This window comes from Manihot esculenta, chromosome 15 (genome assembly GCF_001659605.2).
Source record: "Manihot esculenta cultivar AM560-2 chromosome 15, M.esculenta_v8, whole genome shotgun sequence".
In the NCBI taxonomy this organism is placed as follows: Eukaryota; Viridiplantae; Streptophyta; class Magnoliopsida; order Malpighiales; family Euphorbiaceae; genus Manihot; species Manihot esculenta.
Window position 1 is genome coordinate 24929120 of NC_035175.2, and position 72089 is coordinate 25001208.

The 72089-nt window shown below is 38.4% G+C and overlaps 1 protein-coding gene across 2 annotated transcripts; it reads left to right on the plus strand.

Annotated features, from left to right (window-relative positions):
* The first annotated feature begins 25356 nt into the window (after positions 1–25356).
* LOC110601417 (bidirectional sugar transporter SWEET6a) lies at positions 25357–27395 on the plus strand. 2 transcript variants are annotated; one of them, XM_021738541.2, is made up of 6 exons: positions 25364–25563; positions 25808–25844; positions 26119–26338; positions 26421–26582; positions 26701–26820; positions 27025–27395. In XM_021738541.2, the coding sequence occupies exons 1-6, from the start codon at positions 25521–25523 to the stop codon at positions 27178–27180; spliced, it is 738 nt and encodes a 245-aa protein (XP_021594233.1). In that variant the 5' UTR covers positions 25364–25520; the 3' UTR covers positions 27181–27395. The 2 variants fall into 2 exon arrangements, with proteins under 2 accessions (XP_043806908.1, XP_021594233.1); XM_043950973.1 differs by lacking the exon at positions 26701–26820 and having other exon boundaries at positions 25357–25563.
* The last annotated feature ends 44694 nt before the right edge of the window (positions 27396–72089 follow it).

Genomic DNA, 72089 nt, shown 5'->3' on the forward strand with positions numbered 1-72089 from the left:
GGGTGTAGAGGAGTTCACATAAATTCTTAGAGCTATTGCCTTTGCAGGGCAAACTCTAGACTCGATCCAAGAAAGCAAGGGGATATTTATGAACTCCATTCCAGTATCCTCCCTTTTATTCAGTCAGCAGAAGGGAAAAGCTTCCACCAGTGTGGATATGGCTCGAAGGATGGAGGCAGTGCCATGTTAGGGGTCAGTTGAAGCAGTCAGTGGCCAGCTTCTGGGTTAAGACCCCAGGCTCGTTCTTCTTCATGCAGAGCTCAAGTAGCAAGAAGTGGAATAAACCACCAAGGAAAGCCAAGAAGAAAAAGTTTTGGAACAAAGGGTTAAATCCAGGTCTGGGACTAGGAGTGGCTCAAGCTCAGGTCATAATGCGTTAGTGCCAAAGGTGTGGTAAGGGCCCCACAGGGGAGTTTGTCGAGCTGGGACAGCAGCCTGCTTCAGATGCGGGCAAGAGGGACACATGGCTCGGGAGTGTCCCAGGGCAGCTTTTGGAACACAGTCTCAGCAGACGGCTTCAGGTAGTGTAGCTCAGCTAGCAGCTCCAGCCATGACTCAGGCTAGTGGCAGAGGCAGAGGGAGAGGGGCAGCCTCTTCTTCAGCGGGTTTCAGAGGTGAAGGTCCATCAGCTCCAGCACGGATCTTCACAATGACTCAGCAGGAGGCAGATGCATCTAACACCGTGGTGGCAGGTAATTTAGTCATTGGTTGTTCAGATGTGTATGCCTTGATGGACCCTGGTGCATCTCATTCTTTTATTGCTCCGAGAGCCGTCCAGAGGTTGGGGTTGATGATCTCTGAGTTAGAGTGTCCTCTTTGGGTCAGTGGACCCAAGTGTGATCCATCAGTGGCAGAGTCAGTCTGCCAGTGTAGTCCTGTGTTTGTTGAGGGAAGATGCTTGTCCGCCGACCTTGTGGTTTTAGATTTGACAGATTTTGACATCATTCTAGGGATGGACTGGTTATCTACCCATGGTGCTACCTTGGACTGCAGGGACAAGGTAGTCAGGTTCAGAGGTCAGGATGGGTCAGAGGTTGTCTTCAGGGGAGACAAGAGGGGTACACCTAGAGGTCTGATATCAGCTCTTCAGGCTCGTAGGTTGCTTAGGAAGGGATGTCAGGGGTATTTGGCTCATGTGAGAGAGCTTAGCAGTCAGGTTAGAGAGCCCGCCTGGGTGCCAGTGGTTAGAGAGTTTCTAGACGTCTTCCCAGACGAGCTGCCAGGTTTACCACCTGCTAGGGAGATAGAGTTCGAGATAGAATTGATGCCTGGAACCCGACCGATCTCTATCCCTCCCTACAGGATGGCTCCAGCCGAGTTGAAAGAATTGAAGGAACAGTTGCAAGAGTTGGTAGAAAAGGGCTTCATCCGACCGAGCACCTCACCTTGGGGTGCACCAGTCTTGTTTGTCAGAAAGAAGGATGGATCCGTTAGACTTTGTATCAACTACAGGCAGTTGAACAAAGTCACTACCAAGAATAAGTACCCATTGCCAAGGATCGACGATCTATTTGACCAGCTAGCTGGAGCAGGTTGTTTCTCCAAAATAGATCTGAGATCGGGGTACCATCAGTTGAGGATCAGAGAAGATGATGTGCCAAAGACAGCTTTCAGGACCAGATATGGGCATTTTGAGTTCCTTGTAATGCCGTTTGGGTTAACCAACGCCCCTGCAGCATTCATCGATCTCATGAACAGAGTGTTTAGCCAGTACCTGGATCACTTCGTTATTGTCTTCATAGATGATATCTTGGTGTATTCCAAAAATGCAGAGGAGCATGCCCATCATCTGAGGTTGATTCTACAGACCTTGAGGGAACATGGCTTGTATGCCAAGTTCTCTAAGTGTGAGTTCTGGCTGAGGAACATTTCGTTCTTGGGGCATGTAGTGTCAGAGAATGGGATAGAGGTGGACCCCAAGAAGACAGAAACTGTGGCTAACTAGCCTAGACCCACTTCAGTGACGGAGATCAGGAGTTTCTTGGGTTTGGCAGGTTACTACAGGAGGTTCGTTCAGGACTTCTCGAGAAAAGAAGCTCCTCTGACCAGACTAACCAGGAAGAATCAGAAGTTTCTGTGGACCGACCAGTGCGAAGAGAGTTTTGAAGAGCTTAAGAAGAGGTTGACTTCAGCACCATTTTTAGCTCTGCCATCTAGTGATGAGGACTTTACAGTCTTTTGTGATGCGTCCCGTGTGGGACTGGGTTGTGTACTGATGCAGAACGAGAGGGTGATTGCTTACCCTTCTAGGCAACTGAAGAAGCATGAGTTGAATTACCCCACACATGACCTTGAGATGGCAGCAGTAATCTTTGCACTCAAGATGTGGAGGCACTACCTCTATGGGGTAAAATGTGAGATCTTTACAGATCATAAGAGCCTGCAGTACATCCTGAGTCAAAGAGATTTGAACTTGAGACAGAGGAGATGGGTAGAGCTGCTGAGTGACTACGATTGCAAGATTCAGTATCATTCGGGTAAGGCGAATGTTGTGGCAGACGCCCTAAGCCGGAAGTCACTAGGCAGTCTATCCCACATCACGGCAGAGAGGAGACCAGTGGTGAAGGAGTTTTACAAGCTCATTGATGAAGGTCTACAGTTGGAGTTGTCTGGTACCGGTGCTTTAGTGGCCCAGATGAGAGTGACACCTGTGTTTCTAGAGCAGGTGGCTCAGAAACAGCATGAGGACCCAGAGTTAGTGAAGATTGCCAGGACTGTTCAGTCAGGCAAAGACAGTGAGTTCAGATTTGACAGTAAGGGGATCCTCCGCTATGGGAGTCGATTGTGTGTACCAGATGACATAGGGCTAAAAAGAGACATTATGAGAGAGGCTCATAATGCAAGATACAGCGTTCACCCCAGAGCCACCAAGATGTATCAAGATTTGAAGAAAGTTTATTGGTGGCCAGCGATGAAGAAAGAAGTGGTACAGTTTGTGTCAGCCTGCGAAGTGTGTCAGAGGGTGAAGCTGGAACATCAGAAGCCGGCTGGAATGCTTAACCCGCTACCTATTCCAGAGTGGAAATGGGAGAATATAGCTATGGACTTCGTAGTGGGATTACCGGCGACGTCCAACATATTGGACTCCATATGGGTGATTGTGGACAGACTCACCAAATCTGCTCACTTCATCCCTGTCAGGAGTGGCTACTCTGTGGACAAGTTGGTGCAGGTATATGTGGATGAGATTGTCAGGCTGCATGGGGTTCCTGTTTCAATAGTGTCTGATAGAGGGCCCCAGTTCACCTCCAGGTTTTGGCAGAGTCTGCAGAATGCCATGGGTACTAGGTTGGATTTCAGCACTGCCTTCCACCCCCAGACTGACGGACAGTCAGAAAGGACCATCCAGACTATCGAGGATATGCTTAGAATGTGTGTGCTGGACTTTGGCGGTTCTTGGAGGCAGCATCTACCTTTGGTGGAGTTTGCCTACAATAACAGCCATCATGCTAGCATCGGGATGGCTCCATATGAAGCTTTATATGGGAGGAAGTGCAGGTCACCTTTTTGCTGGGAGGAAGTTGGAGAAAGGGCCTTGGCAGGGCCTGAGCTAGTAGAGATCACCAGCAGGGTGGTACCCATAATCAGAGAGAGAATCAAGACTGCTGCAAGCAGACAGAAGAGTTATGCAGACATTCGCAGAAGACAGGTAGAGTTTCAGGAGGGGGATCTGGTATTGCTCAAAGTGTCTCCAATGAAAGTAGTGGTTCGCTTTGGGAAGAAAGGTAAACTAGCCCCACGATACATCGGACCCTTTGAAATCTTGCAGAAGATTGGGAATGTGTCGTATAAGCTAGATTTGCCTGCTTCAATGGCAAGAATCCATCCGGTTTTCCATGTTTCAATGTTGAGGAAATTTGTGTCAGATCCGGGCAAGGTTCTTAGTGAGCCTGATGTGGAGATCCAAGAGGATCTCACCTATGTTGAGCAGCCAGTACGAATCATAGACACCCAGATCAGAAAGCTAAGAAACAAGAAAATCCCGATGGTGAAAGTCCTGTGGAACCACCACAATTTGGAAGAATGCACTTGGGAGACACGGGAGTCCATGCTCCAGCAATACCCTTATCTTTTCTAAGGTTAGTTCTTTGTGAGTTCTATGTGTTTGTATGTATGTTATGTGTATGTTGTGAAGACTCTATGCATGTGCTAGTTGAGGAACATTCGGGGACGAATGTTCTTAAGGGGGGGAGAATGTAATACCCGGCTAGACTCCGGTATCGGAATTCCTACCGTCCGGTGGAATTTCAGATGTCGGAGACCTCTAAAAGGGGTAAAACCATGTTTTCATGAAAATGTTTTAATGTTTTTGATGATTTTAAGTAAAGAGGAAATGAGTTTTTGAATAAAAACACCCTTGGAGGAAAACTCAGGTTCAGCCGCCGAAACTCAAAGTTCGGCCGCCGAACATGCATGCATTTCGGGCGTGCTTTAGGTCCCCGAAGGCATAGGTTGAGGAAAGTCCAGGTTCGGCCGCTGAACCTCAAGTTCGGCCGCCGAACATGGCATGCATGCGGAGGCACGTTCGGCCCCCGAACGTGGCCTGGCCAGCCACTATAAAAGGGTCCCTTAGCCGAAAACGGGTGAGTTTTTCTCCCCATTGTCGGCCAAGGTGAGTTCTCCGCCACCCCTCATCGATCTTGAGTCTTTTCCTTCAGATCTTTCGAGTTTTTCACAAGTTTTTGCTTTGTTTTGAAGATTTTCGAGTTTAAAGCAAGTTTTGGAGCTTTGAGGTTCAAGAACTCAAAAATCTCCCACCTCCGAGTTTAGGATGTCTCTCTCTCGATCTTCAAGAGGTAAGAGCCGATCTTAAGCTCATTTCATGTTTAAAGTAAGTTTTATGCAAGATCCATGGGGTAGAATGCATGTTTAGCTCATAGTTAGGTTTTTGAATTTATGTTGTGTTTTGAGCAATGTGTTGTTGTTGTGTGTTGTAGTTGGGGTTTAAGTTAGTTCGAAGCCCCTAGGAGCCAATGTATGTATATTTGCATGTTTTGGTTGAGCTAAATGCATGATTGGAAGTTTTGGGAGGCAAATGTGTTTGAGGAGCCAAGTTTCTGCCCTTTGGCAGAAACCAGGTTCGGCAGCCGAAGGAACTTTCGGCCGCCGAACATGGCTGGGGAGGCAGGCCTTTCGGCTGCCGAAGTTGCCCCCAAAAAGAGACTTTCGTCTCTGTCTGGGACTTTCGGCCTCCGAAGGTGCCGCCGAAGGTGCCGCCGAACCTGCCTGGGTTTCGGCTCTGGAGGGACTTTCGGCCGCCGAAGGTGCCGCCGAACCTGCCCTGTTTTGCCTTCCTTTGCATGTTTTTGCATGATTGTTTTGAGGTGTTTTAGGGAGTTTTTGGGGGATATTTTTAGAGTTATGTTCTAGTTGTTTGGTCCCTCATTTGAGTCCACCTGTGTAGGTTCGGACCCGAGGAACCGAGGACCCCAGCAGTGAGTTAGCTGCATCAGTCTTTGTCAGAGCTAGCCAGAGGTGAGTAGAATAAACCTTTATGTTTTTAAAGCAAATGAATTATAAAGTTGAGCATGTTCATGCATCATGAATGCCATGTGATGAATTAGGTTGTTTGCATTAGAATTCACGAATATGTTGCATTGCATTTATGATGTTGATGTGGATTGGTCATTGAATGATCCTTTAGTCCTCATATGGTATGATGATGCTACGGCATGAGATGGTATGGAAGTCCAGGTTGTACCCATTCTACGTCCCTGGCACTATGTAAGAGAAAGTCCAGGTTGTACCCATTCTACGTCCCTGGCACATTGGTATGTTATGATATGTTATGTTAAGAGAAAGACCGGTTGTACCCATTCTACGTCCCGGCACTTTGGAATGTAGAGGACTATTGCTGACAATACCATCCGAGATGTGATTTGCTGTGATGTGTTGCATTACATGATGGCATGAGATTTTCAAATATTGTTTTCTACTATTCTGCTCACTGGGCTCTAGTAGCTCACCCCTTTTCCCTAATCCCCCAGGATTGCAGGTACGGGCTAGACAGAGAAGTCAAGAAGAGTAAAGTCTTATGCTTGTAATAGTTAGATAGTGGACATGATAAATTGTAAGATACTGTAAAGTTGAATAGTTATGTTATGTATAATGATAATGAGGATTAGAAGTTGTGCTTGACCCTATGGATGTTGTTATCCCTTTTAAATACATGATCTTAGATGTTTTATGATATAGATGGTAGCCAACTCAACACATGTATATCGCCCATTGGGGCATTGATGAGATCCCACAGAGGGGTCAAGTTTATGAGTAAGATTATATTTTAGTGCATGCACAGGTTGAGTTTGGTGTATGAGGAATGAATGAAAGAAAAGTTTTAATTTTTATGTATGATTGTTGATCATGTATGGGATTAAACAGGTTTACAGGTTACATGTCAGGCTTGCTACGGGTCCCGGCGGCCTTAAGCCGATCTGGATTCTAGCGCCGGTAGCGGTCCGATTTTCGGGTCGTTACAGAATCACCCCTTTCATTGGAGACACCTTGAGCAATACCAAATCCCCCTCCTGAAACTCTACTTGCCTTCTGCGGATATCTGCATAACTCTTCTGCCTGCTTGCAGCAGTCTTGATCCTTTCTCTGATTATGGGCACCACTCTGCTGGTGATTTCTACTAGCTCAGGCCCTGCCAAGGCCTTTTCTCCTACTTCTTCCCAACAGACAGGCGACCTGCACTTCCTTCCATACAAAGCTTCATATGGGGCCATCCCTATGCTGGCATGATGGCTGTTATTGTAAGCAAACTCTACCAAAGGTAGATGCTGCCTCCAAGAACCGCCAAAATCCAGCACACACATTCTGAGCATATTTTCTATTGTTTGGATGGTCCTCTCTGATTGTCCGTCCGTCTGAGGATGGAAGGCAGTGCTAAAATCCAACCTGGTACCCATAGCGTTCTGCAGACTCCGCCAAAATCTAGAGGTGAACTGGGGTCCTCTATTAGACACTATTGAAACAGGAACCCCATGCAGCCTGACGATCTCATCAACATACACCTGCGCCAACTTGTCCACAGAATAGACACTCCTGACAGGGATGAAGTGAGCAGATTTGGTGATTCTGTCCACAATCACCCATATGGAGTCCAATCTGTTGGACGTCGCCGGTAACCCCACCACGAAGTCCATAGCTATATTCTCCCATTTCCACTCTGGAATAGGTAGTGGGTTAAGCATTCCTACCAGCTTCTGATGTTCCAGCTTCACCCTCTGACACACTTTGCAGGCTGACACAAACTATGCCACTTCTCTTTTCATAGCTGGCCACCAATAAACCTTCTTCAGATCTTGATACATCTTGGTGGCTCCAGGGTGAACACTGTATCTGGCATTATGAGCCTCCCTCATAATGTCTCCCTTCAGCCCTACGTCATCTGGTACACACAATCTGTTTCCATAGCGGAGGATCCCCTTGCTGTCGAATCTGAACTCACTATCCTTGCCTGACTGAACAGTCCTGGCAATCTTCACTAACTCTGGGTCCTCATGCTGTTTCTGAGCCACCTGCTCCAGAAACACGGGTGCCACTCTCATCTAGGCAACTAAAGCACTTGTACCAGACAACTCCAACTGTAGACCTTCATTCATGAGCTCAAAAAACTGCCTCACCACCGGCCTCCTCTCTGCTGATATATGGGACAAACTGCCAAGTGATTTCCGGCTTAAGGCGTCTGCCACAACATTCGCCTTACCCGGATGGTAATGGATTTTGCAATTATAGTCACTAAGCAATTCTACCCATCTTCTCTGCCTCATATTCAGTTCTCTCTGACTCAGGATGTACTGCAGGCTCTTATGATCTGTGAAGATCTCACATTTTACCCCATAAAGGTAATGCCTCCACATCTTGAGTGCAAAGATTACCGCTGCCATCTCTAGGTCATGTGTAGGGTAATTCAACTCGTGCTTCTTCAGCTGCCTAGAAGCATAAGCAATCACCCTTTCATTCTGCATCAGCACACAACCCAGTCCCACACGGGACGCATCACAGAAGACCGTGAAGTCCTCATTACTAGTCGGCAGAGCTAATACCGGTGCTGAAGTCAACCTCTTCTTTAGCTCCTCAAAGCTCTCTTCATACTGGTCGGTCCACACGAATCTCTGGTTCTTCTTAGTCAATCTGGTCATGGGAGCTGCAATCTTAGAGAAGTCCTAAACGAACCTCCTGTAGTAACCTGCCAAACCCAAGAAGCTCTTGATCTCTGTCACTGTAGTGGGTCTAAGCCAGTTAGCTACAGCTTCCACTTTCTTGGGGTCTACCTCGATTCCATTTTCTGACACCACATGCCCCAAGAAAGAGATGCTCCTCAGCCAGAACTCACATTTGGAGAACTTGGCATACAAGCCATGTTCCCTCAAGGTCTGCAGAACTAACCTCAGATGATGGGCATGCTCCTCTGCATTCCTGGAATACACTAAGATATCATCTATGAAGACAATAACAAAGTGATCCAGGTACTGGCTAAACACTCTGTTCATGAGATCCATGAATGCTGCAGGGGCATTGGTTAACCCGAACAGCATCACAAGGAACTCATAATGCCCATATCTGGTCCTGAAAGCTGTCTTCGGTACATCCTCTTCCCTTATCCTCAGCTGATGGTACTCTGATCTCATATCTATCTTGGAGAAGCAACCTGCTCCTGCTAGCTGGTCGAATAGATCGTCGATCCTTGGCAACGGGTACTTATTCTTGGTAGTGACCTTGTTCAACTGCCTGTAGTCGATACAAAGTCTAAGGGATCCATCTTTCTTTTTCACAAATAGCACTGGAGCACCCCAAGGTGAGGTACTCGGTCTGATGAATCCTCTATCTACCAACTCTTGCAACTGCTCCTTAAGCTCCTTCAATTCTGCTGGTGCCATCCTGTAGGGAGGGATAGAGATCAGTCTAGTTCCAGGCATCATTTCAATTTCAAACTCTATCTCCCTAGCAGGTGATAAACCTGGCAGCTCGTCTGGGAATACATCTAAAAACTCACTGACCACGGGCACTGAGGCGGGCTCTCTGACATGACTATCCAACTCTCTCACATGAGCTAGAAAACCCTGACAACCCCTCCTGAGCAACCTACGAGCCTAAAGGCCTGATATCAAACCTCTAGGTGTACTCCCCCTGTCTCCTCTGAAGACAACCTCTGACCCATCCTGACATCTGAACCTGACTACCTTGTCTCTGCAATCCAAGGTAGCACCATGGGTAGATAGCCAATCCATCCCTTGAATGACGTCAAAATCTGTCAAATCTAGAACCACAAGGTCGGCGGACAGGCATCTTCCCTCCACAAAAACTGGACTATACTGGCAGACTGACTCTGCCACTGACGGGTCACACTTGGGTCCACTGACCCATAGGGGACACTCTAACCCAGAGACCATCAATCCCAACCTTTCGACGGCCCTCGGAGCAATGAAAGAATGAGATGCACCAGGGTCCATTAATGCATACACATCAGAACAACCAATGATGAGATTACCTGACACCACGGTGTTGGATGTGTTTGCCTCCTGCTGAGTCATGGTGAAGATCCGTGCTGGAGCTGATGGACCCTCACCCCTGAAACCCGCTGAAGAAGAGGCTGCCCCTCTTCCTCTGCCTCTGCCACTAGCCTGAGTCGCGGCTGGAGCTGCTGGCTGAGCCACACTACCAGAAGCTGTCTGCTGAGACTGTGCCATAAAAGCTACTCTAGGACACTCCCGAGCCATGTGTCCCTCCTGCCCACATCTGAAGCAGGTTGTCGTCCCAACCAGACATACTCCCCTGTGTGGCTTCCCACACTTCATACATGCTGCATTATCCGCACCTGAGCTCGAGCCACTTCCTAATCCCAGACCTAACTTGATCTTGCTCCAGAACTTGTTCTTCTTTGACTTCTTGGAGCCTCTGTCCCACTTCTTACTGCTTGAACTCAGAGAAGAAGGGTCTAACCTTCCCCCACCTGGGGTTTTGGAACCAGAAGGCTGTGCCACTGACTGTTTAACCTTTCCCTCGATTATTGCACTAGCCTCTATTCTCCGAGCCATATCCACTATGGCATGGAAACTCTCCCTCTCTACTGACTGAATCAAGGAGGAATACCTGGAATGGAGCCTCATGATATACCTCCTTGACTTCCTCTGATCTGTGTCCAGATTCTGACCAGCAAACGGCAACAGCTCCAAGAATCTGTCTGTATACTCATCCACACTCATCTCATCCGTCTGCCTCAGCTGCTCGAATTCAATCATCTTCAATTCTCTTGAACTGTCAGGGAAAGCCCATCCAGCAAACTCATTTGCAAACTCCTCCCATGATAGGCTGTCCAACCTCGGGTTCACATAATTCTTAAACCACTCTTGGGCCTTTTTGCATTTTATTGTGAACCCAGCCATCTGAATGGCTCTACTGTCATCAGCTCCTATCTCATCTGTAATTGTCTTGACCCTTTCGAGGTACACAAACGGGTCATCACCGGTTTCAAACTGGGGAGCACCCAACTTCATGTAATCGGTCATCTTGACCTTGCTCCCCCCAGATGATCTAGGTTTAGCCATTTGGGTTTCTGGGACAGTAGGTGCTGCTGGTGGTGGAGGAGGTGCAGCATCCCCTGGGGTAGGGTTTGCTGTACCTGGATGGTAGGGTGGGGGTGGATACATAGGGTACTGTGAGTATGGTGGGTAGAAAGGTGGGTATGGCATCTAAGAGTGATAAGGGTTAAAACTGGGATAATCCGATGTACCTCCCATCAAATACCCGGGATTATGTGAAAAGGGTGGGTAGAAAGGTGGCTGAACAAATCCTGAGGCTTGAGTGCCTCCTTGGGACTCTCCCATTCCCTCTTCCGAAATACTGACTCCGAGACTGCCATCCCTCCTCTGATCCACATCCATTTGATCCCCTACATCCTCTGACATATCCCCTTGCACTGTTCCCCTTACATCCATCTGACAGTCCAAGGTAGCACCATGGGTAGATAGCCAATCCATCCCTAGAATGACGTCAAAATCTGTCAAATCTAGAACCACAAGGTCGGCGGAAAGGCACCTTCCCTCAACAAAAACTGGACTACACTGGCAGACTGACTCTGCCACTGACGGGTCACACTTGGGTCCACTGACCCATAGGGGACACTCTAACCCAGAGACCATCAACCCCAACCTCTCGACGGCCCTCGGAGCAATAAAAGAATGCGATGCACCAGGGTCCATTAAGGCATAAACATCAGAACAACCAATGATGAGATTACCTGACACCACTGTGTTTGATGCATTGGCCTCCTGCTGTGTCATGGTGAAGATCCGTGCTGGAGCTGATGGACCTTCACCCCTGAAATCCGCTGAAGAAGAGGCTGCCCCTCTCCCTCTGCCTTTGCCACTAGCCTAAGTCGCGGCTGGAGCTACTGGCAGAGCCACACTACCAGAAGCTGTCTGCTGAGACTGAGTCACAAAAGCTGCTCTAGGACACTCCCATGCCATGTGTCCCTCCTGCCCACATCTGAAACAGGCTGTCGTCCCAAACCGACATACTCCTTTGTGCGGCTTCCCACACTTCATACATGCTGCATTATCTGCACCTGAGCTCGAGCCACTTCCTAGTCCCAGACCTGACTTGATCTTGTTTCAGAACTTGTTCTTCTTTGACTTCTTGGTGGTACTGCCCCACCTCTTACTGCCTGAACTCAAAGAAGAAGGGTCTAACCTTCCCCCACCTAGGGTCTTGGAACCAGAAGGTTGTGCCACTGATTGCTTGACTTTCCCTTCGATTATTGCACTAGCCTCCATCCTCCGAGCCATATCCACTATGGCATGGAAACTCTCCCTCTCTGCTGACTGGATCAAGGAGGAATACCTGGAATGGAATCTCATGATATACTTCCTTGACTTCTTCTGATCTGTGTCCAGATTTTGCCCGGCAAACGGCAATATCTCCAAAAACCTGTCTGTGTACTCATCCACACTCATCTCATCCGTCTGCCTCAACTGCTCAAATTCAATCATCTTCAACTCCCTTGAACTGTCAGGGAAAGCCCATCCAGCAAACTTATTCACAAACTCCTCCCAGGATAGACTATCCAACCTCGGGTTCACATAGTTTTTGAACCACTCACGGGCCTTCTTGCACTTTAGTGTGAACCCAGCCATCTGAATGGCTCTACTGTCATCAGCTCCTATCTCATCTGTAATCGTTCTGACCCTCTCAAGGTACACAAACGGGTCATCACCGGTTTCATACTGGGGAGCACCCAGCTTCATGTAATCGGTCATCTTGACCTTGCTCCCTCCAGATGAGCTAGGTTTTGGTACTTGGGTTTCTAGGACAGTAGGTGCTGTTGGTGGTGGAGGAGGTGCAGCATCCCCCGGGGTAGGGTTTGCTGGACCTGGGTAGAAAGATGGGGGTGGGTACATAGGGTACTGCGAGTATGGTGGGTAGAAAGGCGGGTATGGCATGTGAGAGTGGTAAGGGTTAAAGCTGGGGTAATCCGATGTACCTCCCATCGAATACCCGGAATTCTGCGAAAAGGGTGGGTACTGGGGTGGCTGAACAAATCCCGAGGCCTGAGTGCCTCCTTGGGACTCTCCCATACCCTCCTCCGACATACTCACTCCAAGACTGCCATCCCTCCTCTGATCCACATCCATTTTATCCCCCACATCCTCTGACATTCCTCCTTGCATTGTTCCTCTTCTGCTGACATCAAAAGACCTTCTAGGGTTCCTTGACGTTCTCTCCCTGCTAGACCTGTAGGACATTGCCCTAGGCAATGCTGGAGGACGGGCATCCGTGCCCTCGTCCTGGGGTGGTACTCCAGTCAATCGTGCAGATCGACGAGTTCCTCTCATCTTGCTTACTGAAAAACAGCACCCATCACATAAACATTAGCATCAAATGGTTCATGTGGAAATACATGAACCCGCATCACATACATCACATACATAGCATATCATCAATGCACATGCGAAAAATCATGGCATTTCACATCATCATTCAAGACAGGACTCTACATCCTATCCTAGTGGACATGATTTTCCTATTGTGCTTGACCTTCTAGAACATCTATGAGCCCGACATTCTAGGTCCGACCATATGAACCTAGGGCTCTGATACCAATCTGTAACGACCCGGAATCCGGACCACTACCAGCGCTAGGATCCAGATCGACATAAGGCCGCCGGGACCCGTAGCAAGCCTTACATACATCCTGTAAACCTGTTTAATCCCATACATGATCAACAATTACATAAAAATTTTGAACTTTCTCATTCAATCACCAAACTCAACCTGTGCATGCACAACTCATAAATATAATCATCAACCCCACACTGGAGTCCTCAACAATGCTCCAATGGGGTAACATAACATTTATTAAGTTTGGTTTATATAAACATCATTAAAATCATGTATTCAAAAGGGATTAACAACATACTAGGGTCAAGCACAATTCTAATCCTCAATAACATCATTACATTACATAACTGTTTAATACTAGTCATTACATTACTGTACTAAACATTACATTTCAATATTTATCATGTCCACCACTAGCTATTACATGACCATAACTTTACTCTAGCTGACCTCCTGGTCTATCCCGTACCTGCAAACCTAGGGGATTAAGGGAGTGGGGTGAGCTACTAGAGCCCAGTGAGCAGAATAATAAAACATTATATTTAAAACATATGATATCATGGAATGCATCACATCACAAACAAATCACATCAAGGATGAATTTGTCACCTATAACCCTCCACACATTCCAACAGTGCCAGGGGCGTAGAATGGGCCTCACTGGTCTTTCTCTTTCATAGCATAACATAACATAACATTGCATTAGTGCCAAGGGCGTAGAATGGGCCTCACTGGTCTTTCTCTTACATAGTGCCAGGGGCGTAGAATGGGTCTCATTGGTCTTTCACACCGTATCATTACCATCTCATAACATATCATGTCATAGTGAGGGCTAAAGGATCATCCAACATTCATCCACATCATTAACATATTATGCAATGCAACATATTCGTGAATTCTAATGCAAGCACCCTACTATATCTCATGGCATTCATGATGCGTGAATCATGCTAAGAACTGATTTATTTATTTTAAAGCATAAAGGGTTATTCCACTCACCTTAGGCTAGCTCTGACAAGATACTGAAGCAGCTGACTCACTGCTGGGGTCCTCGGTTCCTCGGGTCCGAACCTACACTGGTGGACTCAAATGAGGGACCAAACATCCATGAACATGACTCTAAAATACTCCCCAAAAACCCCCTAAAACACCGTAAAACAACCACATAAATCATGCAAAGGAAGGCTGAACAGGGCACTTTCGGCGGCAGATTCGGTGGCCGAAAGTCCCTCCAGAGCCGAAAGTCATGCACTTTCAGCAGCACTTTCGGCTGCCGAAGGTTCCCTCCAGAGACAAAACTCATGCATGTTCAGCGGCATCTTCGGCGGCCGAAACTCCCTTCCAGAGCCGAAAGTCCTCTTTCGGGGGCAGGGTTCGGCAACCGATACATGCTACCACAGGCAGGTTCGGCGGCCGAAAGAGCCTTCGGCTGTCAAACCTGAGTTCTTCCCAAGGGCAGAAACTCAGCCTCTAACATGCACAAAAGCCTCCCAACTCATTCAACATGCATTTACCTATTCTACAACATGCAAACTCAAGAATATAAGCTCCTAGGGGCTTCAAACTATCCTAAACCCCAACTACAACACATCAAACATACATATATAACTCACATTGCTCATAAACTCAATCATAAACCAAAAACTCAACATAAACCTATACATGCATTTCTACCCCATAAAACTTCATAAAACTCGACTAAAACATGAAAAGAAGTGTGGATCTACTCTTACCTCTTGAAGATCGAGAGGGAAGACGATCCAACTCGGAGATGGGGGAGATCTCGCTCCTTGGGTCTCCAAGTTCCAAAACTTGCTTTTTTTGCTCAAATATCTTCAAACCAAGATAAAACTTGTTAAAACATGAAAGATTGGAGGAAAAACATCAAAAACGACCATGGGAGGGCATGGACTCACCGTTGGCCGAAAATGGGGAGAAAGCTCGCCCATTTCGGCCATGGAGCCCTTTTATAGGGGCTGCCAGACCACCTTTCGGCAGCCTAAAGTGCCTCTAAAACTCATGTAAGTTCGGCGGCCGAACCTTTGCCTCTTTCCGAAGCCTAACTTGCCCCCCTAAACCATCCAATGTTCGGCGGTCGAACTTGAGGTTCGGCGGCCGAACCTGAAAATGTCTCTATAGTCTATTCATTCAAAACTCAATTTCCTTTTTACTTAAAATCACAAAATACATTAAAACATTTTATGAAAACATGGTTTTACCCTTCTAGAGGTTTCCGGCATTCGAGATTCCACTGGACGGTAGGAATTCCGATACCGGAGTCTAGCCGGGTATTACAATTTCCTTATGATAATCATCAACCAATTTTGATCCCTGGATCAATCTTTGCAACTGATGATAGAGATCTCTATGGTAATAAGTAGGCACATATTTCTTCCTCATGATTCGCTTCATCTCTTTCTAAGTAGCAATGGATAACCCTCCATTCCTTCTCCTAGATTTTATAAGCTCATCCCATTATATTAGTGCATAATTTGAAAATCAAGGGTAGTAAGTTTTATCTTTTTATCATTGGAATAGCTTTGACAGTTAAAAACCATCTCCACTTTATGCTCCCACTCTAAATAGGCATCAACATCAGCCTTACCATTGAAGTTTGGAATCTTCATCTTTATGGAGTTCATATTATTATCTACATAGGGTACACGATCATTAAACCTTCTAGCTCAAAAAGGGGCTGATTGTGCCTCATTTTCCTCTTCATAGGATGGATCGTGTGTATCATTATCCCCCTGATTGGACTTCCCCTTTGAAGATCTAAGGTTGTCCTCAAGATTATCCATTCTCAAATTTAGCTTCTGAAAGCTATCCATGAAAGCTTTATACATAACTTTAAGATTAGGCGTAGGGTCAAAAGTATCACCAGTATTATGCTCAAACATTATACAAAAATCCATAATTCTCTCAACTCACGTGTTTAACTTTCAAAAACTCACTTGGTATCTCAAAATTGCACTTCAGAATATAAACTCAATAAGCCAAGCTTATATGATTCAAATAACAAGAAAAGCAAAGAAAGACCTAATAAGAAAATATAGGAAACAACACTAGATGGAAACTAATCAAAATGAACAAATGGATTGATTTAGCACACAAGAATAATATTTCGTGTACTAAGTGTAATTAGATATTCAACAATGTGCAATTTGTTAAACTAAGTGTAAGGAACCAACAGACAGAAAGACACCAAATTGACAAACTAAGAATTAAAATTGACAAAACGAATGTGTTTAACACAAAGTTATTGCTAAGCATGCAATCCTAGGTTAACTGATTAATAGACACTTAAAACAGCAACAAAAATAATTCAAAGCAAGCAAAAAAAATAGACACTTAAAACAGCAAGTATTATGTATAACTGTCCCCAAACATGTATTTCGACAATTGACCCAAAGTTGCAGAAATTTTTTCCATTTTCTTTCTTTTTTTTGGTATTTTTTTTATATGGATAGAAGTAAAACACTAGAAATACTATTCTAAAAGTATTAGAACAGCAGTACACGAATTAGGGCAGAAATCACAAACCAAATCACTAAAAATAATAATTTGGCCTAAACAAGAATTTAGGGTAAAATTCGATTTGAACAACAATTGAACAATGAATTCGACTCTAATAGGTATCCTAAATGGAAAGATCATGAAAAAATTGAAGAACATACACCAAATTACCAAAGTGATATATTCAGCCAATAATGAACACAAAATTGAATACAAATATACAAAAAATAATTAAGAAATTATCACTAAGCCTAGCTCTGATACCAATTGATGCAGAACCTCAGCCTATTAGAGACTGAAACAACACATACCCAAGTAAAAAGAAATTAGTTTAGAAAATAATTTCCCAATCTAAAGCACCCTTAATTAATATATAATTAAGAACACTTATAACTGATTGATTTTAAGAGCAGCAAGAAGAATAACTACACAAGTTAGTATCAAACCTTATTCATGATGCAATGTCAAAAATCAAGATCTCTCTTAACCTCTCAAAGAAGAATCGCTTAAAGCAATTGTATTGAATAATTGATAATCTGTCCACAATATGGAAAAAGAGATACTTTATTTACCCTAGGGCAGTCTAGCCCAATTAGGAAAAGAAAATAAGTAAAAACCTAAATAAAGACCCATTGATCTTTGCCACTATCTACTACTATACATGGACTCATGATCTATGCCACTACCCATTATTGGATAACTATCCACTACTGGATAATTATCCACTACTGATTAACTATCCACTACTAAATAACTAACCACTACTGAATTAGTGATGAGGAATCTGTTAATGCAAATACAAAGTTTGAATTATCAATAAGGACACATTCAGCCTAATTGACTTGGAATAGCTAGATTGTCCTTCAACTTCAAAATGAACTTGCAAAGTTTCAACATATCTCTTTATGAATCCTTGAAGTTCTTCCTTCAACCTCCTGGATCTCAAACTTGTAATTGGTTCTTGTTGCAATGCTAGCTCATCATTTTTGGTGTTGTTGATTGTGCTTATATCACTCATGGCTTCCAGGGGAAGAGAGTAAGTCTCCGTTGATACCTCAAGGCCTCGGACAGGGGCAATTTGGACAAAGTCCAAAGGGAAGGACAAGTTCATGGAAGAGGAGTCATCAGGCAGTGCTCCGAAGGACGTTGGCTTGAAGCTAGTACGGGCTATTCTTAGGTACCAGTGAGAATAATAAAAGGATAAAAAGACGAGCTTAAAGCAAGACCAAAAGCTGGAGAAGCAAGAATATGAAGGAGATCACAAAAGTTACTCAGTCTCTCGAGGAAGGGACTACTGAGGCAAGTATAAGAATTACACTCCACTGAATGACTCACTGACACATATTTTAGTGTGGATCAAGAAAAATGACAAGGAAGTTAGATAGCCTCCTAAACTGAACCCTAAGAAAGTTGGAAGGCGAGATAAGAATAGGTACTATCATTTTCATGAATACCACGGATATACAATGGAGGAATGCCGGCATCTGAAAGACGAGATTAAGAGGTTAATAACAAATGACATACTTTGAAAGTTCATCAGAAAGAGTAGAAGAGATAGGAGGCCCAAACTTGGTGTAACAATTTTTGAAACCCTCCCTGACAGTGAACCTGTGGGGGTTATTTATGTAATTGCAAGAGCACCAAGTGTTAATAGGGGTGGCAATAAGGAGCGTGGCACAGATGTTCAGCTTCTAGGTCAAACTCCGAGTTCTAAAATTGGTCAAGTCATAAGACCGAGTCTTTTATTTTATCCTTAAAAAAATGTTTGTCATTTATGGAAATATTATAAAACTAGGACGCATTCTTTGAGCTTTTCTTTTTTTAGGAAACGCTAGATGGAAGAAAGCGTGGAGACAAGAACAAATGCCACAAGGCAAGTTCTGTTAGGCCATCTGGGTATTAGTTCCACTAAAAAGCTACAAGGCCATGTGGGCATTAGTCTCGCATAACAAGACATCTCATGCCAGGCCACAAGGCAACTTCAGCTAGGCCATAATTCGGGCGTTGGGCCATGGAAATAGAAACAAACTCATAAAAGGCCACAAGGCCATCTGAGCATTGGACTCGCTAAACAAAAAGTTTTAAAGCGGGAACCTGCCAGAAGATCGAGCGTTGGACCCACTAAAAAAAATATTCAAGGCGGAAACCCGCTAGAAGACCGGGCATTGGACCCACTAAAATAAAATATTCAAGGCGAGAACCCACTAGAAGACCGAGAATTGGACCCACTAAACAAAAGTTTCAAGGTGGGAACCCGTCAGAAGACCGGGCATTGGAGCTACTAAAACAAAAGATTTAAGGCATAAACCCGCCAGAAGACCGGGTGTTGGACCCACTAAATAAAAATATCTAAAGCAGGAACCTACCAAAAGACTGGGCATTGGGCTCACTAAATAAAAGTTTCAAGGCAGAAACCCGCTAGAAGACTGGGCACTGGACCCACTAAAATAAAATCATAAGTTGAGAATCCATCAAGCTAGAAGACCGGGCATTGGATCTACTAAAACAAAGCCATAAGTTGGAAATCCATTAGGCTAGAAGACCGAGCGTCGAACCCACTAATCAAGACAACTCATGTCGGGCCATAAGGTAAGTTACGCCAGGCCGTCCAACCGAGTGTTAGTCCCATTTCACAAAAGGTTTATAAGACATTTCATACCACAACAAAAAGCAGGTATACGGCAGGCTAACCAACCGGGTGTTAGTTCTATTTTACAAAAATTTTCTAAGGCATTTCATGTCCAGGCTACAAGGTGGGTATGGGCCAAGCCACACAACCGAGTATTGGTTCTATTTCACATAAAGTCTCGATGCATTTATCGCTGCTCTTACGAGAAATCCAAGAATCCAAGATTTTTTGCAAAGGAAGAAGGCTCATTGTAGGCAAGCAAGGCTTTTAACGATTGGCGAAGACGGACTACGAAAAGAAAGAGTGGAGGCTGCAAGGAGGAAAAGACTAGAAGCTATCAAGGCTAAAAAATGCCCAAAAGCTCGACTGGGTGAGAAAATGCTCGAAAGATAGTCAGGGCTAGAGATTGCCTTGAAGATCGAAAGGGCTGAAAAATGTCTGGAAGCTCGAGTGAAATCCGTAAGGAGGAAAATGACCATTAGCTCGTTAGGGCTAGTCGGGGCAAGAAAATGCTCAAAAGGACACAAGGACTGAAAAATGTCTAAAAGCACGTGAGGGCTAGAGAATTCCTAGAAGCTCGTTAGGACTGGAAAATTCTCAAAAGCTCGAGTGAAGTCCACAAGGAGAAAAATGACTAGAAGCTCATCAGGGCTAGTCGAGGCAAGAAAATGCTCGAAAGGACACCAAGGCTGAAAAATTCCTAAAAGTACGTCAAGGCTAGAAAATACTCGAAAGCTCGTTAGGACTGGAAAATGTCCAGAAGCTCGAGTGAAGTCCACAATGAGGAAAATGATCAGAAGCTCATTAGGGCTAGTCGGGGCAAGAAAATGCTCAGAAGGACACCAAGGCTGAAAAATACCCGGAAGCATGCCCGGAAGCTCATCAGGGCTGAAAAATACCTAGAAGCTTGAGTGAAGTCTGCAAGTAGAAAAATGACTAGAAGCTCGTCAGGGCTGGTCAGGCAAGAAAATGCTCGGAAGAACGCCAGGGCTGAAAAATGCCCAAAAGCACATCAGGGCTAGAAAATGTTCGGAAGCTCATCAGGGCTAGAAAATGCCTGGAAGCTTGAGTGAAGTCCGCAATGAGGAAAATGGCCAAAAGCTCGTTAGGCTGGTCGGGGCAAGAAAATGCCCGAAAGTATGCCAAGGCTAAAAAATGTCTGAAAACTCGATAAGGCTGAAAAAGGCCAAGGAGTTCGCGAGGACTAGAAAATGTCAGGAAGCTTGCCAAGGCTAAAAAATGCCCGAAAGATCCCTAGGGCTGGTCGAGGCTAGAAAAAGCCCAGAAACTCATCAAGATCTGGGACCTGACTAGTCGGCAGGGCAAGTAAGAAGAAAGCAAGGACATCGTGCGCTCGACCTAGATAAAGGCTGACTTAGTTCGACGGACTGAACTAAAGACCGCACTCGTAACAGTCAGTGTGATTTACACTCTAGGACCATGACACATTTCTCAACCAGGTCATCAGGAGTGTATCCACTAGGCCAACAACCGTGGGTCAACCCTGATTAATAAAATTTTTAAGTCGTTATCATGACTAGATGTTAAGTTTGGTTTATTGTAGTCACAAGGCAATGACTATTTATGAGCAGAAGCAGGCAAAGCGATGCGAGTATAGAAGGCCAACCTAAAATAAGCCACGTGCCTCAGATCATGAAGACAACTGTCTCCTTCGAATTTGAAGAATTGAAAACCAGCGGGGGGACCTTTGATGTTACACAAGAATCGCCCAAAGTAGCCCATAAATTGTCACCATAAGACAGGGTCACGTGGCAAAGGTCTGATAATCGGATGCACAGTCCCACCTGAAGAGCGGAAGGTCCGAACGACTGAGGTGCCCGACTCTTTATCAAAACTCACCCATTCTAGAGCAGGCCGAGTCTTCACATTATGTTACCTTGAAGGTAATCTAGCAGATCCGTACGCCTATAATCGCGGGATCACCGGCTAGTTAGCTAGCAATATACTTTATTTACCAGCTGGCCACATCATCACCGGATTTCTAGAAAAACCATATTAACTCTATATTTATAAGCTAAACGATCACAGAGACAAAGATATGCTATTCTCTCACACAACTACTCTTGAGTTCTAAACATTATACTCGTCCTTCTCTTCAACTTACTGATTTGAGAGTCGGGATGGCTACTATAGACGCTAACCACTATATGTTCTGTCTTACAGGTGAACCAATCACATCACTACTTTATTTCTGCCACATCATCAATTTGGCTCATAAACTAAAATTTTAACCTATTCAAAATTTTAATTTATAAAATCATAGCAATTAAATACAAATCAATCATATTATCAATAATTTATAAAAAAAATAAAATTAATCATATATATTACTTATCATATTTTAAATTTTGCTAATTGCGTCTTAAATTTTTATAAATTGGCAAAATTAAACAAGACTATATTTATCATTTTATGAAAAAAAATTAGTAAAATTTCGACGTGGTTATCAATAAATTGGACTATTTATGATTTTATTTTACAAATCATAAATGGTATGGTTAATTTTGGACTATTCATGATTTTATTTTATAAATCATAAATGATATGGTTAATTTATGTTTAATTGTTATGATTTTTATAAATTAGTTATTAAATAATTTATAATTTTAATTGAAATAATATTGGGGACAACTATTTAATTGGCCATAAAATAATTTATATATTCTGGTATAAGTAAGAATTTAATTTAAATATGAAAATGGGATTGAATATTATTATTTGTAAAAGCGTATGATCACCAAAGGTGGAGCAATGAAGGTGGTTATGCAATATGTAGTGGTATGTTTTTAAGTGAAAGAGAACAAGAGAAAGTTTAGGTGAGAAGTGACAACATTCAAATTGGTTAAAGACACCAATATGTCTACCTCTTCACAATTATGGCATCCAACTAAAATGGAAACCCATGAAAAGCAAGCATGCTTTGCTTTATTTAAATTTCAAATTCAACTTAATTTTTGATAAAATTATACATAATTTTATTTTTTTAGAATTAAAAAAGAAATACTATTAAGTTTATAAAATTTTAAGAAATTCATTAATTCATTTCTATTTCAAGAACACCCAATTAAAATATCTAATTAAATTTTTTGGTTCTTGTGGTAAAGAAATGTTAGTTAATTTGTTTTAATATTTGTAAGATGAAATGAATAATATGGATATTTAAAATTATGGAAACTATATAATTTACATAATTAAAAATATAAGTACTGAATTTTGGGGTGTACATTCGAACATGGTGAGTCAGTGAAAGATAAAGAAAAAGAATAACCAAGTGTTACGTGTAGATTAAGGGGAAAAGAATTAATTCCATATATTGAATTTTGCTTTAATTAAAAAACTATATACAATCCTATAATTTCTGAACATGTGTAAATTAAAACCCAACTAATTATACATTTTATTTCATTTGTTTAATCAGTTTATAGTATGATTATGACTATATTTTAGATAAATTATTTTAAATATTTTTAAAATTAAAGTTATTAATTACTTTTATTAGTTTGGATTAAAAAACTAAACCATAAATATTAATAATTAATATTTCCTGAGACTTGATAATACTAATTATTTTAATAACAATTAGGTGTTTTAGTAATTACAGTTGTTCCGATTGTGATTATCTTTATACAATGCAATTTTTTACAATATATTGCCACACATTTAAATAATGTTTTGATAAATTCAAAACCCTAATACTATTTTTGAAATTGTGGTGGAACCTGCTCATATTTTGCTTAACTTGTAAAACCAATCAAAATGTTCAGCACTAATTTAAAACTTAGTATCTAGCTTAATCAGAAGTAATGAAGACTAACATTTTGAATTTTTTAATAATGTTCGAAATTTTTGAATAAAAGAGATATCATACGATTAGACTAAATGAGTGGTCTGGTGATCTAGTACACAGAATTCTTAAAGTGTTTGGAACATCTGATGTACAGATTTTTTAACAGATTTTTTAAAGTATTCCACAGAAATGAAAAAATTAAAAATCAATCTAAACTCGTCATTTTTTATATTTTTTTTATTTTATCTTATTTTTATTGTTTCGAACACTGAAAATCGAAATTATAGAGTTTGAGTAACTGCAACAGCTTTAGAAAGAAGTAATCTCCTTTATGTTACCAAAAAAAAAGTATGCCGTTAAAGAGAAATGATGAAAAATGAAATATGTGGCATAAAAATAAAAAAAAAATAGCATAATTAGGCATTTCTTTAAAAAAAACTCTAGCTAGTATCTAAAAATTAGGTGGCAAAATTTAATGGGTAAAAAAAGTCAGAATGTTGGGGGGGATAATAATTATGCTAGAGGAATATAGAATAAAGATTAAAGAAAAGATAATTATGAGTTAAATTACTTTTATATTATCAATATTTTTTTTTTTAAAAAAAGAGAATTTAAGAATTTCGTTTGAAAAACATACACGTATGCCTATGGAGTTGATCTGAAATCAATGGACCAACCCCATTAAATTGGTTCCTATCCTTTGTAATTGGTACTTTTATATTATTTATTAATTTACAAAATAGTCAAAATCCCTATCATTATAATATTTAATAACACCTATATCCTACGTAGACCCAACAAAATTGGCAATTTTAAGAATAAAAAAGATTACGATAATGATTTTATCCTTACAATTTCATCAAATTACCAAACTAAAAATTCTATACTATATAGAATCTAATTTTAGAAAAAATATATATATATAGAATCTAATTAAAAATTTTTAATTTAATATTATCTATTTTTTAATATTTTTACATTTAAATCAAGAAAATAATAAATATATTAAATTTTAATAAAAGAAAACAAAAAAATTATATTATCTTTTAATTAAAATATAAAAATGAAAAGGAGTGAGTTAGTTGTAGAAAAATAGCTTTCAATTTGAGAGTTTATTTCATTTGAACAGAAAAAAAAATACTATTATTTATAAGTATTAATTTCTGATATAAATAAAATTACACATATTTTTTTTTTTTACTATTAAACTAAGATTAGGAGATGTTGCTTTCAGTCAGTTATATTTTATTTTTTGTTTGATTTGCAATAAAATAACTTTAAAAAATAAAAAATTATTTCAGATATTTGAGTGTATATATTTTGGCAAGGTAATTCTAACACGTAATTAAAAATTAAATTTTATTTATTTATATATATATATATTAATTTAAAATTTAAAATTTTTATTAATTGGTTGTTCAAATTAACTTATAAATCCACTAAAATTTTCTTTAAAATATTTATATAAAAAAACCCAATTACTGTATTTATTTTTTTAAACATCAATTAGATTTATTGTATTTATATAGTTATTTTAATTGAAGGGTAACATAATATTTTTATAAAAATTTAATACTTATACCACAAATAAAGAAAATAGAGAAAGTAATGATTTAAAAATATTTTAAAAGATAAATTGAGGAAGAAAATATTCAATGAAGTTATTTAAAAATAAAAAATTTATTAAAAAATAAATAAAAAAATTGAGAGTATGGATTTAATTAATTAATTTTAATTGATTTTTATATTAATTTTAATTTAATTTAATTTAATTTAATTTCTTAGGTTGAGTGGTAGGTTTATTGAAATGTGATCACGAGGTTCCAGAAGGAGGCATTATTTAGTATACTTTCTTTGGCTCCATCATTAATTAAAGATTAAAAAAAGGACTGTTTCGCTTTACCCATTTTCCCTTTTTTTCTTTTTCTTCAAACTCTCGTGAAAAAATCGGTTAATTATATTATATATATATAGTATTTATTTTCAGTGGCATGAATCGTAAATAAATCAAAATACAGTACTAGTTACATAATTGGAAATAACCACCTGAGCGTCCATACCTCCGCAACTCTCTCGTTCATCCCGATCCCATGCACAGTCACGACGGACGGACCCTATCCGTATACTTACGTACACATCATTTTATCTCAAGTGAGCAATTTTCATATAATTTCAAATTCGAATTCAATTTCAATTTAATTTCTGTTGAAATTAATTTAATTTTAAGTTTTCCTATAAGAATAAAATTACCGAGTAAAACCAAGATTATCGTAAAAAGATTTGCCAGGTGAGCCTTTAGAGATATTCACTGCAGAAAATACTCTGCTTTTCGTTGATATCCGCTAGCTATATATAATCCCACGTCTCTCTTTAGTATCTACTTCATCTCCAAGCCTAACCTCCTTCACAGAGGTCAAGACCTTTCTCCCTCTAGATTCCAAAATGGTGAGCGCTGAAGTTGCACGTAATATCGTCGGCATTATCGGTATGTGCCTTTTGGTTTCTTAATTTCCGATGACGAAGTAGCCGGAGAAGGAGAAGAAGAAGATGAAGAGAACGTTTGAGTGTTTAATTTTTTCGGTTCTGAATAGTAATTTATCCATATGTTTGCATGTTTGTAGATTGACTTACGGATTGAAAAGAGCTTGACGTTGATTTTTTCTTTTTCTTTTTATTCCTTTGGAGCTTGTTATGAGTCTTTGAAACGGTGCCGTTTTTATCTTTTGCAGGGAACGTTATCTCCTTCGGTCTCTTTCTCTCGCCAGTGTATAGCCTCTCTTCCCTCTGTGTATCATCCCCTGTTTGAATTTCTGTCTTTTTTTTGGCATATTGAATTGTCTCTTCAGAGTTGAAAACTGGGTTTTTTAACTGATTATTGTGCGCTGCTCAAGACTTTACCAGGCCAAACAACGATATCTGCTTGTTGACAAGCAAATTACTTGAAACATTCATGACGATTTCATTTTGCATATGCATTTGATCACAGTTGAAGTGTTTTTCCATCTAAATGATGACAAATTTCAAAATTCTTCTGCTGCAGTCCAACGTTCTATCGCATATGGAAGAGGAAAGATGTGGAGGAATTCCAGTATATTCCTTATCTTGTTACGGTGATGAATTGCTTGTTTTGGGTCTTTTACGGTCTGCCCATTGTTAAACCTGACAGCATCCTCGTCGTCACCATCAACGGTATTGGCCTTGTAATGGAGTTGATCTATTTAGCCATTTTCTGCTTATATGACAAAGGGAAGAAAGGAAGGGTATGCGTCTGCTCATTTCTCTGATAACCCATCTCTTCGTTTATTATATGAATTGAGATCTAACTATATGCTCTGTACACAGGTACAAGTTGCTAGTTGGCTTGCAGTAGAAGTAGTTTTTCTGGCAGGCTTAGTCCTTGCCACCTTGCTGGGGTTCCACACTCATGCCAAAAGAACCCTTTTCGTCGGAATTTTCTGTGATGTCTTCAATGTTATGATGTATACTTCACCACTTGCTATCATGGTAAATCTTAATTAGAATCCAATTTATTTGTAAATTTCCTTTGATTTCTTGCTGGGGAGTTTTGATATTTGTATTTCATTCTCTCATTCTACTGCGTTCTGTGAATTTAATTTGACAGAAAAAAGTTATTACCACGAAGAGTGTTGAATTTATGCCTCTCTCTCTCTCTTTGGCTAACTTTGCAAATGGCTGCATCTGGACAGCTTATGCCCTTATCAAATTTGATCTCTTTATTCTGGTGAAGATTCAAGATCTTTTCTTTCAGTCTTGCAAAAAATTGAAAAGAAAAATAACCCAGAAAGAAAAATGATCAGCTAAAGCATTTCTCGTAAAGATTCAAGTTCTTTTCTTTCAATATTGTAAACAATTAAAAAGAAAAATACCCCAGAAGAACATGTAAATAATGAGCTAAAGCATTTCTGGTATGCTTTTTTGCACGCAGATTAGCAATGGCCTTGGAGCACTGTCAGGGGCAGTACAGCTCATTCTTTATGCTCGTTACTATAGTACAACTCCTAAACGATCCAAAGATAAAGCAGATGTAGTGAAGGCATCTGAGATTCAGCTCTCTGGTTCTAATGCAGAGTGTAGGGCTTGAAATAGTTGCAGGTCCTTTTTGGATATTTTTTCCCCTCATTTGTGCTGCTTTCCCGTTAGTTTTATAAGGTAGTAGAACTGTAGAAATTCAGCAGTTTTAAGCTCTTGATAAGAAGTAGGTTTGGCTGTGAAGGATAAGCCTCTGACACTGCAGCAATTTTCCTTTGAAATTGTGCAAATTGAAGACTTTGGAAATAGTAAGTTCTGAATCTTTGAGTATAATCTTTTGTTATATATATTTATGTTATACGAATTTTAATTTAACTTATTAAACATTTATACGATTAAAAGTTCATGTTTGTATATAATTTATAATGTTTTTAGTGATTTATAAATAAAAATATATTAAATACACTTAATTTTAAATTATCTTTAATTAAACTTTATTCATAATTAAAATTTTGACCAGTATATCTATGGAGACTAAGCCCAGCTTTGGATACATTTTACAAAGGGAAGAGTAGCAAATAAGGAGGAAAAATAAAAGTGATTAAAAAGGCGCCTTTTCTTTTTCCCCTTACTTTATTTGGAACAAGGGAGGAAAATGACTTTTACATACTAACATATCTGTTTCAGCCTTTCTGTTTATAAATAAAATAAAGGACTATTAAATAAAAATAATTTTTTTCATATTCAATTTAATTTTCTATATTATAATTATAGTAAATTTGAAGTGTTGAGTATAAATGTAAACTATTATAAATATTTAAATTTATCAATACCCCTAAAATAAATAATAAATTTAAAATTATTTAACTTTCACTCCTTTCGCATCAAATTGAAAAAATAAAAAATAAAAGAAAAATAGTATTTTATATGATTATTTTTCACCTTTAATATTTTCCTTTCTAAATTTTCTCTCCTCTAAATACATTCAAGTAATTATTTAGCCTAATAATGGTAATTAGTAGGTCTTCATACTTTTAAAGTTTTATTTTTTAAATATAATTTTTATTAATTAAATTCAGAAAAAAAAAACTTAATCTAAATAAGTAAAAAAAGTAAAACTCAAAAGCTTCCCTAAATAACAAATTGGCGCCTACTCCAAGACGAGAACCAATCATATTTTTATTAAAAAAAATACAATCAGGGACAAATTGACTAAAATCAGACATATCTTCTTTATCAGAGATGACAACATCAACCACAAAATTTGAATAACTCATACTGACATAATTCATATTATAATTAGAAAGCCAAAAAAGTGTTGCACGTAGAATTTGTGCCTGAGCTATTAAGATTGATTACTACCTAGAGAGTGGTTAAAATATGCCAAAATAAATAGACATTACAAACAATGGCACCATAACTAAGAGTACTAGAAAGAGGATATGTCTGATTTCATAACTTCCCAAACCAACAACAGCTCCTCTTGTAGAATGAACGCTTTGAGAACTTTCCATTTTATATATAATCTTTGCAGAACGAATAACCCTTTGAGCACACTCTTCCTTGTAAAGAGATATGTTAAAATAGATTGTAAAGAGATACATATCCATAATCTACCAACATTTAGTAGCTATAGAACAATAAAGTAAAACATGAATCATATTCACATTGGATAATAAATTAGCCTAGATTTAAGACTAGATAATAAATGATACTCATTTAATAGAATATATTCTATTTTTTTTATAGTGCCACACAATATTATCAATTTGCCTAGAAAAACTCAAATGAATAAGAGAAATGCAATTCATATCACTAATTGTATTCTCATTGATCAAACCCAGATATTAAAATCTTCCAATCCCTCAATACATGGGATGTCCACAAAAAACCATTATTCTTATTAAGCCATGGATCACCCCAAACTTGCTTATTTCCTACTCCCCACCAAGATTCAACAAGTCCTTAGCTTGCAAAATACTCTTCCAATTAGACCCTTCAATTGCATCCAGAAAATCCACTCTAGGAAAATAATTAGCTTTGAGAATACAAAAAGAAGGAAGAGTGTCTTGATTGGAAACTAATCTCCAACCTTGCTTGCCGTATAGCTAAATTAAAGAACATGAGATTTCAGAAACTCAAACCTCCCTTATCTTTACTAAGACATCTTATCCCAGAGGGAGTGCATCATCCTTTCCAATTCCTCAAGGAGACAAGTATAGCAAACATACTCATAACATAGGAGAAAATAGCTTGAACTACAGATTTAAGCAAAAATTCCTTCAACATACTCATCCTTTCCAGTTTCACAAAAACTTGCCATTTCAACATTTCACCTGTTTCCATAGTCTATCTTTATGAAAGTAAAAACTCTTTTTTTTTTTACTTATACTAATTAAAGAAGGCAAACCTAAATATCTCCCATAGTCTAGAGGATTAGTAACACCCAAAACTGAAGAAACATAGGCTCTATTGTTACCGGTGAAATTGGAACTAAAGAAGATACTTGATTTGCCAAAATTAATGGCTTGACCAGAAGCACGCTCATAAGTCATCAAGATTTCCTTCACATGCCCTCCAAAGCATCTGCTTTAAAAAAGAAAAAACTATCATCAACAAATAACAGATGTGATGCAGGAGCCCTACGACATACCCGTATTCCATGAATTAAACCTTATCGTTTAGCATTGTGGAAAAGAGCTCATAAGCCTTCTGAACATAAAATAAATAGATAGGGGCTTAGAGGATCCCCCTGTCTCAACCCTCTTTTAGGTATAATAGGACCAAATTCATCACCATTTAAAGCGACATTGTATCTAACAGTAGAAACACACAATATAATCAAATCAACCCATCGGTTACTAAAACCTAGCTATAGTATAACAAATTTAAAATAATTCCAATCAACTCTATCATATGCCTTACTAATACCAATTTTAAGAGCCACATCCCCTTTCTTTCCCCTTGTTTTCTTTTTCATACAATGAATAAGCTTAAACGCAATAACAATATTATCTGTAATCAATCTACCAAGTATAAAAGCATATTAGAAAGAGGAAATAATACTAGGTAAAAGTAATTTCAGACGATTTGCAAGTACTTTAGCTTGTAAATTATATAAGACATTACATAAAGAAATCAGTCTCAGGTCTTTTAGCTCAATCGAGTTTTTCTTTTTTTGAAATAAAAACAATAGTAGAATCATTAAGAGTATTTAAAAAATTATCATTCTATATTCATTCTTGACAAGAAGTTACCACAGAATCCCCAATGATATTTCAAAATATTTGAAAGAAAGCAGAACTCATACCATCAGAAACACTGCTTATGGAACTCATCAACCGAAAAAGGAGTTAAAAGAGTATCATTATTAGACTAGTGACTCGCGGTTTGTCGAGACCGGTCAAAAATAACCTTTTTGGTTATCAACAATTTTACAACTGTAGATAGTGACAAAAGGATCGTATCCACAGGGAATCGATACTTGCTTATTTTTCTTGTCAAGACCAAGTAAATAAACAAACAATAAAATAAAAAGGGGGTTTTGAGATTGTTGAGTTAAACTAAGATTGAAAGCAAGCAAGTAAAGCAAATAATAAAGTAAAGAGAAATCAATAATGAGAAAAACCTAGTTGAAGAATTGGATTCACTTTAGTTGTTGGGATTGATCATTGACACAAAGGTTATTTTATTAGATTCAATAAATTAGTTATGGAGGTCGAAGACGCTTCTCACCAACCAAATCCCTCCTTAAGCTTAGATTAATTAGGGAACGTCATCTAATTAATCACTAATTAACAAGTTGCCAAGGAACGTCCTTGGGCTATAGGCAACAAACAACTATCAATTGCATTAAGAGATAGAGAGACCTAATTCTAGCTACCCAAAAGCTTGGCGATATTACTAGATTATGCAATTCCTTGGTTTTTACACCAAGTGTTCTTAAGTCAGAATATTTCCAGCAATTACGGACTAAAAATAATCCCAACTAACAATCAACTACCTTGCAATCAAGAATCAAGTGGCCAATTTGATCAAAACAACAAAGCAATAATAACTTTAAGCATAAAATTGCATAAATATTGAAGAATAAAAGAAGAACATATAGGTTCAGATCTCCCAATCTATAAACAACTAAAGTTTCACCTTATTCTTCAACTAGAAAAAGGGTTTCAGCTACTCATGACTGAAACTAATATAAAAGAAAAGAAAGAAAACAAGAAAACAAAGAAAGAATGGCCGGGGGGCCTGCTGGTGTGGGGCGGCTGCTGGTGCAGCTTCTGCCGAGGCTGTCTTGAGAAGAAGGGATTTGAAGGATGCCTCTTCTGCTGGTTTGCTGGTCCTTTTATAGGCTGGAGTGGCTGTCCTAGGGTTTCCTTGTTGATTTGGGACTCCTTTTCCTATTTGGACTTGGATTCTTGGAGGGCATTTGTGTCTTTTTTATTTTTGGCTTCCCCAAATATGTAGGAGAGATTGCTGAGGTGGAATTATGTGTTGCTGAGCTGTCCCACGTGAATGGGGTGCAACAAGACTCGTATTTGACTTAGTCTTCAAATTCTGCAGATCTGCTGGTTTTCTAGTTGCTGGTGCTGTTTGCCCAGTCTGTTTGGGCAAACAGGCTAGGCAGTCTGTCTACGTGCCTGGTCCTTGTCTCTGTCTTACTCCGCTGTTTGCCCAAATAGTCTTGGGCAAACAGTCTGGTCAGTCAGCTCATCAGTTTTCTCCTTCATTTCAGCTTCACTTTGGTTTGGGCAACCAAGTTGGGCAAACCATGCTTCTGCAGTTTTGCTCTCTTTTGGGTAGATTTAAGGCTATTTTTGTCAAATTACCATTTTACTCCATTTTTTGCAAAATAAGATCAAAACCACAAAATTAGGCAGAAAATGTGTAAATTAGCATAAATATCAATATGGAAAATGGGTCTAAATTTGGCTCTATCAACTAGTAAACACTGGCCTGAATAGAGCAACTACACCTGAGTAATCACTATTTGACTCAGAAAAAAATAATCAACATGCAGACTTCCCATAAGACCCGATTTTCACTAGCATCAAGCAGAAAGTCAATATGATTAGTTCTTCTACGAGTTGTGTATGAAAATATTTTGTATTTCTATCCCCTTCCTAAAGCCAAAAATTTTTTTACCATTGTTTCTAAAATATTTCCTCATCCTTTAAAATTCTATTTAGATCAGCACACAATCTATTTTCAATATAAACAGAAATATCATCATCCTTATCGCTTATCTTTTCCAGTTTTGTATGAATGAGATTAGCCTCTTTATGAAAATTATTACTAAATTGCTTATTCCAAGAAATAATATTCTAAGCACAAAAACTAATTCTCTCACTGATACTCTTATCCACAGAATTTTCCCAAGTATTTTTTTATCTGACTTAGACAGATCAATGTATTTACAGTTTGGAAGCAACTCCAAACATGAATGCGAGACAAGAGCTTATACAGTCATTCCCGAGTACATTGATATGATGTCCTTCCTCTTACCCATGTAAAAGTATATCTATCTAATGGCAAATCAACCAGCTGATAAGTATCAACAGCATCCCGAAACCCAAGGAGCAACGACTCCGGGTGAGGGTTTCCACCTTTCTTATCCACAGCACATAAAACATCATTAAAATCACCCATACAAACCCATAGCAAATTAGAAACCCTTGCAAGGGATTTTAATAAAGCCTAAGACTCATGTCTCCTACCTCTCTCTGACATCCCATAAAAATCCGTAAGCCTCCAAGGCCCAAAAGAAGAATTTACAACGGTCATATCAATGTAGTTATTAGAAAAACAGTAATAGAGATGCAAGAAGCAAATCTCTATAATATAGCTAAACCACCTCTCCTCCTTAATCTATCCACACAAAAACATCCTTCAAAACCCAAACGAATCCATATATATCCAATTCTATTCGAATGCATTAATATTTCACATAAAAAAAATATCTGGCTTATGTGGGATAAATAACTCTTGAAGAGCTCGAACTATTTGTGGATTGCCAAGACCTCGACAGTTCCGGCTTAAGCAAATCATTGGTCCCAATGTAAACCAACAGAGACAATGGAGGTAATCCTTAATCTATCCACACAAAAACATCCTTCAAAACCCAAACGAACCCATATATACTCAATTCTATTTGAATGCATTAATGTTTCACATAAAAAAAAATATATCTAGCTTACGTGGGATAAATAACTCTTGAAGAGTTCGAACTATTTGTGGATTGCTAAGATCTCGACAGTTTCAGCTTAAGCAAATCATTAGTCCCGATGTAAACCAGCAGAGACAAAGGATACTTCCAGAGCATGCACTAAAATTAAAGAAGCATTCTCTCCCATACGTTGACATTTCTTAGATTCATCAATCTGGACACATATCTTCATTGTTACATTGAATTATCTTACACTTATAGGCAGCTTACTGGCTCCAGGAAAAGCACCATAACCAACATCTTCACCAACAAAGGACTCAGTACTGTCCCAAAACCATTGATTATGTTCCACCCCTGATTGTTAACTTATAATATATTTATTAATTTATAATATATAATTTAATATATAAATTAACTTTAACGTGTATAAAATTTATAAATTAAATTTTACAACTAAAAAAATATATAAAATTAAATTAACTTGACTTTTACAACAAAAAATTTTTAAGTCAATTATTTCATAATATATATAAATAGAAACATAGAATAATGAGATATCTGAAAATAGTCGTGCATGGTTGAATTTAATTATAAATTGCTTCTCTTTCGATTTCAAAAAAAATAATAATAAGAATTTAATATTATTTAAAAAAATATTTAATTTAATTAGGTAGACTGATTTTCTATTTGGATTATTATATTTGATGGAAAAAATAATTTTAGTTATATATATATAGTTAACTTTATATAATTAATTTTGAAGTTAGAGAAAAAAGATATACATATAAAAACAAAATAATATTTATTTTTACATTCAAATAATAAATAATATAAATGTTTTATGATAAAATAAATAAATATACTAGGTAATTTTAATTTTATTTAAATTATGGATCTATATAATAAATATAATAACATGCCATATACGTTGAAATAACTAGTTATCTAAAATATAAGAAGTTCAATGCCACTCTAATAAAAACAACAATAATAATAAATCTTAATTAATAATAATAATTTAAATGAAATAAAATTTGAAAACCAAATTAATTTTGAGAAATACTAAATATCCTAAAACTGACGTGGCATCCACTGTACAATAGATAGAAGGAAGAAGGAAAAATAATTATAAAAATATTATATTCACTTATTTATAAAATATAGTTAATAACTGTATCATATTCTAAAATAATATCATACCAAATAATAATATATTCACTTATCAATCATATTATATACGAAAAATTAAATAATAAAATTATACTGTTAAATTAAATTATGAATATATAAAACAAATTAAAATAATGTTGAATACAAATTATAACAAAATGATAGCTCAGTAAAAATAATAAAGAGAAATAAAATTTATCAAATCCATTTGCAAGGGTAGAAAACGCATGCAATATGGAAGATCCATCAAGGTTTCCTAGCCTTCTTCTCTTCTGCCTCTCATCCAAACAATAATTTTGTATAGAAAAAAAAAAAAAAAGTAGCAACCCACTCATTATAATATCGATCTTTTTTACTCAGGCTTTTTTTTTTTCTAATCTTGAACAGTTGGATTTAATCGAATTAAATATAATGAAAAATAAAAAAATAAAAATTTTATCAATGTAAATCACATTTTTATCAATAACATATCCCTACTGAATACCAATTGAAAAATTTTAGAATAATTTTAAAGGTTAACAAACAGAAAAGGTTTTTGAGTACTTGCTCTCAACTTTTTCTACAAATTTTGATGGCTCTTCTTTGTCGGACTCTCATATGAATTCCTTTTATATTAAAACCTTAAAGTTTCAGTATAATAATATTTATTTATTTATTTAACTAATTGAATAAATAAATTATAATTATGATGTAGAATTTTAGTAAACAAGTCATATAAATTTTAGACAAATTCAATTAAATTCCTACTTAATTAATTAGGTTAAAATCGCAATCCCTTCAAATTAAAATTTTATTCTAATGTCACAAAACTTATATGCAATCGAGTCATACTTAATTTGACTCTTCGTTTTTATTTTCTCATGTTATTTTTTATGACTTCTCGTTTTTATTTTCTCATGTTATTTTTTATGTGTGAAACCCATTAAATTCCAAATGTAAATATAGTTAACTCAGTAATTAATTTAAAGGTCAACAATATTTTCTAGCAACATGCTAAGATTACCTAAATGTTTGAAATATTAATAATGGTTTGACTTAACCTTTCAATGCATAGTTTCTCAGTTTAATTAATATCTTTTCATCACTGATGTTTTGATTTAACAATTAATGCATTGAGCGTGTCTGTCATATTAAATCATATTAGTTCTCATGTAACAGCCATTAACCGATTGAATGAAATTTCAAATCTAATTTGCTAATTCATTCTACTTTGTGCAAAGATTTCATGATCAATGCTAGTAGAGAACAAATAGGATATTTTCTAAGAAATCTAGGGTGATGAATCCTACCTCAATCACATAAACGCCATCATATAGTTTCTTCTATACCTAATTCATCCCCATTTATTACTCATGAACTAAGTAATGGGTAAAATGAATCAAAACATATAAGTTCCTATATAAAATGATTTATTGATTTTAAGTGAAAGGATCATTTATATAACCATCACACAAGTAATCCATAGACACATGTTATCCTCTCTATGGATTTCTCAAGCGAGTCAGTTCAGTGTACTTATTTATAAAATAAATAATGTACTTATTTAAAAAATAAGCACCTACATAGTAGTTTTAGATATCTCACATATCTCAATCTATGAAACCAGTTGCTTTCTCTACAAGGAAAGGACATAATATGTACCAGTCTCAATAGCTCTAATCATTGTCCAATAATGATAAGAACATTGACCTGGAACATTTAGAGACATTATTTAAATGCAATAAGAATCTCACAACTATAACCATATTATAATTTCCATTGCATAGTAATATAGTTTCATGAACTTTATTTTTAGTTGAGATTCAATTAAACGAACTCTAAAAATAAATAAATGCCTTCATTAAAATGTATTAAATACTTAAAAATACATGAAAGATAATGTCAAAACTACAACCAACATATTGATTGTGGAAATATAACTAACAATCTCCCACTTGTACTAATGTCAATTACCCATGTGTCTTATCCCATAAGCGTCCATGTGGTAATTATATTTTTGCTGGGACAATGGCTTAGTGAAAGAATCTATAAGGTTCTCATCAGTGGCTACTCGATTTATCTCCACTTTTTTTTTTTTTTCAATGATCTCTGTAGTCAAATGGAATCACCTAAGTACATACGTAGATTTTTTATGAGATCTGGGCTCCTTTGCTTGTGCAATGGCTCTATTGTTAACAGTACAAGATGTCTGGATCAATAATGCTAGAAACCATACCAAGTTCAGAAATGAACTTATTAATCCAAAATGCCACTTTTGCTGCCTCAAACGCAAACATGTACTTGGCTTCAATTGTAGAATCTATTGTGGTCACTTGTTTGAAATTCTTCCAACTTACTACCCCACCATTTAGAGTAAAAATATAACCAGATTGTGATTTGCTGTTATCAAAATCTGATTGGAAACTCGCTTCCAATATCTATGAACTTTAAGTTCATCAGTCCATAAACTAGAAAATTATCCTTAATTCTTCTCAAGTACTTAAGAATATTTTTTAGAGCAGCCCGGTGACCTTCACTCGAGTCTACCTGGTATCTATTAGTTATGCTCAAAGTATATGATACGTCTAGTCTAGTGTATAGTATCACATACATTGTGCATTCTATAGCAAAAGCATATGGAACTCTTTTCATTCGTTCTCTTTGAATTTGTGTTTTAGGACACATGTTTTTGGAGAGATGGACTCCATGTGATATAGGCAAGAATTCTTTCTTGGATTCCTCCATGCTAAACTATTTTAGCACTTTATCAATATAAGTGGATTGGGATAATCATAGAAATCTCTTAAATCTATCTCTATAGATTTTTATTCCAAGAATATAAGCTGTTTCTCCCAAATCCTTCATGGAGAAATTCTTGGATAGCCAAATCTTTATAGATTGTAGTAATGGAATGTCATTTCCTATTATTAATATATCATCTATATATAAAATAAGAAATACAACTCCACTTCCACTAACCTTCTTATAAACACAAGGTTCATCCATATTTTTAGTAACATGAAACTGTTTGATTATTTCATTAAAATGGATGTTTCAACTTTGCGAAGTTTACTTAAGTTCGTAAATGGACTTTTACAATTTGCATACCTTATTAGGAAATTTCATAGATTCAAAACCTTTAGGTTGTGTCATATATACATCCTCAAGAAGATTTCTATTTAGGAACGCTATTTGACATCCATTTGCTAAATTTTAAAATCATGATATGCTGCTATTATAAGTAAACTCCTTATGGATTTAAGCATAGCTACTGGTGAAAAGGTTTCATAAAAGTCAATACCTTATTTTTATCTGTAACTTTTAGCAACTAGTCTGGTTTTAAACGCTTGTACATTGCCTTTCATGTTAGTTTTACTTGCACCCAGTGTAAGAAAACCTATAGATTACTCCAACCCAAAATTACGCAGCGAAAAAAAAATCTTTGTTTCCCCTTTTTAAGATCCGAGTGCTTCGTTTAATTCAAAAGGAAGGATAAGAGACTAACCTTTTAGACTTGACGAAAAGAGAATGTTTCAAACTGATGGTGCTGCTTCTAAAATGAACACTCTCAATGGTATCCACACGAACGTTTCCGTCTAGAGTGCTAGCTCTCTCAACGAATGGATTAGCTATGTGCTCCCAATCTGCAACCCAAAAATACGATCACTAAAAAAACCTTGCTCCCGCAATTCAAAGAAGGTCTTTTATTTATTTTTCTCGGTCTTTTCATTTTTCCATACTTCTTTTTGTAAAAGAGTTGTGTTCATAATAAATTATCATAATATCGCAGATACTAATATATCTATGTGATAAGTCTTTTTTAAAAGAAAATGAAAAATCATTTATCTGTAACAGTTACAGAGAGACTGCAAATCTTTTAAATATTATTATCTTATAATAACAAATAATTAATAATAATAATAATAATATCTTTGTTATTATTAATTATACTAATGGGCTCTTAGTCCATTAATATGACAAAGTACATCAATGACGTTTTTTTGTATGTGACCCAATAGGCTCACATTAATTGGCAATAGGTCTAGTCCCACAAGGTCCATAAATTATAAGCGGCCTCTAGCAAGACATTATGACTACCCAATTAATATGAAGATCGATAGTCCGATAAAACCTAATAAACATAACATGTATTAATCCCTTTGTCACACGATATCTAAGTTTGAACATAAGTCATGGTCAATTTTCAAATTTATAATGTTCAAACTTATTATTTCTCGATCTCTAAGTAGACTGATAAAACCAAATGATGTTGATCATATTATCAATTCATTTGAGCATGGCCATGTATTTATCAATCTCACTTATCGAGGGGCCCAGAAGATATATCTCTCAAAGAGAGGAACAAATTCTATCTTAATTGTTCAATATCCTCTACATAATTTCTATTATGTTCAGTCATAACATTTATGATTATCCGATTAAAGATAATGTTTGGTTATGTCAAAACGTAACAGTCCTTATGTTGGAAACTATGAAAATCTCAAATCAAAATATTAAAACATAACTATCTTGAGATTCACTTATGACAATAACCCATGTAGTGATCTCAATACAGGTTCATCAAATACTTTATTCTCTAACAAGTATCTATGATTATTAATTTATATTAACATACACATTATCATCATAATAATAAATAACCAGATATGTTAATCATTATTATGTAACATGCAAACAAATAATAATGATAATAAAACCTCTTTTATTAATAAACAAAATGACATACAAAAAGGTCTAAGATAATAGTCTAGGGCAAATATACTAACAATCTCCCACTTGCACTAGGCCTAATCATACAAATATCTAATACCCATAAACCTAGTATGTTGATCTTGCTTGACCTGTGAGAGAGGCTTGGTCAGTGGATCTGCAATGTTGTCATTTCTGTCTACCTTGTATATTTTGATATCTCCTCTATCAATGATCTCTCGAATAAGGTGAAATCGTGTGAGTATATGCTTAGGTCTCTGATGGGATCTAGGCTCCTTTGCCTGTGCTATGGCACCATTGTTATCACAATAAAGGTGTATAGGATTTGCAACGCTAGGAACTACTCCCAACTCTGTGATGAATTTCTTCAACCAGACTGCCTCTTTAGCTGCATTTGATGTTGCTATATACTCAGCTTTTGTTGTTGAATCTGCTACAGTGCTCTGCTTGGAACTTTTCCAACTAACAACTCCACCATTTAAAGTGAATATGAATCCTGACTGCGAGGTCATCTATGTCGATTTGGAAACTAGCATCTCTGTAACCTTTTGAAACTAGCTTGTCTTCCAAACCTCCATAAATTAAGAATGCATCCTTAGTCCTTCTAAGGTACTTTAGGATATTCTTAATAGCTGTCTAGTGACTTTCACTAGGATCTGCCTGATATATGCTTGTTGTGCTTAATCCATATGAGACGTTTAGTTTAGTACATAACATGGCATACATGATAGATCCAATAGCAGAAGCATAAGGAATCTTATTCATCCATTTTCGCTCATCAGATGTCATAGGACATTGATTCTTGCTGAGAAGAATACCATGAGACATGGGCAAGAATAATCTTATGGAATCTTGCATGCTGAACCTTTTCAGCACTTTGTCAATATAAGTAATTTGGCTCAGACCGATTATCCTCTTAGATCTATCCCTATAGATCTTAATACTAAGGGGATATACAGTCTCACCTAAGTCCTTCATTGAAAAAGAATTTCCTAACTAAGTCTTAACCTTTTGTAAGGTAGGGATATCATTTCCAATGAGTAATATGTCATCCACATATAGGACTAGAAACACAACTGCACTCCCACTAACCATCTTGTAAACACAAGATTCATCTTCATTCTTGGTGAATCCAAAGTCTCTGATCGTCTCATCAAAATGAAGATTTTTATCATCAAAAATAAAAAAAGTAAAAACTTTTATCAATATAAATCAAATTTTTATCAATAACATATCTTTACAGAATACCAACTGAAAAATCTTAGAACAATTCTAAGGGTTAAAAAACAAAAAAGGTTTTTGAGTACTTGCTCTCAACTTTTCCTGCGAATTTTGATGGCTCTTCTTTTTCGGACTCTCATATGAGGTCCTTTTATACTAAAATCTTAAAGTTTCAGTATAATAATATTTATTTATTTATTTAACTAAATAAATAAATAAATTATAATTATGATGTAGAATTTTAGTAAACAAGTCATATAAGTCTTAGATAAATTCAATTAAATTCTTACTTAATTAATTATGTCAAAATCGTAATCCTTTTAAATTAAAATTTTATTCTAATGTCATACAACTTATATATAATCAAGTTCTACTTAATTTGACTTCTCGTTTTTATTTTTTCATGTTATTCTTTATGTGTGAGACCCATTAAGTACTAAATATATTAGCGATAAATATAATTAACTTAGTAATTAATTTGAAGGTCAACAATATTGTCTAGCAACATATCAAGACTACACAAAATTTTGGAATATCAATAATGGTTTGACTTAACTTTTCAATGCATGGTTTCTTAGTATAATATCCCTTCATCACTGATATTCCGATTTAACAATTAATGCATAATGCATGGAGCGTGTCTGTCATATTAAATCATATTATTTCTCTTGTAACAGCTATTAATCGATTGAATGAAATTTCAAACCTGATTTACTAATTCCATTCCACCTTGTATAAGGATTTCATGATCAGTGCTAGTAGAAAACAAATAGGACATTTTCTAAGAAATTTAGGGTAATGAATCCTATTTCAATCACATAAACACCTTCATATAGTTTCCTCTATACCTAATTCATCCCCATTTATTACTCATGAAATAAATAATATGTAAGATGAATCAAAACATATAAGTCCCTATATAAGATGATTTATTGATTTTAAGTGAAAGGATCGTTTATATAACCATCACATGAGTAACAAATAGACACATGTTATCCTCTATATAGATTTTTCATGCAAGTCAGTTCAATGTACTTATTTAAAAAATAAGCACCTACGTATTAGTTCTAGATATCTCTCATATCTCAATCTATGAGACCAGTTGCTTTCTCTACAAGGAAAGAACATAATATGTATCAGTCTCAGTAGCTCTAATAATTGTCCAATAATGATAAGAAAATTGACTTGGAATATTTAGAGACATTACTTAAATGCAATAAGAATCTCATAATTATAACAATATTATAATTTCCTTTGCATAGTAATATAGTCTCATGAACTTTATTTTTAGTCAAGATTCAATTAAACGAACACTAAAAATAAATAAATGCCTTCATTAAAATATATTAAATAGTTAAAAATACATGAAAGATAATTTCGAAACTATAACTAACATATTGATTGTAGAAATATAACTAACAATCTTCCATTTGTGCTAATGTCAATCACCCATGTGTCTTATCCCATAAGCGTCCATGTGATAATTATGTTTTTGCTAGAACAGTGCCTTAGTGAAAGGATCTACAAGGTTCCCATCAATGCTACTCATTTTATCTCCACATATTTTTTTTCAATAATCTCTGTAGTCAAATGGAATCATCTAAGTATATGCCTAGATCTTTGATGAGACTTGGGCTCCTTTGCTTGTGCAATGGCTCCATTGTTATTACAATACAAAGTGTCTGGATCAACAATACTAGGAACCATACCAAGTTCAGAAATGAACTTATTGATCCAAAATGCCACTTTTGCTGCCTCAAACTCAAACATGTACTTGACTTCACTTGTGGAATTTATTATTGTCTCTTGTTTGAAACTCTTCCAACTTACTATCCCACCATTTAGAGTAAAACTATAACCACATTTTGATTTGTTGTTATCAAAATCTGATTGGAAACTCGCATCCAATATCCATGAACTTTAAGTTCATCAGTCCCTCCATAAACTAGAAAATTATCCTTAGTTCTTCTTAAGTACTTAAGGATATTTTTTACAGCAGCCTAGTGACCTTCACTCGTGTCTGCCTGGTATCTACTAGTTATACTCAAAGTATATGATACGTCTAGTCTAGTGTATAGTAACACATGCATTGTGGATCCTATAGCAGAAGTATATGGAACTCTTTTCACTCGTTCTCTTTCAATTTGTGTTTTAGGACACATGTTTTTGGAGAGATGAACTCTATGTGACATAGACATGAATTCTTTCTTAGATTCCTCCATGCTAAACCATTTTAGCACTTTATCAATTTAAGTGGCTTGGGATAATCATAGCAACCTCTTAGATCTATCTGTATAGATCTTTATTCCCAGAATATAAGCTGCTTCTCCCAAATCTTTCATAGAGAAATTATTGGACAGCTAAATCTCTATAGATTGTAGTAATAGAATGTCATTTCCTATTATTAATATAGTATCCATATATAAAATAAGAAATACAATTCCATTTCCACTAACCTTCTTATAAACACAAGGTTCATCCATATTTTTAGTAAAATCAAACTGTTTGATTATTTCATCAAAACAGATATTTCAACTTCACGAAGCTTACTTAAGTTCATAAATGGACTTTTACAATTTGCATACCTTATTAGGAAATTCTGTAGATTCAAAACCTTTAGGTTGTGTCATATATACATCCTCAAGAAGATTCCTATTTAGGAATGCTATTTTGACATCCATTTGCCAAATTTTATAATCATGGTATGTTGCTATTATAAGTAAAATCCTCATGGATTTTAACATAGCTACTGGTGAAAAGGTTTCATCAAAGTCAACACTTTATCTTTATTTATAACTTTTAGCAATTAATCTGGCTTTATACGCTTGTACGTTACCTTCCATGTCAGTTTTACTTGCACTCAATGGATTTTATCTCTTCAAGTGTATCAACCAAAGTCCATACTTGGTTAGTGTACATAGAATCTATTTTGGATTTCATTGCTTCAAGCCAACTTGAAGAATCAATGTCAGAGATTGCTTCCTCATAGCTGTTAGGCTCATTATGCATGAGCGAAACGTCATTATAAATCTCCACAAAAGGGTCTAACCTCATTGGAGCATGACTCGTCCTAATAAATCTACACGATAATACTTCAACTTGTGTTTCCACAGTCGACGTTACAGTATCTGATTCTTGTTCCACTTGGATATCAATTTGTGGTTATTGCACTTTTTCAAGTTCTATATGACTGCCACTGTTTCCTTTAAGGAAAAAACTTTTTTTTTTCATAAAGGTAGTATGTTTTGAAACAAACACTTTTCTCTCAATGGGATTGTAGAAATAATATCCAATAGTTTCTTTAGATATCCCGTAAATTTATATTTATTTGATTTAGCTCCTAGCTTATAAGATATTAGACGCTTCATATAAGCGTTACATCCCAAATCTTTATGTGTGATAAGGCTGGTGTTTTGTTAGTCTACATCTCATATGGAGTTTTATCAATAGATTTGGATGAAACTCTATTAAGAATATATATCACATTTTACGAGGTATAACCCTAAAAGGACAAAGGCAAGTCTGTAAGACTTATTATAGACCATACCATATTTAAAGTACGGTTTCTCCTTTCTAAAACTCCATTGTGTTGAGATCTTCTAGGTGGAGCCCATTATGAGAGAATCCCATTCTCGGTTAAATAATCACGAAACTCTTGACTTAAGTATTCACCACCTTGATCAAATCTAAGTAATTTAATACTTTTGTCAATTTGTTTTTCAACTTCAATTTTGAATTCTTTGAACTTTTTAAAAGATTCAGATTTATATTTCATTAAATATACATAACCGTATTTAGTATAGTCATCAGTGAATGTAATTAAATATGTGTATTCATCTATAGCTTAGATAGTCATTGGTCCATATACATCTGTATATATAAAAGCTAATAATTCTTGTGATCTTTTACCTTTTCCTTTAAAAGGTGTTTTGGTCATTTTACTATAACTAAACAAATTTCACAAGTTTCATTTGATTCATAATCAAAAGGATCAAGATATCTTTCTTTATGTAGCTTAATTATTTTTGTCTCATTTATGTGACCAAGTCTACAATGCCAAAGATAAGATAAAAGTTGATTATCTATTTTAAGTCTCTTGTTATTTATATTGAGAATAGGTCTTTCAGAAGAAACATTATATAGACCATCTATATAAACTCCAGTTCCATAATAAATATCTTTATTATAAAAAGAACAAGTATTGTTTTCAATAATAAATTTGAATCCATTATTCAAAACTAAATATGAAACTAAAATAATGCTTCTACAAAATACTGTAACAAAATAAGAATTATTTAACTCTAATACTAAGCTTGAAGATAAAAGCAAATAATAAGTCCCTACAGCTAATGCAACAATTCTTACTCCACTTACCACTCATAGGTCTATCTCCCCTTTCCTCAACTTCTTATTGCTCTTTAGTTCCTAAATATTATTACAAATGTGAAATGCACATCTAGTAATAAATACCCAAGTATAGGAATTAAACATAGATAGATTAATTTCATTCATAAATATACTAGAAGTAGAAGCTTCACCAAGCTTCTTTGCCTCTACATAGTAAGATACTCCTTGCAGTATCTCCTCTAATGACCTTCTTTGCCACAATGATGGTAGGTACCCTTATCTTTCTTGACACCTCTAGTGGGCTTCAATATTGTATTTGCTTTCTTCTTGTTCTGCTTTTTCTTAGACTTTTTCTTAGCATTAGAAGATTGAACTAGAAGAACTGATACTTTTTTCTTCTTAAGGGATTTTTTAGCAATTACAAGCATATTCACCAACTTAGGTAGTTCAACATCTAGCTTATACTATTAAAATTCATAATAAACTAAGCAAAGTTAGGTGGCATTGATTGCAAGACCAAGTCAATACTTAACTCATGGTTCATGAAAAAATATAATCGGGCCAATTTTTCTATGTACTCAATTATCTTTAGACCATGGGCATGGACTGAAGACTCTTTTGTCATCTTGCAGCTGAACAATTCTTTTAAAGTCTTATACCTCTTTTTCCTACTCTGAGAGCTAAACAACTTTTTGAGGTGAAAGATAATAGTGCGAGCGTCCATATTCTCATGTTGTTTCAAAAGCTCAAAACTCATGTTGGTTAATATCACACATGCAGCTTGTACATCATCATTAATATGACGATTGTACTTATCCTTAATAGCATCACTAACATTCTCATCAAGAACACTAGGTGCGTCTTGATTGAAAACATACAACCACTTTTCTTATTTGAGCACAATTCTCAAATTGCAATACCAGTTCAAAAAGTTCAGTCCAATTAATTTGTTAGCATTAAATATGCTAGGCACGAATAGATTATTACTCATGGTGGAATTAAAACTACAATTGCATAAATAATAAATTATTAGTGTCATGTATTTTCTAATTATAAGATAAAATATTTAATCTTTTAATTATTCTCCCACTATTTTATTTAAATTAATAGCCCTATCTATTAATTTAGAAAATCCAACGGTAAATCTCCTAGTAAATTATTTAAATATCTTGAGTTTGCCCAACAAATTATTTAGAATTAAATTATGTAGATAACATAATTTATTAATCACATCTCTATGTGATTCTTAAATGAGTTAGGTGACAACTTTTTATCTTTATCATATCATATATGTTTTACCTAACTCTTATTTTAAACTTACATGATCATGGGTTTGTCCCATCTAAATGAAGTAAAATAGTTAAGTAAAACCATTATTTAAAATATCAAATATTTCGTAACACTAAAAATATTTGGTGAAATTAACTTTGAATTTGCTTAACAAGTTAATAAAAACTAAATTCTAGTTTTATGCTATAACAATGGGTAGTAAACTTATCATGTTCTTAACATATAATTAAAATTTAATTAGGGGATTTTAATCCTAAGATTTCTATTAAAGTCTTATACATAGACATAATTATTGTATAGCATACATATTACATACATAAACTTAAATTCTTAATATGCTATTCTAATTGGATAATTATGAAAATTTTAAACACAGTTTCCTTGAGTCAAAAAAGGAAACTTGATGATTAAAAATATAGATGACAGCTTCTTTTATCTTTTAAAAGTCAAAAGGGTTCCTCCATTGCATTATATCTCATGCTTTATGTAATTTTCAACATCTCATTTTCTTCTTGAATTACAAAAATGATTTCTATCTACATATTCTAATTATATAACTATTACATTAACTTGAATAAGAAATCTCGAGTTATATTCAAGAAAAATTAGAATAGAAAAGAATTTTACATCTAAGAAAAATATAACAAGGAAAGACAGAACACACTGCTCTATTTAAAAATTATATAATCAATCAAACCATTCAACTATTCACATTGAGTTTTTAAAAGTTGTTCATAATCATTCATCATATATAAATTAACTGTTAATTTATCTTATATTTATTATTAATTTTATGTACTAAAATAAAATTAAACAATTTAATATTTTAATTTTGATATTAATGAAAAAATAATTTATAAATGAAATAAGTTCATTCAAACCTCTGATTATATTAAAAAATTAATTTTAACAGTAATTTTAAAATTAATTTAATATCTTTTATTATCAAAATTAATTTCATGAATAAAACAATTCGTGTCCCTAATCATATTAGAAATTATATTACAATTAATTTTAATAGCTATTAAAATATTAAATAGTCTAAATTAATAAAAACTATTTAAAATTAAATACCCATTTGAAATATATTGAATTTTTTTATTCTTCAGTCTAAAATGGACCACTTTGAAAAATTTCAAAAAAGTTTGGGAACCAATATATAATTTGGCTATAGCTTCATCTTCTTCCTAGAGATGAAGCCCTAACCGCCGCATATTACCACAGCAGCCGCTGTCCACTCCAGCCGCCAGCACAGGTCATCGACGACCGCGCAACTCTTGCGCTTTTATCGGTTTCCTCAGTCCAATGCCGGCGAGCTCGGAATCGACCGAAAAACGGAAAGAATTGGTTTCAGTCTTCACCGACCCTTTCCCCGCGACCAGCACTGCTTCAGCCGCATCGACATGCCAAATGCGTCTCGTTGACAGGCCAGACCGACAACGGGGTCGCGTCGGTAAACGCGTGGCACCTCCTGCTATCGGCAACGCTGTTCATCGGGACCTGGTGAAGGCCTTCATCGTGCATGCGTGGTCCTGGGTTCACGATTACAGTGTTCATCATGAACCCAAGCTGCAGTTTTCAAAATTTTTGTTTAAAATAAAATTCTATTTAATCTAAATTAAAACTATTTAATTTTAGATCAAATTAAAATTAAATATAATTTTATGGTATATACTTGGAAAAAGTTCACGAAGAAACATCAAACTTTAGCGCATAAAATTTAATTCAATTAACTTAATAATAAATATAATTAATTAGAGTTAATAATAAAAAATTATTTTTTTCTCATTTTACAGTTACATTTTATTTTTTATGATTCATTAATTAAATCTTACATTTTTATATTTATTTTAATTATCTATAAAATTAATTTTTTCTTAGAGATTAACATAATTAACATGTTGTCTTTTCTGTCATTGTTATGTATTCATTCATGTTAAGTTTATGATATAATTAATTATAATTTAAATAGTAAGCGTTTAATTAGTAAATTTTTAGAGTTTAGGATATAATTATAAATTTTTTTTACAAAATTAAATTTTTTTATCATTTTTTTAAATTAAAATTTATAATATTAAAAAAATAATTTACATTATTATTATAAATTTTTTAACTTTATCAATGATTTAGTATATTAATTTATTTTAATCTAATTTAAAAGTAATCCACACTCTATTTTTTGAATCTGTACTAATTATCATTATCGTTTAAAATGTATATAATTAATTATATATATTATTTATATTTCATAATGTGAAATATAAAATTAATTTAAAATTATATTTTGCATGATTTATTTTTAGATATAAAATAATAAAATAATTATAAACATCTTTTAATATATTTTTATAGATAACATTTTTTTCTTTTTAACTATATTGTTAATTATGTTTTTTTAAATTATAATAATAATTAGTGTAACTTGAAAAGAAATAATTTAGAAGATGGATTTATTCAGAATTAAATTAAAATAAAATTAATATACTAAATAAATCATTGATAAAAGTAAAAAATTTATAATAATACTATAAATTATTTTTTAATATTATCAATTGTAATTTTAGAAAAATAAAAAAAATTAATCTTTAAAAATATTTATAATTGCACTCTAAATTTTAAAAATTTACCAATTAAACTCTAACATTTTAAATTATAACTAATTATATCCTAAATTTCACTAATGTGATAGAGTAACGCGACAATGATGGGTCAAATATGGTAATTCTTTAAGTCTCTAATAAAAATTTAAGTGGTAGTTTGGATTATGATTTTAGAATTTGACATATATTTTTTAGTTCGAATTCATGGGTTTCTTAGTAATTTATTTATTTCTTTCCAAGCAATCTTGTAATATTTTACGTTATCAATTTTCTGTTACATTTAGTATTTTTTACACAAATATTTTGGGAGAAATATTAAGAACAATATTGATGGAATATAATAAAATTGAGCCACTTTTGAGTTCCTGTGAAATGAAGCATGAAATGAAATCATTACAAAAAAGTTCTAGGAGTTACAAAGAAAAATTCGAACTCATATTAGTCATGGATTAAGAATAAGAAATAAACTTTATGATGAGTTTTAATATCCGTTGTTTTTCGATAGTTCAGTGGTAGGGTGATCGACGGTTAACTAATTGGTCGTAGATTTGAATTCTACTTAGAGAGATTTGATTCATTCCAAGTTAAAAAATTTAAAATGAAAAACGAAAGGGTTCATTTTAACCATTAAGAGTCAAGTGATTGTCCAATAATCTCCTCCTATTGATTAAAAAGATTTATTATATTTTTCTAGTATATATTGGTTAAATTTTGACGCAAAGAAAATGTCAATTAAATTGCAAGATATTGTAAGGTTTTTTATAGTTCCTGTCAAACTTTTATGAAGATTTTATGAACCATGAATGAGAATCATCCAGTCATATGACTTCCCTTTTGAGTTTCAGGTGTAGAAGAAGTAGAAGTCTCCCATAGTTACCATTAGTTTCTGGGTTATAAAAATAGCAGCATGAAGAAGATGATTTTATTTGGCTGCTAGAATCTTTTCCTCTCAGTTTTCGGATCCTGTGAGGGAGAAGAGGGGAAAAAAACATTGCCTCCACTTTCTCCTTAATCCTAGCTTGCTCTTATCCTCTCTTAGTTTTCTTCATCGACACAACTCACAAACTAGAGAGAATCGCACAAAAAATAAGAGAAGAGCGAAAAATAAATAGAAGGAATGAGAATCTAATTCACCTTTGAATCGAAATGGGTGCGACTATGAAATTTTGCTAGTATAATGACCTAGGTAACTCCAAAATGTAGTATATTAATTTTGTATAATGGCCTAGGAAATTTAGTATATTAATTTATTTTAATTTAATCTAAAATTAATCTAATAATCTATTTTTTGAATACGTACTAATTATTATTATAGTTTAAAAAGTGTATAATCAACTATATATATTAATTATATTTCATAATGTGAAATATAAAATTGATTTAAAATTATATTTTACATAATTTATTTTTAAAAATATAAAATAATAAAATAGTTATAAATATCTTTAAATATATTTTTTAAATAACATTTTTTTCAATCAACCATATTGTTAATTTGTATTTTTTAAAATTATAATAGTAATTAGTGGCTTGAAAAAAATAATTTAAAAGATGGGTTAATTCAGAATTAAATTAACATGCTAAATCATTAATAAAAGTAAAAAATTTATAATAATACTATAAATTATCTTTTAATATTATTAATTTTAATTTTAGAAGAAATGATAAAAAATTTTTAATTTTTAAAAAAGTTTATAATTGCATCCTGAATTTTCAAAATTTATCAATTAAATTCTATCATTTTAAATTATAATTAATTATACCATAAATTTTATTGATGGGAGAGACTAACGTGACAATGACATGCCAGATGTGATAATTCCGTTAGTTTCTAAAAGTTAAGACGGGAAAAAATTTTGAGTGTTAGGTCGCTCTCAAAAATCATTTTTCATACTCTTATAAAAGACCCTTTTATACATAGACTTTAAAATTTTAGTATAATAATATTTATTTATTTATTTAACTAATTAAATAAATAAATTATAACTATTGCTTAGAACTTTAATAAACAAGTGTAGGGCTGAGCAGTATTCGGTTCAAACTGAAAAAATCGACCGAACCGAACCGATTTAAAAATTTAGTTTGATTTTTTATACATTTTGGTTCGGTTCGGTTTTTAATTTCAAAAATTTCGGTTATTTGGTTCTGTTCGGTTTTGATCAGAAAAAAAACCGAAAAAACCGAACCGAACCGATTAGTGATAATAATATATTTTTTCAATAATATGGAGAAATTAAATCATATTAATATTAAAATATTTTAATTAAATTTTAAAATATTAAAAATAAAGCGTAAAAAATAAAAAAAATTATTAAAAATTGAAACCGATCAAACCGAACCGAATCGAACCGAATCAGACCGGTTCGGTTCGATTCGATTTCTGACCAAAATCGATTTGGTTCGGTTTTCATAAATATTAAAATTTTGGTTTTTGGTTTATTCGGTTCGGTTCGATTTTGAACCGAACCGACCGAATGCTAACCCCTAAACAAGTGACATAAATCATAAACAAATTCAATTAAGTCCTTAATTAATTATGTCAAAATCGTAATTCTTTCAAATTACAATTTTATCTTAATGTCATAAAACTTATATGCAATAAAGTCCTATTTAATTTGACTTGATTTTTTATATTATTTTTTCATACTATTTTTTATGCATGTGACCCATTAGGTTGTAAACATATTGGCGATAAATATAATTAATTTATTAATTAATTTGAAAGTTAAGAACTTTGTCTAGCAACATGTCAAACCTATTCAAATATTTAGAATATCAATAATGGTTTGACTTAACAGCCATTCATTGATTGATTGAAGTGTAATTTCAAATTTAATTTGATAATTTTATTCCACCTTACGCAATGATTTCATGAGCAATACTAACACAGAATAAATAAGATATTTCATAAGAAACTTAGGGTAATAAATTCTATCTTTATTGCATAAATACCTTCATACAGTTTATTTTATACCCAATTCATCCCCATTTATTACTCATAAATTAAGTAACGTGTATGATGACCGCTGGATTTCACTACCCCGGTCTAAGGCGAAACCCACGATGACAGCCCACGACCTGAAGGCTTCTGAGTTTTCCACGTGAGCCAGGTCCAGCCCGCTCATTCTTAAGACCGGACCCCATTTAGATTTCTCAATCAGGCCGGCCCTGCCTTTTCCAGCCCAATGATCAGACCTCCTCTAAGCTCAGCCTTAATCTCCCCTTCCAGCCCAATCCAGAAGAAGGAAGGTGGCCAGCCCATCCATCTGGTGGGACCCTCCGCATGCGTGCCAGAGGAGAATTAAATGGCCGTTACGCATGAAGCAGAATATCTGATATTCTCGTACGACCGTATCAGACTGGCAGAGATAGGTGGCCCAATGGCGGTAAGGCCGTTACACGTCACTGATAGACAAAGAAAAAGGATAAAAGGGGAGGAACACTCTCCTCTCGGTTTAAGTTTTTCTCAGTTCACAAAACCCTTGTAAAACCCTATTATCTGGATCTCAGATTATCAATTGGCGCCATCTATGGGAACGAAGGAGATCTTCTCATCGCTGGAGTTCTGCTCTCACAATACCCACTGAGATCCACAACGGCCAACCATAACGAAAACAACCTTGCAAACACTCCCAATGACCTGAGCTCCGTCCAGGAGGGGCAACAGTTCTCTTTCTCTAGCCCTACAACTCCAACAACTAAACACCAATCCCTTTCAACCCCTCACCGAGCTTGGCAGAGAATGCACCTGGAGTGGCCTTATCCAACCAGGACCTCCAAGCTATGGCCCTTCAACTACAAAACAGGGCCCACTGGCTGGGGCAAATGATGCAACAGAGGGGCCTTAGCACCCCAATGAATGTGACGCCTGTAGTAGAAGAACCCCGAACCAATGAACCCCAGCCCACATTCAACCACCCCCAAACTATCAGCCGAGAAATCAGAGAAAGGGGGCGAAGAGCAGGAGGAGAAGAAGAACCGGAGGCTAGAGTTCATGGAAGAAGGGTGAGGGAGCTGATAGAGAACGACGAGGCGAACTGTAATACCCGGCTAGAGTCCGGCATCAGAATTCCTATAGTCCGGTGGAATCTCGGATGTCGGAACCCTCTAGAAGGGAAATTGATATGTTTTATAACTTATTTAAGTATGTTTTAATGTTTTAAGTGTAAAAGGAAATGAGTTTTTGAAAGAAAAGAACCAAGGAAGAAATGCCAGGTTCGGCCGCCGAACATGCATGAGTTTGGAATCACGTTAGGCCATCGAAGGTGGTCTGGCCAGCCACCTATAAAAGGCCCTAGGTCGGTGAATGGATAAGTTTTCTTCCATTTTCACGGACAGATGTGAGACCATGATCTTCCTTGAGTGATCTTCATGTTTTCTCCAAATCTTTCAAAGTTTTGATGAGTTTTTATGTTGTTTTGAAGGTTTTGAGCTAAAAACCAAAGTTTAGAAGTTTGGAGACTTTGAGGGAGAGTTTTTCCATATCTCCACGTTGGGATCGTTTATCCTCTCGTTTTCAAGAGGTAAGTGAAGATCCTGAACTTCTTTTCATGCTTTATGCAAGTTTTATGAAGTTTTATGGGTAGAGATGTATGTTTAGGTTAAGTTGAGTTTTTGGTTGATTTGTGGTCAAAGCATGTTTATGTGTTGAGTTGTGATGTTTGTTGGGGTTTTAAGTTAGTTTTGGACCCCTTTGTGCCTATACTTGAGTATATGCAGGTTGTGGAATTGTGGGTTGCATGTTTGAGTGAAGTTGGGTAAGTTTTGCATGAAGCAGAGCAGGGTTCTGCCTTACTGGCGAACCCAGTTTCGGCCGCCAAAGGAGGGTTCGACCGCCAAACATGCTAAGGAGGTGGTTTCGGCTGCCTAAGCTCGCCCCCGAAAGTTTGGACTTTCGGCTCTGGAGGGGGGTTTCGGCTGCCGAAGGTGCCGCCGAAGGTTAGGGACTTTCATCTCTGGAGAGGACTTTCGGCAGCCGAAGTACTGCCGAAAGTGCCTGAGTTTCGTCTCTGGAAGGAACTTTCGGCCGCCGAACCTACCGCCGAAAGTGTTTTGTCCAGCCTTCTTTTGCATGTTTTATTTGATTGTTTTAGGATATTTTAGGGGGGGTTTTGGGGAGTTTTATATAGATGTTCTTGAGTTAGTTTGGTCCCTCATTTGAATCCATTTGTGTAGGAACGGACCAGAGGAACCGAAGAGAGCAGCAGTGAGCACTGCTTCAGAGTATTCAGAGTCAGCCAGAGGTGACTGGAACTAAACTAAATCCTTTCATATGAGAAATCAAATGCTTTTAGGATGTTCCATGCATCATGATATGTAATAGGTTGAGTGCACTAGAATACATTAATGTGACGCATTGCATTATTCTTTGCTTATACGGATCGGACATAGAGTAGATTCATTAGCCTTCCGAGTAAAGTCCTAAGGAGCCCCATTGATGGCCGGGCACAGAGCACCATAGGGTGCGTAATAAAGTCCTGAGGAGCTCTTTCGCGAGCCGGGCACAGAACAGAGGGATTTTTTAATCAGTCCGTCTGAGATGGGTGATTTACTTGTGATGTGATGCATTCCATGTGAGCATGTTTTATTAACATATTTTTATTGTTCTACTTACTGAGCTAGTATAGCTCATCCCTCTCCTTTAACCCCAGTCTTGCAGGATCAGAGTTAAGGGGAAGTTCAGCAGGGTATAGGAAGAGTAAAGAATTTTGTAATAGCATAGCGTGGACATGTAATATTGTAAAGAGATGTTTTAATTTTGTATAGAGTATTGTGCTTGACCTATGTTGTAAATCCTTTTTGTATACATGATCTGTTTATTGAAATGTTTTATTGATGAGTATGTGAAACTCAGGCTTAACATAGTATGAGTTGAACCCGTCTAGAGCAAGCTCTAGTAATGGGGTTCTATAGTACAGAGATAGTGCATGCACAGGTTAAGCCTTGGTGCAGAGGAAAGTTTTATGTTTTTACAGAAAATGTATGATCATGTATGGGATTTTATAGGTACACAGAGAGTATAGCAAGCTTGTTACAGGTCCCGGCGACCTTAAGTCGACCTAGATCCTAGCTCCGGTAGCGGTCCGATTTTCGGGTCATTACAGATTGGTATCAGAGCCCTAGGTTCATATGGTTGGACCGAGATAGAGTGTCGGGCTCATAGAGGTTATAGTTGGTCAAGCACAATAGGAAATCATGTCCACTAGGATAGGATGTCGAGTCCTGTCTATATGATGATGTGTAATGCCATGATTTATGCATGTGCATTGTTGATATGTGATGTATGCTTGAGGGTTCATGTGTTTCACATGGACCATATGATGCTAATGTGTTATGTATGTGTGTTGTTTTCTAGAAAAAAGGATGCGAGGAACTCGTCGATCTGCACAATTGACTGGAGTCCCACCAGTGAGTGAGGGGTCAGATGCTCATCCTCCTGCATTGCCAAGGGCAATATCTCAGAGATCAAGCAGGAAGGGTACATCAAGGGACCCTAGAAGGTCTTTTGACGAGAGTAGAAGAGGAGCAGAAAGAGGAGGGAGCTTAGATGAAGGGAGGGAGGCTATGGATGTTGATCAGCAAAGAGATGAAAGTATGGGTATGGACAGGTTTGAAGAGGGTATGGGAGAATCTCAAGGAGGCGCTCAGGCCTCGGGGTTTGGTTATCCACCCCACTATCCACCCTTTCCACAGGGCCCGGGGTATCCGATGGGAGGTACGTCGGATTACTCTAGCTTTGCCCCATATCCTACCTACATGCCTTATATGCCTTATCCTCCTTTTTACCCACCATATCCTATGTATCCACCCTCACCATTCCATCCAAGTACAGCATACCCTGATCCAAGTGATACGGTACCTCCTCCACCACCAGAATCAGAACCAGTAGCCCCTGTTGTCCAAGTACCTCAACCTAGCTCAGCTGAGGGAAGTAAAGTGAAAATGACAGAGTACCTGAAGTTGGACGCTCCCAAATTCAACACGGGAGATGATCCATTTGAGTATCTCAGAATGGTTAAGATGATAACCGATGAGTTGGGAGCTGATGATAGCAGAGCCATTGAGATGGCAGGGTTCACAATGAAATGCAAGAAAGCTCGAGAGTGGTTCAAGAATTATGTGGACCCCAGGATGGACAGTATGTCATGGGGAGAGTTCGCCAATGAATTTGCTGGGTGGGCTTTTCCTAACAGTTCCAGAGAGATGAAAGTGATAGAATTTAAACAGCTGAGATAGACTGAAGAGATGAGTGTAGAAGAATATACTGACAAGTTTCTGGATTTGCTTCAGTATGTGGGTCAGGCTTATGACACTGACCAGAAGAAGGCAAGGAGATATACCATGAGACTTCATCCCAGGTATTCCTCCTTGATTCATCCAGCAGAGAAAGAGAGTTTCCACTCTATCGTGGATGCCGCCAGGAAGATGGAGGCGAGTGCCATTATTCAGGGAACAGTAAAACAGTAAGTGGCACAGTCTTCGGGTTCTAAGACCCCCAGTGCAGCAGCTTCTGGCAGTAGGAAGGGAGAAAAGTTTAAAGCAAAGAAGGGCAAGTTCTGGAACAAGATCAAGTCTAGTCTGGGAATGGGTAGTGGCTCAAGCTCTGGCACAGGCAGTACAGTGTGCATGAGATGTGGGAGACCGCACAGAGGAGTTTGTCGGTTGGGATCTACAGCCTGCTTTAAGTGTGGGCAGGAGGGACATTTTGCTCGGGAATGTCCTCAAGTGACCTTTATGGCACCATCCCAGCAGATGAGCTCAGGCAGTGTAGCACAGCCAGCAGCTCCAGCCATGCCTCAGAGTAGTGGCAGAGGCAGAGGGAGAGGGTCAGCCTCTTCGTCAGCAGCAGGTTCCCAAGGTGAAGGTCCGGTAGCCCCAGCACGGATCTTCACTATGACACAAGAGGAGGCAAACACATCGAACACAGTGATGTCAGGTAATCTCATCATTGGGTGTTCTGAGGTGTATGCTTTGATGGACCCCGGTTCTTCAAGAGCCGTGGAGAGATTGGGTCTGATAGTATCTAGGTTAGAGTGTCCTCTCTAGATCAGTGGACCCAAATGTGACCCATCAGTGACAGAGTCAGTCTGTCGTTTCAGTCCAGTGTTCATAGAGGGTAGATGCCTTCCAACTGACCTTGTGGTTCTAGATTTGACGGATTTTGATGTCATTCTAGGGATGGATTGGCTATCTACATTTGATGCTACCTTGGACTGCAAAGACAAGGTAGTTAGTCTCAGAGACCAGGATGGGTCAGAGTGTGTCTTCAGAGGAGACAGGAGGGGGACACCTAGAGGCTTGATCTCAGCCCTTCAGGCTCGTCGTTTGCTGAGGAGGGGTTGTTAGGGGTTTCTAGCTCATGTGAAAGAGCTAGATAGACAGGTTAGGGAACCAGCCTCAGTACCAGTAGTCCGAGAGTTTCTAGACGTTTTCCTAGACGAGCTTCCAGGACTACCACCTGATAGGGAAATAGAGTTTGAAATAGAATTACTGCCTGGTACCAGACCTATTTCTATTCCTCCCTACAGGATGGCACCAGCAGAGTTAAAAGAATTGAAAGAGCAGTTGCAGGAGTTGGTAGATAAGGGTTTCATCGCCCTAGTACCTCACCTTGGGGTGCTCCAGTGCTGTTTGTCAAAAAGAAGGATGGATCCCTTAGACTTTGTATCGACTACAGGCAGTTGGACAAGGTCACTACCAAGAATAAGTATCCCTTACCTAGGATCGACGATCTATTTGACCAGCTAGCTGGAGTAGGTTGTTTCTCTAAAATAGATATGAGGTCCAGGTATCACCAGCTGAGAGTCAGAGAGGCAGATGTGCCAAAGACAGCTTTCAGGACCAGATATGGGCATTATGAGTTCTTAGTAATGCCATTAGGGTTGACTAACGCTCCTGCAGCATTCATGGACCTCATGAATAGGGTTTTCAGCCAGTATCTGGATCACTTTGTTATTGTCTTCATCATTCCAGAGATGCAGAGGAGCATGCCCATCATTTTAGGACAGTTCTGCAGACTCTGAGAGAGCATGGCTTGTATGCCAAGTTCTCTAAATGTGAGTTTTGGTTGAGGAGCATTTCATTCTTAGGGCATGTGGTATCAGCAGAAGGTATTGAGGTAGACCCCAAGAAGATAGAGGCTGTAGCTAACTAGCCCAGACCCACCACAGTGACAGAGATTAAAAGCTTTTTGGGTTTGGCAGGTTACTACAGGAGGTTCGTTCAGGACTTCTCGAAGATAGCTGCTCCTATGACCCAACTGACCAAGAAGAACCAGAAGTTCGTGTGGTCGGACCAATGTGAAGAGAGCTTTGAAGAGCTAAAGAGAAGCTTAACATCAGCACCGGTGTTAGCTCTGCCCGTTAGTAATGAGGACTTCACAGTGTTCTGTGATGCGTCCCGAGTGGGACTGGGTTGTGTATTGATGCAGAATGAAAGGGTGATTGCTTATGCTTCTAGGCAGCTGAAGAAGCACGAGTTGAATTACCCCACGCATGACCTAGAGATGGTGGCAGTTATCTTTGCACTCAAGATGTGGAGGCATTACCTTTATGGGGTTAAATGCGAGATCTTCACCGATCATAAGAGTTTACAGTACATCTTGAGTCAGAGAGAGCTGAACTTGAGGCAGAGAAGATGGGTAGAATTGCTCAGTGACTACGATTGCAAGATCCAGTATCATCCGGGTAAGGCGAATGTTGTGGCAGACACCCTAAGCCGGAAATCACTTGGCAGTTTATCCCATATAGCAGCAGAGAGAAGACCAATGGTGATGGAGTTTTATAGGCTCATCGACGAAGGGCTACAGCTAGAGTTGTCTGGTACAGGTGCGTTGATAGCACAGATGAGAGTGACACCTGTGTTTCTGGAGTAAGTAGCTCAGAAACAGCATGAGGACCCTGAGTTAGTGAAAATTGCCAGGACTGTTCAGTCAGGCAATAGTGCAGAGTTCAGATTTGACAGCAAAGGGATCCTCCGCTATGGGAATCGACTATGTGTACCATATGACATAAGTCTGAAAGGAGACATTATGAGGGAAGCTCATAATGCAAGGTACAGTGTTCACCCTGGAGCCACCAAGATGTATCAGGATCTGAAAAGAGTGTATTGGTGGCCAGCTATGAAAAAAGAAGTGGCACAGTTTGTGTCCGCCTGTGAAGTTTGTCAGAGGGTGAAACTGGAACATCAGACACCGGCTGGAATGCTTAACCCACTGCCGATTCCAGAGTGAAAATGAGAGAATATAGCTATGGATTTTATAGTGGGCTTACCGGCAGCGTCCAACAGGTTAGACTCCATATGGGTGATTGTGGAAAGACTGACTAAATCTGCTCATTTCATCCCTGTTAGGAGTACGTACTCTGTGGATAAGTTGGCACAGGTTTATTTGGAAGAGATAGTAAGGTTGCATGGGGTTTCAGTGTCTATTGTGTTAGATAGAGGACCTCAGTTCACCTCCAGATTTTGGCGGAGTCTGCAGAGTGCTATGGGCACAAGATTGGATTTTAGCACTGCTTTCCATCTACAGACTGATGGACAGTCAGAGAGGACCATCCAGACCATAGAGGATATGCTCAGAATGTGTGTGTTAGACTTTGGCGGTTCTTGGAGGCAGCATCTACCTTTGGTGGAGTTTGCCTACAATAACAACCATCATGCTAGCATAGGGATGGCCCCTTATGAAGTTTTGTATGGGAGGAAGTACAGATCACCTATTTGCTGGGAAGAAGTAGGAGAGGCGGCTCTTGCAGGGCCGGAGCTAGTAGAGATCACTGTAATACCCGGCTAGACTCCGGTATCGGAATTCCTACCGTCCGGTGGAATCTCGGGTGTCGGAGACCTCTAGAAGGGTAAAACTATGTTTTTATAAAATGTCTTAATGTATATTATGTTTTTAAACAAGAAAGAAAATGAGTTTTTGCATGAAAATAGCATTGGAGGAAAACTCAGGTTCGGCCGCCGAAACTCAAGTTCGGCCGCCGAACATGCATGCGCTTTGGGAGTGCTTTAGGCCCCTGAAGGCATAAGTGAGGGAAGTCCAGGTTCGGCCGCCGAACATGGCATGCATGCGGAGGCACGTTCGGCCCCCGAATGTGGCCTGGCCAGCCACCTATAAAGGATCCCTTAGCCGAAACAGGTGAGCTTTTCTCCCCATTTTCGGCCAAGGTGAGCTCTCCGCCGATCCTCGCCGATTTTGAGTTTCTTCCTTCCATTCTTCATGATTTTTACGAGTTTGCAACTTTTTTTTGAAGATTTTTGAGCATAAATCAAGTTTTGAAGTTTGGAAGACTAAGGAGCTCTCTCCCTCCATTCTCCAAGTTTAGGTCGCCTCCCCTCTCGATCTTCAAGAGGTAAGGGTCGATCTTGAACTCTTTTTATGTTTTAAACAAGTTTTAGAAATGCATGTTTAGGTTATTGTTATGTTTATAGGTTTATGTTGGTTTATGAACAATGTGGGTTGTTGGATGTGTTGTAGTTGGGGTTTAGGATAGTTTGAAGCCCCTAAGAGCTTATGTATGTGTTTATGCATGTTTTGGTTGAGTGGTATGCATGATTGAATGTTTGGGAGGCATTTGTGCATGTTGGAGCCGAGTTTCTGCCATTCTGGGAGAAACCAGGTTCGACAGCCGAAGGGATTTTCGGCCGCCGAACCTATCTGTGAGGCAAGCCTTTCGGCTGCCGAAGCCTGCCCTCGAAAATGGACTTTCGTCTCTGGAGGGCACTTTCGGTCGCCGAAGGTGCCGCCGAACCTGCCTGACTTTCGTCTCTGGAGGGACTTTTGGCCGCCGAACCTGCCGCCGAAAATGCCCTGTTCAGCCTTCCTTTGCATATTCTCTATGGATGTTTTGAGGTGTTTTAGGGGGGTTTTTGGGGGATATTTTAGAGTCATGTTCTAGTATGTTTGGTCCCTCATTTGAGTCCACCTGTGTAGGTTCGGACCCGAGGAACCGAGGACCCCAGCAGTGAGTCAGCTGCTTCAGTTCATAGTCAGAGCTAGCCAGAGGTGAGTAGAATAAACCTTTATATCTTAAAGCAAATAATTTATAAATCTTTAAGCATGTTCATGCATCATGAATGCCATATGATATCCTAGGTTGTTTTGCATTAGAATTCACGAATATGCTGCATCGCATAAGTTTATGTTGATGTGGATGGATGTTGGGTGATCCTTAGTCCTCGATATGATGCGATGTGATATGATACGGTATGGTATGGTATGGAAGTCCGGTTGACCCATTCTATGTCCCGGCACTATGTAAGAGAAAGACCAGTTGACCCATTCTACGTCCCGGCACATTGGAATGTTATGATATGCTATGTTTAAGAGAAAGACCGGTTGACCCATTCTACGTCCCGGCACTTTGGAATGTAGAGGACTATTGGTGACAACACCATCCTTGATGTGATTTGTTTGTGATGTGTTGCATTCCATAAAAGCATGAAATTTTAATATATGATTTAAATGTTTTACTATTATGCTCACTGGGCTATAGTAGCTCACCCCTTTCCCTATATCCCCCAGGTTTGCAGGTACGGGTTAGACCAGGAAGTCAAGAAGTGTAAAGCCATGTGTTTTGTAATAGTTAGATGTGGACATGATGAAATTGTAAAATGATATAAGATTATGAATAGCCTTTTTATGTAATATTGATGTTGAGGATTAGAAATGTGCTTGACCATAGAATGTTTGGTTATCCCTTTTATACATGATCTATAAAATGTTTTATGATGTTTATGTTCAATCAAGCTTAATGTATGATGAGATACCCCACTGGGGCGTTTGATGAGGACTCTAGTGTGTGGTTATGTTTATGTTTATGTGTATCCACAGGTTGAGCTTGGTAAGAGAAAAGAAAAAGTTTCATGTTTATGGATATGTATGATCATGTATGGGATTTGACAGGTATACAGGGTGTATGTTTGGCTTGCTACGGGTCCCGGCGACCTTAAGTCGATCTGGATCCTAGCGCCGGTAACGGTCCGGTTTTCGGGTCGTTACAGAGTGGTATCAGAGCCCTAGGTTCATATGGTCGGACCTATAGTGTGTCGGGCTCATAGTTGTCATGGAAGGTCAAGCACAATAGGAAAGATCATGTCCACTAGGATAGGATGTGGAGTCCTGTCTTGTATGATGATGTGAAATGCCATGATAATATGCATGTGCATTAATGACATGCTTTGTATGTGATGCATGTGATGCGGGTTCATGTGTTTCCACATGAACCATATGATGCTAATGTTTGCTTGATATGTGCTGTTTTTCAGAAAACAGGATGAGAGGAACTCGTCGATCTGCACGATTGACTGGAGTACCACCCCAGGACGAGGGCACTGATGCCCGTCCTCCTGCATTGCCTAGGGCAATGTCAAGTAGGTCCAGCAGAGAAAGAGCAGTAAGAGACCCTAGAAGGTCTTTGGATCTGGGTAGAAGCAGATCAGTGAGGGGGACAGTACAAGGTGGTATGTCAGAGGATATGGGGGATGATATGGATGCGGATCAGAGGAGGGATGGCAGTCTTGGAGTGAGTATGTCAGAAGAGGGTATAGGAGAGTCCCAAGGAGGCACTCAGGCCTCGGGTTTTGTTCAGCCACCTCACTACCCACCCTTTTCACACAATCCCGGGTATTCGATGGGAGGCACATCGGATTACCCTAGCTTTAACCCTTATCCCACACACATGCCATACCCACCTTTCTACCTACCGTACCCACAGTCCCCTATGTATCCACCCCCGCCTTATTATCCAAATCCAGCAAACCCTACCTCAGGGGATGTTGCACCTCCTCCTCCATCAGCGGAACCCATAGTCCCAGAAACCCCAGTACCTAAACCTAGCTCATCTGGAGGGAGCAAGGTCAAGATGACCGACTACATGAAGCTTGGTGCTCCTCAGTATGAAAAAGGGGATGACCCGTTTGTGTATCTTGAGAGGGTCAAGGTGATTACAGATGAGATAGGAGCTGATGACAGTAGAGCCATTCAGATGGCTGGGTTCACGCTTAAATGCAAGAAGGCCCGAGAGTGGTTTAAGAATTACGTGAACCCGAGGGTGGATAGCATGTCTTGGGAAGAGTTTGCAAATGAGTTCGTAGGTTGGGCTTTCCCTGATAGTTCAAGGGAGCTGAAGATGATCGAGTTTGAGCAGTTAAGGCAAACAGAAGAGATGAGTGTAGATGAGTTCACAGACAGATTCTTGGAGCTGTTGCCGTTTACAGGGCAAAATCTTGACTCAGACCAGAAGAAGTCAAGGAGGTATATCATGAAACTCCATTCCAGGTATTCCTCCTTGATCCAGTCAGCAGATAGGGAGAGCTTCCATGCCATAGTGGATATGGCCCGGAAAATGGAGGCTAGTGCCATCATTCAAAGGACAGTTAAGCAGTCAGTGACACAGTCTTCTGGTTCCAAGACCCCAGGTGGGGGAAGGCTAGATCCCTCATCCTTGAGTGCAGCAGCTTCAGGCAGCAAAAGGTGGGGTAACACCACTAGGAAGCCAAAGAAGAACAAGTTCTAGAACAAGGTCAAGTCAAGTCTGGGATTAGGTAGTGGCTCAAGCTCTGGTGCGGAAAATGCAGTATGTACAAGGTGTGGTAAGCCACACAAGGGAGTTTGCCGGGCTGGGACGGCAGCCTGCTTCAGATGTGGGCAAGAGGGACACATGGCTCGGGAGTGTCCCAGAACAGTACCTATGGCTCAGCCCCAGCAGACAGCTTCAGGGAGTGTAGCGCAGCCAGCAGCTCCAGCCACGACGCAGGCCAGTGGCAGAGGCAGAGGGAGAGGGGCAGCCTCTTCTTCAGCTCCAGCACAGACCTTCACCATGACTCAGTAGGAGGCAGATGCATCTAACACCGTGGTGTCAGGTAATCTTGTCATTGGTTGTTCAGATGTGTATGTCTTGATGGACCCTGGTGCATCTCATTCTTTTATTGCTCCGAGAGCCGTGGAGAGGTTGGGTCTGATGATCTCTGGGTTAGAGTGTCCTCTCTGGGTCAGTGGATCCAAGTGTGATCCATTTGTGGTAGAGTCAGTTTGCCAGTGCAGTCCAGTCTTTGTTGAGGGGAGATGCCTTTCCGCCGACCTTGTGGTTCTAGACTTGACAGATTTTGACGTCATTATAGGGATGGACTGGTTATCTACCCATGGTGCTACCTTGGACTGCAAGGACAAAGTAGACAGGTTCAGAGGTCAGGATGGGTCAGAGGTTGTCTTCAGGGGAACAGGAGGGGTACACCTAGAGGTCTAATATCAGCTCTTCAGGCTCGTAGATTGCTTAGGAAGGGATGTCAGGGGTTTTTGGCTCATGTGAGAGAGCTTAGCAGTCAGGTTAGAGAGCCCGCCTCGGTGCCAGTGGTCAGAGAGGGTTTAGATGTCTTCCCAGACGAGCTGCCAGGTTTACCACCTGCTAGGGAGATAGAGTTCGAGATAGAATTGATGCCTGAAACCAGACCGATCTCTATCCCTCCCTACAGGATGGCTCCAGCTGAGTTGAAAGAGTTAAAGGAGCAGTTGCAAGAGTTGGTAGACAAGGGCTTCAACCGACCGAGTACCTCACCTTGGGGTGCTCCAGTTCTGTTCGTGAGAAAGAAGGATGGATCCCTCAGACTTTGTATCGACTACAGGCAGTTGAACAAAGTCACTACCAAGAATAAATACCCTTTGCCTAGGATCGATGATCTATTCGACCAGCTAGCAGGAGCGGGTTGTTTCTCCAAAATAGATCTGAGGTCTGGGTATCATCAGCTGAGGATAAGAGAAGAGGATGTGCCAAAGACGGCTTTCAGGACTAGATATGGGCATTTTGAGTTTCTTGTGATGCTGTTTGGGTTAACCAATGCCCCTGCAGCATTCATGGATCTCATGAATAGAGTTTTCAGACAGTACCTGGATCACTTCGTTATCGTCTTCATAGATGATATGTTAGTGTATTCCAGGAATGCAGAGGAGCATGCCCATCATCTGAGGTTGGTTCTGCAGACCTTGAGGGAACATGGCTTATATGCCAAGTTCTCCAAGTGTGAGTTCTGGTTAAGGAGCATCTCATTCTTGGGACATGTTGTATCAGAAAATGGAATAGAGGTGGATCCCAAGAAGGTAGAAGCTGTGGCTAACTGGCCTAGACCCACTTCAGTAACGGAGATTAGGAGTTTCTTGGGTTTGGCAGGTTACTACAGGAGGTTCGTTCAGGACTTCTCTAAGATTGCAGCTCCTCTGACCAGATTAACCAGGAAGAATCAGAAGTTTGTGTGGACCGACCAATGCGAAGAAAGTTTTGAAGAGCTTAAGAAGAGGTTGACGTCAGCACCAGTGTTAGCTTTGCCAGCTAGCAATGAGGATTTCACAGTGTTCTGTGATGCATCCCGAGTGGGATTGGGTTGTGTGTTAATGCAGAATGAAAGGGTGATTGCTTATGCTTCTAGACAGCTGAAGAAGCATGAGTTGAATTACCCTACAGGTGACCTGGAGATGGCAGCCGTAATCTTTGCACTCAAGATGTGGAGGCATTACCTTTATGGGGTAAAATGTGAGGTCTTCACAGATCATAAAAGCCTGCAGTACATCCTGAGTCAAAGAGAATTGAATTTGAGACAGAGAAGATGGGTAGAGCTGCTGAGTGATTATGATTGCAAGATTCAGTACCATCCGGGTAAGGCGAATGTTGTGGCAGACGCCCTAAGCCGGAAATCACTAGGCAGTTTATCCCACATCACGGCTGAGAGGAGACCGGTGGTGAAAGAGTTTTACAAGCTTATTGATGAAGGTCTACAGTTGGAGTTGTCTGGTACAGGTGCTTTGATAGCCCAGATGAGAGTGACACCTGTGTTCCTGGAACAGGTAGCTCAAAAACAGCATGAGGACCCAGAGTTAGTAAAGATTGCCAGGGCGGTTCAGTCAGGCAAGAACGAAGAGTTCAGATTCGACAGCAAGGGGATCCTCCGCTATGGGAATAGATTATGTGTACCAAATGACATCAATATAAAGGGAGACATTATGAGGGAAGCTCATAATGCCAGGTACAGTGTTCACCCTGGAGCCACCAACATGTACCAGGATCTGAAAAGAGTTTATTGGTGGCCAGCTATGAAGAGAGAAGTGGCACAGTTTGTGTCAGCCTGCGAGGTATGTCAGAGGGTGAAGCTGGAACATCAGAAGCCGGCTGGAATGCTTAACCCACTACCTATTCCAGAGTGGAAATGAGAGAATATAGCTATGGACTTCGTGGTGGGGTTACCGGTCGCATCCAACAGACTAGACTCCATATGGGTGATTGTGGACAGACTGACCAAATCTGCTCACTTCATCCCTGTCAGGAGCAACTACTCTATGGATAAGTTAGCGCAGGTGTATGTGGATGAAGTCGTAAGGCTGCATGGGGTTCCTGTTTCGATAGTGTCTGATAGAGGGCCTCAGTTCACCTCTAGGTTTTGGCGGAGTCTGCAGAATGCTATGGGTACAAGGTTGGATTTCAGTACTGCCTTCCATCCCCAGACTGATGGACAGTCAGAGAGGACCATCCAGACTATAGAAGATATGCTCAGAATGTGTGTGCTAGATTTTGGCGGTTCTTGGAGGCAGCATCTACCCTTGGTAGAGTTTGCCTACAATAACAGCTATCATGCTAGCATAGGGATGGCTCCTTATGAAGTTTTATATGGGAGGAAGTGCAGGTCACCTGTTTGCTGGGAAGAAGTGGGGGAAAAGGCCTTGGCAGGCCCTGAGCTTGTTGAGATCACCAGCAGGGTGGTGCCCATAATCAGAGAAAGGATCAAGACTGCTGCAAGCAGACAAAAGAGCTATGCAGATGTCCGTAGGAGACAGGTAGAGTTTCAGGAGGGAGATCTTGTATTGCTCAAAGTGTCTCCTATGAAAGGAGTGGTTCGTTTTGGGAAGAAAGGTAAACTAGTCCCACGATATATCGGACCCTTTGAAATCTTGCAGAAGATTGGGAATGTGTCGTACAAGCTGGATTTACCTGCTTCTATGGAAAGAATCCATCCGGTTTTCCATGTTTCCATGTTGAGGAAGTTCGTGTCAGATCCGGGCAAGGTTCTCAGTGAGCCTGATGTGGAGATCTAAGAAGATCTCACCTATGTTGAGCAGCCAGTACGGATCATAGACACCCAGATCAGGAAGCTGAGGAACAAGGAAATCCCGATGGTGAAAGTCCTTTGGAACCACCACAATATGGAAGAATGCACCTGGGAGACACGGGAGTCCATGCTCCAGCAATACCCTTATCTTTTCTAAGGTTAGTTTCTTGTGTGTTCCATGTGCTTTATGTGTTTGATGTGTATTATGCCTTACATGTGCTAGTTGTGGAACATTCGGGGACAAATGTTCTTAAAGGGGGGAGAATGTAATACCCGGCTAGACTCCGGTATCGGAATTCCTACCGTCCGGTGGAATCTCGGGTGTCGGAGACCTCTAGAAGGGTAAAACCATGTTTTTATAAAATGTCTTAATGTATTTTATGTTTTTAAACAAGAAAGAAAATGAGTTTTTGCTTGAAAATAGCATTGGAGGAAAACTCAGGTTCGGCCGTCGAAACTCAAGTTCGGCCGCCGAACATGCATGCGCTTCGGGAGTGCTTTAGGCCCCCGAAGGCATAAGTGAGGGAAGTCCAGGTTCGGCCGCCGAACATGGCATGCATGCGGAGGCACGTTCGGCCCCCGAATGTGGCCTGGCCAGCCACCTATAAAGGGATCCCTTAGCCGAAACAGGTGAGCTTTTCTCCCCATTTTCGGCCAAGGTGAGCTCTCCGCCGATCCTCGCCGATTTTGAGTTTCTTCCTTCCATTCTTCATGATTTTTACGAGTTTGCAACTTTATTTTGAAGATTTTTGAGCATAAAGCAAGTTTTGAAGCTTGGAAGACTAAGGAGCTCTCTCCCTCCGTTCTCCAAGTTTAGGTCGCCTCCCCTCTCGAACTTCAAGAGGTAAGGGTCGATCTTGAACTCTTTTTATGTTTTAAACAAGTTTTAAGTTGATCTATGGGGTAGAAATGCATGTTTAGGTTATTGTTATGTTTATAGGTTTATGTTGGTTTATGAACAATGTGGGTTGTTGGATGTGTTGTAGTTGGGGTTTAGGATAGTTTGAAGCCCCTAGGAGCTTATGTATGTGTTTATGCATGTTTTGGTTGAGTGGTATGCATGATTGAATGTTTGGGAGGCATTAGTGCATGTTGGAGCCGAGTTTCTGCCATTCTGGGAGAAACCAGGTTCGACAGCCGAAGGGATTTTTGGCCTCCGAACCTGTCTGTGAGGCAAGCCTTTCGGCTGCCGAAGCCTGCCCCTGAAAATGGACTTTCGTCTCTGGAGGGCACTTTCGGCCGCCGAAGGTGCAGCCGAACCTGCCTGACTTTCGGCTCTGGAGGGACTTTCGGCCGCCGAACCTGCTGCCGAAAGTGCCCTGTTCAGCCTTCCTTTGCATATTCTCTATGGATGTTTTGAGGTGTTTTAGGGGGGTTTTTGGGGGATATTTTAGAGTCATGTTCTAGTATGTTTGGTCCCTCATTTGAGTCCACCTGTGTAGGTTCGGACCCGAGGAACCGAGGACCCCAGCAGTGAGTCAGCTGCTTCAGTTCATAGTCAGAGCTAGCCAGAGGTGAGTAGAATAAACCTTTATGTCTTAAAGCAAATAATTTATAAATCTTTGAGCATGTTCATGCATCATGAATGCCATATGATATCCTAGGTTGTTTTCCATTAGAATTCACGAATATGCTGCATTGCATAAGTTTATGTTGATGTGGATGGATGTTGGGTGATCCTTAGTCCTCGATATGATGCGATGTGATATGATATGGTATGGTATGGTATGGAAGTCCGGTTGACCCATTCTACGTCCCAGCACTATGTAAGAGAAAGACCGGTTGACCCATTCTACATCCCGACACATTGGAATGTTATGATATGCTATGTTTAAGAGAAAGATCGGTTGACCCATTCTACGTCCCGGCACTTTGAAATGTAGAGGACTATTGGTGACAACACCATCCTTGATGTGATTTGTTTGTGATGTGTTGCATTCCATAAAAGCATGAAATTTTAATATATGATTTAAATGTTTTACTATTCTGCTCACTGGGCTCTAGTAGCTCACCCCTTTCCCTATATCCCCCAGGTTTGTAGGTACGGGCTAGACCAGGAAGTCAAGAAGTGTAAAGCCATGTGTTTTGTAATAGTTAGATGTGGACATGATGAAATTGTAAAATGATGTAAGATTATGAATAGCCTTTTTATGTAATATTGATGTTGAGGATTAGAAATGTGCTTGACCATAGAATGTTTGGTTATCCCTTTTATACATGATCTATAAAATGTTTTATGATGTTTATATTCAACCAAGCTTAATGTATGATGAGATACCGGGCGTTTGATGAGGACTCCAGTGTGTGGTTATGTTTATGTTTATGTGTATCCACAGGTTGAGCTTGGTAAGAGAAAAGAAAAAGTTTCATGTTTATGGATATGTATGATCATGTATGGGATTTGACAGGTATACAGGGTGTATGTTTGGCTTGCTACGGGTCCCGGCGACCTTAAGTCGATCTGGATCCTAGCGCCGGTAGCGGTCCAGTTTTCGGGTCGTTACAATCACCAGCAGAGTGGTGCCCATGATTAGAGAGAGAATCAGAACTGCTCAGAGCAGACAGAAAAGTTATGCAGATATCCGCAGGAAGCAATTAGAGTTTCAGGAGGGTGATATGGTATTGCTGAAGGTGTCTCCAATGAAAGGGTGGTTCAGTTTAGGAAGAAAGGTAAGCTAGCTCCACGGTACATTGGACCCTTTGAGATCTTGCAGAAGATCGGGAATGTGTCGTATAAGCTGGATTTACCTGCTTCTATGGAAAGAATTCACCCGGTTTTCCATGTTTCTATGCTTCGAAAGTTCGTGTCAGATCCGAGTAAGATTCTTAGTGAACCTGAGGTAGAGATCCTTGGAGATCTCACTTATGTAGAGCAGACAGTGCGGATCCTAGACACGCAGATTAGAAAGCTAAGGAACAAGGAAATTCCAATTGTGAAAGTCCTTTGGAACCACCATAATTTAGAAGAGTACACTTGGGAGACACAGGAGTCTATGCTCCAGCAATATCCATATCTATTTTGAGGTTAGTTTTTCCTCCTTTTTATGTGTTTATTTGTTTGAGGAACATTCGAGGACGAATGTTCTTAAGGGGGGGAGAATGTAATACCCGGCTAGAGTCCGACATCAGAATTCCTATAGTCCGGTGGAATCTCGGATGTCGGAACCCTCTAGAAGGGAAATTGATATGTTTTATAACTTATTTAAGTATGTTTTAATGTTTTAAGTGTAAAAGGAAATGAGTTTTTGAAAGAAACGAACCAAGGAAGAAATGCCAGGTTCGGCCGCCGAAGGTGAAGTTCGGCCGCCGAACATGCATGAGTTTGGAATCATGTTAGGCCGCTGAAGGTGGTCTGGCCAGCCACCTATAAAAGGCCCTAGGTCGGTGAATGGATAAGTTTTCTTCCATTTTCACGGACGGAGGTGAGACCATGATCTTCCTTGAGTGATCTTCATGTTTTCTCCAAATCTTTCAAAGTTTTGATGAGTTTTTATGTTGTTTTGAAGGTTTTGAGCTAAAAACCAAAGTTTAGAAGTTTAGAGACTTTGAGGGAGAGTTTCTCCATATCTCCATGTTGGGATCGTTTATCCTCTCGTTTTCAAGAGGTAAGTGAAGATCCTGAACTTCTTTTCATACTTTATGCAAGTTTTATGAAGTTTTATGGGTAGAGATGTATGTTTAGGTTAAGTTGAGTTTTTGGTTGATTTGTGGTCAAAGCATGTTTATGTGTTGAGTTGTGATGTTTGTTGGGGTTTTAAGTTAGTTTTGGACCCCTTTGTGCCTATACTTGAGTATATGCAGGTTGTTGAATTGTGGGTTGCATGTTTGAGTGAAGTTGGGTAAGTTTTGCATGAAGCAGAGCAGGGTTCTGCCTTACTGGCGAACCCAGTTTCGGCTGCCGAAGGATGGTTCGGCCGCCGAACATGCTAAGGAGGTGATTTCGGCTGCCTAAGCTCACCCCCGAAAGTTTGGACTTTCGACTCTAGAGGGGGGTTTCGGCCGCCGAAGGTGCCGCCGAAGGTTAGGGACTTTCATCTCTGGAGAGGACTTTCGGCAGCCGAAGTGCCGCCAAAAGTGCCTGAGTTTCGTCTCTGGAAGGGACTTTCGGCTGCCGAACCTACCGCCGAAAGTGCTCTGTCCAGCCTTCTTTTGCATGTTTTACTTGATTGTTTTAGGATATTTTAGGGGGGTTTTGGGGAGTTTTATAGAGATGTTCTTGAGTTAGTTTGGTCCCTCATTTGAGTCCACCTGTATAGGAACGGACCAGAGGAACCGAAGAGAGCAGCAGTGAGCACTACTTCAGAGTATTCAGAGTCAGTTCAGAGTTAGCCAGAGGTGGGTGGAACTAAACTAAATCCTTTCATATGAGAAATCAAATGCTTTTAGCATGTTCCATGCATCATGATATGTAATAGGTTGAGTGCACTAGAATACACTAATGTGACGCATTGCATTATTCTTTGCTTGTACGGATCGAACATAGAGTAGATTCATTAGTCCTCCGAGTAAAGTCCTGAGGAGCCCCATTGAGGGCCGGGAACAGAGCGCCATAGGGTGCGTAATAAAGTCCTGAGGAGCTCCTTCGCGGGCCGGGCACAGAACAGAGGGATTTTTGAATCAGTCCGTCTGAGATGGGTGATTTACTTGTGATGTGATGCATTCCATGTGAGCATGTTTTATTAACATGTTTTTATTGTTCTACTCACGGGGCTAGTATAGCTCATCCCTCTCCTTTAAGCCCAGTCTTGCAGGATCAGAGTTAAGGGGAAGTTCAGCAGGGTACAGGAAGAGTAAAGAATTTTATAATAGCATAGTGTGGACATGTAATATTGTAAAGAGATGTTTTAATTTTGTATAGAGTATTGTGCTTGACCTATGTTGTAAATCCTTTTTGTATACATGATCTGTTTATTGAAATGTTTTATTGATGAGTATGTGAAACTCAGGCTTAACATAGTATAAGTTGAACCCGTCTAGAGCAAGCTTTAGTAAGGGGGTTCTATAGTACAGAGATAGTGCATACACAGGTTAAGCCTTGGTGCAGAGGAAAGTTTTATGTTTTTACAGAAAATGTATGATCATGTATGGGATTTTACAGGTACACAGAGAGTATAACAGGCTTGCTACGGGTCCCGGCAACCTTAAGTCGACCTGGATCCTAGCGCCGGTAGCGGTCCAATTTTCGGGTCGTTACATGGACAGTTATTCTGCCGGAACAACTAGGAGAACAGAAAGTGAAGCTGGGGAAGAAGAATACCGTCTGGAGAAGAGACCCAGAGAGGAGGAAGAAAGTGTAGATCAAAAACTGCAGAAATTGAGAGAACAGCTCTTAGCTGAACTGGGCGCGAAGGATCCCAACCAAGCCCTCTTGCCCACCTCTTCACCTTTCTCGAAGTGGGTGCAGCAAGAGACCGTTCCCAAGAAGTT

Excerpts from the sequence above, each read along its gene's own strand:
- LOC110601417 (XM_021738541.2), top strand. The coding sequence starts at position 25,521 with ATGGTGAGCGCTGAAGTTGCACGTAATATCGTCGGCATTATCG. Across the intron at positions 26,583-26,700 it reads CTTCACCACTTGCTATCATG|AAAAAAGTTATTACCACGAA; the intron begins GTAAATCTTAAT and ends TTAATTTGACAG. Across the intron at positions 26,821-27,024 it reads AATTTGATCTCTTTATTCTG|ATTAGCAATGGCCTTGGAGC; the intron begins GTGAAGATTCAA and ends TTTTGCACGCAG.